Here is a 72089-nt window from a genome sequence, read left to right as displayed (position 1 = left end):
CTGAGTTAGAGATTGTTCAATTATTGAATGACACTATAATTGGCCTTTCGGATGGTTTCTAAGAATTCCTCGGCTTCTTCAATGGTGACTCTATTCCTGACTAGCTCGGTTGTGTTCTTGCCATTCTCTTTCCTTAGTTTTTCTAGTTCCTCAAGAGTATAGTATCAACCACTTCTAGTGAGTCTAGCTAGGCTTGAAGAGATATTAGAGCAAAACTCTTCATTTCCAGTTCAGGTGGAAATAAAAGTCACATCGTACTTCCATGGGTCATGATGGCTATCTTGGTAAAGGAAGGGCTTCTGCATGAGAATGACCACAGCTTCTTGAGTTTGTAAATTTGGCACCAGGGAGAACATCTTCGAACCGATGATGACTAGGCTGGACAATAGGCGCTCTTGCAAGTATTCATCCCAATCTTTCTTTGATCCTATTGACATAGCATTGTGGCTAGTCCCTGCTTGAGTACTCGGGGGGCATAGGCTGGCTGCCATGCAATCGCTTCTTCGCATGGATTCTCTTTCGATCTAGATGATAACATGGTTGGCTAGACTCTAAACTTATGCTCGGAGCTCTCTACAATTGAATAGGGCATGTCAGTCCCCATTATCATAAAGTGCAGACTCCCTAGTCAAAACCTGGAGTTGCTATGTTCTCAAGAACAATGTGACTTTCTTGAGATAAGGCTCGTAGCATGGCTTTCCAAGGGAATGAAGGGGATGAGAAGTTAGGGATCCTTTCCTACACTACAAAGATAGCATTCACGTTCCCTTCTTAATGAGGAGGCGAGGGGTTAGTAATGACATTTGGCTTGGCTACATTGTCAAACTATATTAACTTGTTGTCAATGAGATCCTTGATTCGATGTCTCAAATTTGTACATTCTTCTAAGGTATGTCCCTCGACTCCAAAATGGTGTTCATATTTCTTGGATGGATCAAAATTGGGCAAAAGAGAACTGTCTCTAGGCCTCGTGAATATTGGAGTCACTAGCTTCTTCTCCAATAGATAAGCATAAAGCTCTGCCATGGGCATGGGTAACGGAGTGAATTTCTGTGGTTCCCCCTTGGGATATCGAGGTGGATCGGGTCTTCCACTTTGATTAAATGCTCGGTAAGGTGCCTGGGCTAGTTGAACCTATTGTTGATAAGGCCAGGCATTTAGGGTTGTATAAGCAGAAGTAACACCCTTGGGCCCTTCAGGCGCTTTGTCAATCACATGAACATAGGCTTCCTTCCCTTTACGTCTGGTTGGCTTTTTCACCTGCTGTTCTATCATAGAATTCAAAGCCTTAGGATCGACTATTTTCTTGCTCCTAATACCCTCATCAATACGCTCCCCAATAGGAATCAAGCTTGCGAAGTGAGTGACTTGGGCATTGATCATCTTCTTATAGTAAGGAGGCTTGAGGTTATCAATGAACCATTTGATCATTTCATCTTCCATCATGGGAGGAAGCACTTGGGCAGCTAGCTCATGCCACCTTTGGGCATAATCACGGAAAGATTCCCTACTCTTCTTTTTTGTCCTCTGAAGAACTATGCAATCGGGAGCTATCTCAGTATTGAACCGATAATACTCCAAGAATGCATTGGCCATCTCTTTCCAGCTGGAGGTCTTTTCTAATCTCACATACCAGGTGGTTGCAAGGCCAGACAAGCTATCGGGGAAAATCTAGCAGAGCAATAGGTGATTGTCTCCATAAGGTGCCATCTTCCTACAGAACATGCGCAAATGGCCGCAAGGATCTCCAGTGCCATCATACTTGACAAACTCGAGTGCCTTGAACTTGGGAGGCATAATGACCTGAGGGAAATTGGTCAGAATGTCTAGATCAACACTTCCTCGATCGACGAAGCCCTTTAGAATACAGATTTTCTCAATCAGGGTCTCCACTTGACCTTTGACTTGACTGTAACCAGACTCTGAGGTCTTATCCTTAGGAGGATCCATTTCTTGGTTATTCCCTCATGGGATGAATGGCGGTGTGGTTTGGTCCTGATTCAGCTTCGATAGTGGCAGGTTCTCGTTTTCAAAATGGGGTGTATAGCCCTTTGGAGTGGGACCAGATGATTCTCTGTTCCCTCCTACAACCAGCTATTGCATCATGTGCATCATTTCTTCCATCTACTCCTTCAAGAGAGCAATCAAATAAGTGTTTTCGTCAATAGGGGAAGGACCACTAGTAGATGTCTATTTAGCACAAGACCTAGTGATGATAGGATCATGGTGTGATGGTAACTTGGACCGTTTCTTTTGAGTAATCTTTTCTCCTTAGGATCCTGGAAGGGAAAAGAATATGATGGGAGAGAAATGGGGTACATTTGAAAATTTGATAGTGTGGAAACACAAAACAAACCTGAAGTTAATTTAGGTTCTTACTTATTTAAAATGCTCCTATCATTTTCAAAATATTGGCTTGGACCTTTGATTAGGTATTTATATTGATGAATTTCTATAGCGATGCAGAACTAATGTAAAAGCTTGGCAAGTAACTGGAACTTTCATATCATGCTTGAAATTGTGAGATGGACCCTTCTCTTTTGTTTACATGGAAAAGTAATACTTTTACAAAGTTTTGACTTTTTACAATGCCCCAAGATCATGGGCTATAGACAATGGCTCCAATATTGGGCCTTTTACAATAAATGGAAATTCAAATTTACAATGAAAAAGCTTCATTCTTGATAGCTTGCTTTCTCGGGGAAGATCTCGAACTCTGGGCAATGCCCTCCTTGGCGCGGAGTTCTAGCTACTTGCTTTAAATTTTATCTATACACATTTACATGACATGGCCATTAGTGTATGCATGCATGCCCTTTAGGGTCGGAAACCCTTAGGGATTGAGTATGATCTAATGTGTGAGCAACAGGGTTGTTTTTACTAAGGGTTAATCACAGATGCTGTGCAAATAGGATAGATAGAACCTGGAGTAGAGCATGACTCTTTGATGCAAGAAAAAAGGGCAAACCTGTAAATAGAAACTGGACACTTTCCCCTTTACTCATTTTTAAAACAATCCTATGAAGGATATCCTACCCTATGCTAGGATGTTCACTCAAATTTGGCTCTTCCTAGTCCTCACAGGTTTGTCATAATCTAGGCCAACTGTAAGAGACACGGCTTAATTGGTAAGTTGGTCCGATTCTTAGGGGGGACCTCGATCATCTAATCCTTCTTCATAGAAGTTGTGGGATAGAGCAGATCAAGGGGGCCTTTTCAGCATAATCTTGTCTACCCATAGACACAGGAAAAGCCTACAATTCGGCATCCAGTAACTATCTAAGGAATATGCATCCACCATTAGCCTTCAACATTGAGTCCGGGTTCGACTCAATATAAAGGGTGATTTCATGCATTTTGAAATGAAAGGGGAAAGACCTTCCAAGCATAACAAATATAAACACAGATAAAGGTGTAGCAGAAATTAAATCTTACTACCCTAGGTTCTCACATGTGAAGAAAAGCTGTAAAGCATGCTTTAGGAAAGTGGTAAAGCTTCACACATATGAAAATACCTTAAAGTTGGTTTTTGGAAAACCATTTTGAAAATTATTTTTGGAAAATATTTTACTAGAATATAGTAAAAGCAATTTTCAGAAAGGAAAGCCCCAGAGACTAATGCCAATTTCAATGTTTTTTAAAGCCAATGTTCAAAGCTCTGGATCTAATCAAGAGCTCTAAAGGCTAAACTCTTTAAGAATCCCCAGTGGAGTCGCCAGTCTGTCAATGCCTTGCAATTGCTCGACCACCCATCACGACAATGCTCGATGCGCCTGTGCATACGTGCTATGGAGATGATGTGTCATACCTCGGGTGTGTGACTGGAATATGAGTCGATTTTAAGGAAATTACCAAGGGTAAGTGAAGTCAACACCAATCATTGGGTTTTTTCTAAGGTGTGATTAGTCACCTGACTTTATTTGATCTTATTACCGATCTTGGGTTAAGAAAAAGGTCGTTTTTCCTAATCTAATGTGGATGGATAAAAAATTTTGATTCTTGAGTTTAGAAGTCTAGTTACAAGTGGGGAAGGTGTTAGGCACCCCACAACGCGTGTTCATAAACTGTCCTTTATTTTGGTAAAATCATAATTTAAGGATACTGGTAGTTGAAAACAAGCTATTGGCGTTAACTTTTGGGGCTTTAAATGTGCTGCTTTGAGGTTTGGTTTAGGAATGGGTGTGGTCCCGATCAATGCTTTCCAAGTAATTTTTAAGTCGTTGCAAAATTTCCACAATGAAAATCCAGCAGCATTTCGCCTTATTTTTGTGGCAAAAATCTAGCAGTGATTTGTCTTAGATGCGTCATAGCACGCCAAATGCTATTCTCACCAAGCTTTCGACGTGAGAGTGCAGCAATGGGGATGCCTCATTTTCACGGCAAAAATCTGGCAGAGTTTCGCGTTTGGTGCGCTATGGCACACTGGCAGGGTTTCACGTTTATGTATACAGCGCATATCAATATGCTCGCACCGTGACGAGCCGAAGCTCTCCAAAATGTTAAACATGTTGATACATGTTGCATACATAGGGAAACCAATGTCACTTAGTGACATGGATTAGGACAATCACACCGCGATGATTGTGCACACAATATAGCATGAATATGCACTTATGGCAATTTCCTTGAGCGCCTACCCATACTACAAGGTTAAGAGCTCTCATAACTAGAGAGGGTCATTCACGTAGCCATTAGAGTCCATCATAAAAAGTGCACAATCACCCACACACACACAGGCGGATATATATATATATATATATATATATATACATACATACATCATGCACAATGCTATCACACGGAACGAGAAAGTAAACCAGACATTACCAACATTCCAAGGGTATGGCCCAGCAAGGTACAGAAAATGTAAAACAAACATTGTCATACCCAAGGAACGCGACCCAAGCAAGGAGCAGGAAAAGTAAAGGGGGTACATGGATGGGGACCCTAATACATGTCCTAGAGAAGAGGCTTAGAGAGAGGGAAAGAGAAAACTGCTCTGGAAGGCTGGGCCCCCTAATCTACTGAACATTGCCCTTTGTGGGCTTGCATCCTCTTGCTTGCATCCTTGCCCTTTTTGCTCGCACCTAGGAGGTCTCGTCCTTGCTCCAAGCGTCCTCACTCCATGCGTGTACATGCAAAGACAAAAGAAACAAGCGAGCAAACAAGCAAAGAAACAAATGGAAGGAAAAGCATGCTAAAGACAAGCTAGGAAAAGATGCCAAACGGGGGCAAACAAACATGTGAAGCACACGAAGAAGCAAAGAAACATGTTATCAAACAAAAGGGATGTCCTAGTAGGACAAATGTAGGTTTGGATCTACTGTCAATGGCTCCATTGGATTGGAGTATGGACGACACATAGACTTATGCATGAACATGTAGGCAAGCGTGCTAAGATGCAAAGGAACAAAGAAAGCCAAATGGGTGGCACAAAGCAAGCAAGGCAAGCATATCAACATTGCACGGAGTGGAGAAAGGTGTAAATCAAGCACACCAACACCATGGAGGTGTATCTCATAAGTGGTTACAACGAAACAAACCCTAGGAGGGACGGATGTAACCACACAAGCACAAACCCATGGAGGGCACAAAGCATGACAAAGCCTAGATCTAGAGAGGCTAACACAGAGATAAATTATAGAAGCAAGCATGCAAACATAGACACACAAAAGAAATGATCCAACCCTTTAATATAAGCCTAGGTGTGTGGATGTAGGCCTAGACCATAAGATCTAGATCTACACCCCACCAGAAGGGCCAAAAAGCAAGAAAGAGAGATATCAAGGGACAAAAAGGGCTAAAATAGCACATGGCATAGCAACCAACATAGATCTAAGCACACAAGCATGGCATGGAGCACATAAACACATAGATCTAAGCATAGGGACATAGAGCTAAGGACTAACATGTAGATCTAAGCCAAAACATGGCAAAGAACACATAAGCATGTAGATCTAAGCAAAAACATGGCAAGGAGCCTAAAATCATGTGGATCTAAGCACAAACATTAAATTTAGACATATCCTAGACCAAGAAGGCTAGGCCAACAACATCAAAGCAATAAATCATGGCATAAGCAAGGAAACATGTTATAAAAAACACAATTCGAATAAAGTAGGCAGGGGGCAAAGACCAAAGAAAGAGAAAAGGAATTTAGAATCACCTAATGACATGCAAGGAAGCAAAAACATGCTAGAAAAAGCAATAAAAACATTTTATTAAGCAAGAGAAAGCTAGGAAAAGCAATAAAGAGAACAGGGTGTGGATTGTAGCAAGCTACATCCACACTCTTAAACCTCAAATCCAAGGTTTGGTAATAGTTTTTGTTTTCTGTTTTCAAAAAACTTATTTTTAGGAAAAAAAAAAAAACAATTTTCTTGTATTTTTGAAATCAAAACATGTTTGGTCAGTTGAAATTTAAAAGAAAGTTTTTTAAGAAAAAAATAGAAAATACTAAAATATGTTGTTGTTAGGATTTGAACTATAATGCTAACTCATTAAATGAGACAGATTCATTAAGTTAAATGCATATTTTTATTGACTTTTTATAGTTAGAAACTGAAAACAACATTTTGCATGTTATCAGTTTCCTTCACAAATTGAGTTTTAAAAACAGTTTTTGTTTTCTATCCATTTTGGGTTGCCAAATAAGTTTTTTAATCTCAAAAATAAAAAATCATTTTTGGGAACAGAAAATAAGAAAAAAAAAAAACAATTACCAAACATACACTAAGGTGTTTGAAGGCATTTTGATGTGAGAGAGAGAGAGAGAGAGAGAGAGAGAGAGAGAGAGAGAGAGAGAGAATTTGCCTAAAACTGCCTAGAAATTTTTTTATTTGGTTGCAAAATGGGGGGTCTAGGGGCATTTATAGTGAAAAAATGACCCTTTAGCTACCCGCGCACCTTGTAGGGCCGCTAGCCACCTTATTGGTGTCAGCAATTCTGACCTTTTTCCAGTTTAATTTTGAATGCATATTTGAAGGCCTTTCCGTACTTGAATTGAGCTAATCTTGGTGTCCCTAGAAATATCTAGATGTCTAGTTTTTAGAACACTAGATAAATTGAAAATCCAACGGTCAGATCAAAAGTTATGGCCTCGAGAAGTGTACTGATGCACTTTTTACGATTTTCAAGATATCTCAATCGTTTTAACTCTGATTTCGACCCATGAATAGTCATTGAAAAGGAAATTTGATAATATTCGCAATGGCGCTAGTCCCAACTTGTTCTGATGGTTGGATCAAAATTAGGTTTTTTGGTGCCCTTTAGAGTTAACCTTGGGTTAAACTTGGTCAAAATTGACGAAAATCACCGAGTTGCTCGGGTTTGATGTAGAAACATGAAAAATGTTGTTTTGAGATAATTTTTACCTGCTTTGACTTTTGGTTAACCTAGGGTTGACCAGGGGCATTTTGGTCAACTTGACCGGAAATGGCACTTCGAATGCTCCAATGCTCGAAAGGGTTGCACCACGTCAATCTAGATGTTTTTGCAGCCCCATGGAGAAAATATAATATTTTTGGAATTTTCGAAGTCTGGCATGCAAATCAAGGGCGGACAAAATACGGTGTCTACAAGGAGGAATCCATTAATTTGGAGGATCCCATTTATCAAGACTTGCAAAGCAATTAGCATTAGTGTTTGTGTCATCGTTTAGATTGTGTTTTATTATTATTATTATTATTATTATTATTATTATTATTATTATTATTATTATTATTATTATTTTTGTTTTGTTTTCTAACCCCTTTTGCAAAGTTTTTTTGTTCATTTATGTTCATCTCTTCAAAGTACTTTCTGTAATCTCTACTCTTTATTGTTTTTCTTTGTTAACATTGAGGACAATGTAAGTTTTAGGCTGGGGGAGGAACTTGAGATGATTTGCATTTGGTTTTATTTTATGTTAATTTTTTTTTGGTGTTATTTTTAGTGATTTGTTTTTTGTTTTTAATCCAATTTTCAAAAAAAAAAAAAATTGTTGCTTTAGCAAGAGTTTTAAGTCGAAGTTCTTTATACTACTTCTATTTAAATAATTCCACTATTTTTCCTACTCAACTATTATGCACATGCAATTTAGCCACCTGATCATATTTCTTGGTTGAGAGATAGAGATGACTTTGAAAATATTTCGAAAATAAAGTGTAGAGACTTTAAAAGGGAGTTATTGAGCCATTCATTTTGTTTAGAGGGTTATTTTCTTTTGATCTGATTTTTCATTTGGAAGCGCATAACTTTGTTGTTGCTTAGTCTCATTATTCTTTGATTTGGTCGAATGCTAAGAATTCATCAATTTTATGCCACACTTGAATATGTTAAAGTCATGGATTTTGAAGAACTGTCCCAATCCTTAAGAGATGACTTTAGTCCATCTTTGTTTATTTTGAGCCTTTGTTATTTTCTTTCTTGATACATTACTGCTAGTCACCCATTTGAGCCTATTATTTTAGCCATTCTTTCTCAAACCCTTTCCTAAAGTGTTCCTAGAATGAATGCAATCAAATTGTTTTATTGCGGTAAATTTGTGGTGAAATAGTTGGAAGAAAAGGAGGACTCACTAAAAAAAAGAGAGTCATAAACAGAAAAAGAAAAATGTTGAAAAAAAAAAAGGAATGTGAAAGAGGAAGAAATAGAGAATGAATTTGTTGATGAAATTTTGAAGAAAAAAGAAAGAAAGTGAAAGTGCATTATTCAAGAAACTTAAGAGGATAAATCAATTGTCATATACTCAAAAGAAGTTATCTCTCTAATTATTCTTGGGAACACTTTTTATTTTTACCTATACCCTTCGTTCTAAATTCCTCCTCTTTACCCTACATTACATCCCAATGAAAGTCCTATTTGATCTTAAGGAAGGTATGGTTTGGATCTTGACATAACTAATCAATGTGTGTAGTGTAATATTCTTAGTGTTTGGCATCCTTTCATGAGACTATAAATGTCCTTTATTTTGCTTCACCATTCTTCATCTTATTTATATGTGAGATATTAGTCTTTGTTCTACATTACTCTACTCACATATGTTTAAGAGTGTTACACCTTTTTCGGAGTGATTTTATTTGTTAAGTGTTAACCACTGTGAGTTTTGAGTTGAAGCATAACTTTGGATAGAAATTCAAGACATGTTTTATCTTAAGACTAAGGTTGTGTTTGTGTTGGCTAAACTATTCACACATTGAGTATAGATGGCATGTGGAATATCTTTGGTGGTTGTTAGTGTTTTGACCTTTGATTAACTATTTCTACTAAAGTAATAATTTTTTGTTATTTTGTGTCTTTGTCTTAAGTTGCTTAAATTGTTAGGGACTAGCAATAAGTTGGTTGGGGAGTGTGATAATAGCTTAATTTTGCATATTTATATTATTATTAGAAAGCATTATCATAATTATTTTAAGTTAATCCATGCATTTTATAGTTGGTTTTGGAATAATTCTGAATAATCAATTTTGTGCTTCATTGAATTTTAATGCGTGAATTTGTCTTTTGTAGGATAATAAAATTAAATAAGTGGATTTATACAAAGAAGAAAGCTAATAATGGACTTTACTTTTACAAGAAGGCCAACCCAATTAAATTCAAGTCCAATTGGAGCAAGGAATCAAAGAAAATTTGCACCAAATCCAAGTCCAATTCGGATTAGGATTCTAGTCTGCGCACCAGTTAGTATTTGGAGCATAGCTTTTGGCTCAGACGTCCAATCGAGATGATTCAAGTTGGGTTGGAAAAATAACTTAAGGGGATACAACTTTTTAGTTTACAAAAAGTCCAAATTATGAATTTAAATGGGCCAAAAACGTCTGTTAAGTGAAGCCTAAAAACTGAGATTTTCTCCAAACGGAAATTTAACTTGTAATAGGATTCCTTGATCAATTTAAAGATTTTTTAGGGAAAAATTCAGAGAAAAAAGAGCTCTTGTAGAACATAATTTAGGTTTTCTTAAAATTTATTTACAATTTTTAGAGTTTTATTTGTGTTATGGCTTGCTAGAAGCCTTGCTAAGGCAAAGGGTGAAACCCAACCATTTATTGGTATGTTCTTAACAATTATTTTATGGTTTTAATGCTTATGTTATTATGTTTTTGATTAATTTACTCATATGGAAAAGTGTTTAGTTCTGTATAATTTTTTGATTTATCGTAGACTCTGGGCATGTTAAATGCTTAGTATTCTCTGCGAACTAATTCACTAGTTTTGTTTTGCCTGAAATCAATCAATTTCATGAAACTACCTTAGACAATTAATTATTGAGTTTTTATTGTTAAATCATCCCACTAAGATCATCCTTCGTATGAATTTTAGCTGAGTTATAAAATAAATATTGTTAAGACTACCAATAGATGTGTTATGTGTGGATCCCTAAACCTTAGTGCCTTAATATATTGTTATTTTCTCTCAATTTAAATTACCTTTACTAAACCATAAAAAATCTCTTCAATCAAACTTTATTATTTTAGTTTTATTCTCTTGTGGTTTGCTAATCAATTCTCTTTTCCCTGTGGGTTCGACCTCGGACTTATCGAGTTATTATTTCATGACAATCTTGCACTTGGGAGCATTATTTAAGTCACAGCAAACACTTTTTATTTTTACCTATACCCTTTGTTCTTAATTCCTCTTCTTTATCCTACATTATGTCCCAATGAAAGTCCTATTTGGTCTTAAGGAAGGTATGGTTTGGATCTTGACATGACTGATCAATGTGTGTGGTGTAATATTCTTATTGTTTGGCATCCTTTCATGAGATTATAAATGCCCTTTATTTTGCTTCACCATTCTTCATCTTATTTATATGTGAGATATTATTCTTTGTTCTACATTATTCCACTCACATATGTTTGGGAGTGTTACACTCTTTTTGGAGTGATTTTATTTGTTGAGTGTTAACAATTGTGAGATTTGAGTTGAAACATAACTTTGGATAGAAATTCAAGCCTTATTTTATCTTAAGACTAAGGTTGTGTTTGTGTTGGCCAAACTGTTCACACACTGGGTATTGATGGCATGTGGAATGTCTTTGGTAGTTGTTAGTGTTTTGACCTTTGATTAACTATTTCTACTAAAGTAATAATTTTTTGTTATTTTGTGTCATTGTTTCGAGTCACTTAAATTGCTAGGGACTAGGAATGAGCTGGTTGGGGAGTGCCATGTTTGGGAGTGTTACACTCTTTTTGGAGTGATTTTATTTGTTGAGTGTTAACAATTGTGAGATTTGAGTTGAAGCATAACTTTGGATAAAAATTCAAGCCTTATTTTATCTTAAGACTAAGGTTGTGTTTGTGTTGGCCAAACTATTCACACACTGGGTGTTGATGGCATGTGGAATGCCTTTGGTAGTTGTTAGTGTTTTGACCTTTGATTAACTATTTCTACTAAAGTAATAAATTTTTGTTATTTTGTGTCCTTGTTTCGAGTCACTTAAATTGTTAGGGACTAGGAATGAGCTGGTTGGGGAGTGCTACTGTCTCATCTCTTCATTCCTCACTTTTGCATTTTCAGCAAATCTCTCTCTCTCTCTCTCTCTCTCTCTCTCTCTCTCTCTCTCTCTCTCTCTCTCTCTCTCTCTCTCTCTCTCTCTCTCTCTCTCTTTGGAGACAACATCAACCTCACCCACTAGATGGGTTGAAAATGGCTCAAAGAGCCTCCTACACTCCTCTACAAGCCTCGACAACACCTATCTTGTGGCGCATTGGCCAGAATAGTGAGTTTTCTAAGTTTCCTCTTTTTCAAAGTTTCCCTTTAATCTTGCATTTTAATCTGTTTTTAGCCTTGAAAATGATTGGGCTTTACTGTGGAAAGGGTTTAGATGAAAACCTTAGGTTGGGAAAGGGGTAGAAACATGTTTAGGAGTAGTTTTGATCCAAAGGGGCTGAAGAAAAGTGATGAACACCTTCTATGTTCATCCTTGAGTACGTGGGCTTGTGCATGCACACGCGTGGTTGAGTCTCTACATACGTGTGCCTGAGCCTACGCATGCATGAATGTTTAGAACCCATTAATAGAAACCCATATATGGTAAGTCACAATCTTCCCACTAAAGTTGGTCATGCACAAGGAAAAATCCTTTGCATACCTTCTAGTTAGCAAGATGGGGATTTATAAAAACTGTTGAGTTGCTTTCTCTTTTTTTTAGTCCAATGGATTTAAAGAGAGAAGACAACAAAAGAAAAAGGGTAGAAAACAATTTTTACAAGTGTATGGAAAGTTTTAAATAATGAGTATAAACAATAAATAGAGAGATATAGAACAACATGTAAAGAACAAGAGAATAGTTGAACAATATAAAAAAGGAGAGCATTTCATATATATAATGATGTATTTACAAGGAAAGAAGGAAATAAAATGGTATAGCTTTAAACAAAGCTAACCTATTTTTATTACATAGCTAACCAAGCTTGCCTAAGAGCTTTGGAGGTATGGAAATGGTGGAAAAAGGGGCTGAAGTTTATGATTAGAGATGGGTTTCCTAAGGAAAAAGAGAAAGAAACTAAGGCTAGAGAGATTTCTTAGAGAAAGAGAGAGAGAAGAGAGAATTTTTGGGATTTTTATACCTATTTTGTTGTGTAATTTCTCAAAAGGAGGGGGGTGGGTACTTATAGATGGGTAAATGTGGGGGTAAGGTGTTGCATGCAACACCTTTACCCTGCCGTACAAAGCAATGTGTGGTTGGTGCCTCACTCAAAATTGTCTTGATGCCCACACTTTCCTTTTTCTCCTATCCAGTCTGATTTTTGTGCAACTATTTTATAGATTTATATCACTATTTTTGGTTTGTTAATCGGGGCCGAAAAAAATATGGTATTGACATTTATCATTGTATCTAACTTTCTTTTAAAGTAGATTTTGCTCTCTGATCTTTTTGTTTTAAATTGATGAGTGCGTGCTTGTAACAACACTTTTTATGCCTTTGGATCTCTTTCGGATTTATTTATTTATTTATTATTATTATTTAATTCCAATTCTTTAACTCAAACATTGGTCATCTATGTGATTTTAGTTAGGGGTGACAAAATTCGATACGACCCACAAACCCAACATAACTAACCTGTTTTTTAAATAAGTCATGGGTTGAGGTTAAACAGATTCGAGTTATATTGGGGTCAACATGGCTGACTTGTTTAATAAACGGGTAGTGTTCGTGTTCAACATGCGAACCTGTTTGACCCGTTTAGCTTATAAAGGTATTAGTTTTTTTTAATATTTTCTTAATTTATGATTGCAATAATATGTTTATTACTATGTTTATGGTTGTAATTATATTTTAATTTTAAATATATGGGAATTGATAACAAGTTATTCAAGTCAAGTATGACCTATTAATCAAACTGGTTATAAATGAGTCATTTGTATTGACCTTTACATGACTTATTAATTAGGGGATTAAATGTATTATGTTGAGTCGATTTGTTTAATGAATAGGGTTAAGGTCGAGGATTCTTGACACGTTTACTAAACAAGTTAGGTTCGGGTCAACTCATATAATCGAATACTTATGACTTGACATGACATGAACCTGACATGCGAACACGAATTGCCACCCCTAATTTAAGTGATAACACAGTGGTAGTAACATTCTTTTTAATGTTCTATCTATAGTTTGAATGTTCTATTTATAGTTTGAACCCCACCTCCTTGTCCTGCCTATCTACCATTCTAAAAAAAAAAAAAGAAAAAAAAAGAAAAAGAAAGAGAGGCCATCCATAAGTTTTTAGTGTATCAAGCTTTGGTTATTTATGTTTTTTATGAGCCTGCCTTCTTTGTTTGGACTAAAATTTTTAAAGAAATACTTTTCTTGAATTGATTTAGGCTATTATAGGTTTAGAAAAATTTCAAGTTTATGATAAAATTTTTTGTCTAAAGTTTCTATTTTGCCCTTTGGTTATAATGTTGTTTGATCTAACAATGAGTTACTATTTGTTCAATTGTCAAGTAAGTGGAGGAATAGGAAGAAAAAGAATGGAGAGGAAAGTTACTCGGAATCAAATTTGTTATTGTTTTGTGATTTTGGCTTACCTAATTTGGAAAAATTTTGAACTTTTTTTGTGTTAGGACATGTGTTTCACTTGTTAGGAATATATGTCACTATTTTATGTAATTGGCTTATCCTTTGACAAAACGTACTTTACTTGTATTTGGGTAGATTTAGGATGTGTTTAAATACTTTAAGAAACCATGTTTCAAGATCAAGTGTTGAAACCTTCAAGTCTGTCCAAGAAAACAAGCTGATAGTGCAAATTCATTAAAACTTGACAGCTGCATCTATCAAGCTTAAGAAAGCTGTTCAAGCCCCGTGTGCTCGACAGCTGCTTGACACCTCCTATCTGTTGAGGTTTAAGAATTTCAAAATTCTGATATGATTTTCTTGGGATTCGTGAATATGTTTTTGGGCTTTCTTTTCTCCTAATCCTAGACATATAAAAGGATTGTTTTAAGGGCTGTCAAACAGTTCACAAGTTGCGCAAGCATTAAGCAAACTTTGTTCTAGCAAATTGTGACCGGAGACGAAGTTCTTGCCCTAGTTCATCTATTTCTCTTGTGGAAGTTGCTGTATATATGCACTGTAGGGTTTTGTAACCAAACATCTTCTTGATCTTCATCGTGTGGATGAACTGAAAAACTTTGCAGGAACAACCTTCTTAGTTGGTGATTGAAGTCGTGTACTGGAATTCGCGCAATTGGTTAGTCACGTACTTAGGAGCCATGCATCAGAAAAGGGAACTGTCACTACAGAACAAGTCCAATTGGGTATTGGGGTAAGGGTTCAACTGTAAGTTGGTAAGGTACTTGGGATTCCTTTACTTGTAACCGCTTGTTGTAATAATAGTGGAGTTTCGGGAGTGGTAACTTGAAAATTACTTGGTGGGGTTTTTGTCATTAGGTTTTCCTCATTCGTAAATAAATCACTGTGTTATTTATTTTCTGTTGTATAATTAGTTTATTGGTGATTTGTTTGTACTACCACGCGTTTGGGTATTGGGGTAAGGGTTCAACTGTAGGTTGGTAAGGTACTTGAGATTCCTTTACTTGTAACCGTTTGTTGTGATAATAGTGGAGTTTCGGGAGTGGAAACCTGAAAATCACCTGGTGGGGTTTTTGTCGTTAAGTTTTTCCCATTCGTAAACAAATCACCATGTTATTTATTTTCCGTTGTATAATTAGTTTATTGGTGATTTGTTTGTACTACCGCGCGTTTGCATGATAAATTGATTAATTAATAACTTGGCTAATTAATTAATTAGTTTCTATCACAAGGGGTCATTCAGTTTGTGGCCTATCATTTTGGATTCTATTTTAGTTACAATGTAAATGTGTTTAGTCTTTTAAAGGTTGATTGCCAAGAACGTATAGGAAATCAAAGAAAATGAAGGGACGTAATTTTATTTGGAAAATTTGATTTTAGATTAATTATAAATTATATTTTCTAGTTTTGTTTAAAAATTTAATTAAGCATTGTAAATTTTGATTTATTCATTTAAGTTCTATAACTTCCATTGTAATGCCTTGACCTTCTATCCACTTTAGTTGGAACTTGGAAGGATTGTCATAAAATGTTCCAAGACGTCGTAATATTGATATTTTTAAATATTTAAAATGATATTGTTTTTAAGATACCTAACAACAAAATGAGAGGACAATAGTTGGAAGAATGCGATTGAAAAAAAGTAACAAAATTATAGAATTGAAAAGAATAAATTAGAAGTTAAGATGACTAAATTGAATTTTGAATGATGTAATTTGTAATTTAGTTTTGATCTTATTGTTTTGTGAATGCATTTTTAATTCATATATCTTCAGCTTGTCGATGCGGTTTTTATGTCAATTAAATATTTTTTTAAGTGTAATTAAACTATTTAATATGATTTGTAAGCATTTTATTACCAAAAAAAAAAAAAACATTTAAATGTGATTTGAAGGAAAAAAGAAAAAAGAAAAAGAAAGGGGACAAAATGGCACAGAAACAGTCATTTGTGTTCCTGAGACCTGAGCTATGAGTGTGGTCCCCATTTTTATTCAGCTTTCTATCTTCTCCATCTTCTTACTCTTCACTGTAGTAAATAGTAGCGGGAAGGGGAAAGCCTACTTTGTAGAGTTCTGATAAACCACAGCTAGAGAACCCACCCTGCCCACAAACCAGGTTGTGGATTCTGTTCACTTTACTTTCTTCTTCTTCTCTCTCTTTAAAATTTTCTTTTGGGATTAATTTTGTTTTGCTATCATTGTCGTTTGACGTGTACTATGTGTTTGAGGTAAAGCCTCAAAGAGATATTGTAACGAGCTGAACTGTAAATTATTATGGTTCTGTAGAGCAGACATGCTTTTTTAGTTGCAAGAGGAACAAAACACAAATGGGATCCTGTTGTTATAGCCCTTCCCCTTCAAGTTCCCATCTTTTAGTGACTGACTTCTTCTCTTGGGGTTTCAAGAGCTCCAAGCTTCCATTTTTGGTAAGTTCCCATGATGAAGTTGTTAATTACTAGCTTCATATAAACACATTTGGCAACAGAACAACCACTCCTCTATATCATTTGCCATTTAATTATGGCTGTTGGTGATAGAATTTGTAATTAATATTTATGGCTATATATATATATATAATATTACTTAAACCCCAACATAATGAACTATGTTGAAAGTCTCCAGTACTAAGAACATTGTACTACATTTTTATTTTATTTTTTAAATTGAATAGTTATTTGCTTCCTTCATTGACTATGGTGTTTTCTGTTCCTGTATTATCCTTCATGGCTGGTGGCGTTATAGATATAATATCTTTCTTGTAAGTTGTAACCTATGTTTCCTAATTTTCTATCTACTCCTTGTAAGCAGCAAAAAAGAAGGTTTGATAGGTCCCAAAGAGCTTCAAAAATTTGTGGTTACCATGGATTGAGGACCCCTCCTTATAAGCTTGTAAGTGATTTTATTGGTTATATGCATACCAGTAGTCCATTTGCAGGCCCATAATGATAAGTTCAGCTAAGTCACTTCTACAATTTCCATAAAATGTGTGTCGACACAATCAAGAGTCAAAATGTGTTAAGAACCTAGTTTTACCTAACACATGTACTTGTGGATGTTATGTTAAGGTTGTAACTTGTATTAGCACTTGTGTGTAAGGTATTGGCCTTGCCTTGGCAGCCTTAATAATTGGAGCATGTGACTAAAGAATTAAATTAAGCATGTTTGTATCACTACTTAGTTACAAGCTGCTAGTAGTTGCTGCCTAGCTGGCAGATTAGTTTGGCAGTTAGTTACAGTTATTAGCCAAGTTTGTTAGCTAATATTGGCCTTTTCTGGTGTAATACACAACTAAGCCTTCCTATATAACACTGATTGCTGCTTGTAATCATTCATTCAGAGTCTATTAAGCAAAGTTAGTCTCTCAAACCTCTCTTTTCTCTCTAATCTCTCTTCTTTCTCTAGGAGGCTTGGCTACCTCAAACTAGCTAGCCACCCAAATACCACATCCCCAGTTAGTTAGGCTCTTAGCAAAATGTTTTCGAACATATTGTAATAGTTTTTATGTGCTTTAGTGGAGTCTCATCAGCCGATTCACCTTGAAAATATAATCTAACCTTTTCAACTTTTAAGTTCCTCGAATGCTTGGAAATGATTCTCCAAATTTCTACTTGTAGCAGTCGTTCTTAATGTAATTTATATTGAATCACATCACAGGCTCGTTAGTAGAATAATTTCTTAGAAATTCTTTTAGTAAAGTGCAAGTGTGTAACCCCTTATTCTCTCTCTCTCTCTCAAAGGACTGGAATATGTTTAAAGATGGCATATCCTGGAAATGTTATGCTGAGTGTGTCTAGTATGTTTTATTTCATCAGAGACAAGGTTTTATGAGTATGGATATATATTGAGCGGACAATTTGAATGATACCCAAATTCTGACGTAGTTTATGATGTCCCTCACCTCTGGGGAACGTTCTTTCAAAAATTAATTTCATCAGATAAATATTAGTATATCAGTATTAACCATTAAGTGTTTTGTTTATCCTTGTCCTTGTTATAAATGATAGAGAAGTTATAGATGAAAAGTAAAACTATTTAAACATGTTGGAAATAGAATTTCATTCTGATAAGTGTGGGTGTGGGAGAATATGCCAATTTACATATCTAATAAATAAAAAAAATAATTTATCTATTCAAAAGTTGGATTTAATACCAAGTCACTGCAGTTTGTGGCTATTCCCTGGAGGTGTCTCTCCTTAATTAATGAATTTCATTTTTTTTTCCTGAACTTATCTGCACTGGTTTTCTATTCTTAGGATGCTTTAGAACCATATATGAGTCTGAAGACACTGGAGATGCATTGGGGAGGACATCATCGAAATTATGTAGAAGGATTGAACAAGCAGTTGGAGAAGAATGACATACTATATGGCTTCACCATGGATGAGCTTGTCAAAGTAACATATAATAACGGAAACCCCTTACCAGAATTCAACAATGCTGCCCAGGTACTTTCTAGATTGTAGTTAATTGGTAACTGCCTGGACTTGAACATTATAAGTTGTTAGACTGATTTTTTTTTTGGTTATAAGTAATGAGAAATTTTATTAGAATATCAAAAAAGTTTCACCCAAAGTATACAGGAGGTATACACTAGGGACAAGAACTATAAAAAAGCACAAATTACAAGCATCCATCAAAGAAAAAACTGAAAAAAAAAAAAAAAATAGAATGACTGCCTATTACAGACAACCAATCCAATAAGGTTTTGAAGAAGAACAGTTTAAGATCAGGAATTGTCCTTTCAGAATCCTCAAAACTCCGGTTATTTCTTTCCCGCCAAATGCACCACATCAAGCAATGAGGAATGACCATCCATGTAACACCGTTCTGATGTAGCCCAAACTTCCCTTGCCAACAAGCTAAAAGGTCAACCTCCGTCTTCGGCATAACCCAATGAATACCAAACAAAGAGAATACCATAGCCCACAATTCCATAGCAATAGGACAATGGATAAGGAGGTGATCTACTGATTCTCCATTGCTTTTACACATAAAACACCCATCTAAAATCTAAATTTCCTGCAGCCATAAATTATCAATTGTCAAAATCTTCCCCAAAGTTGCAAAAAAAAAAAAAAAAAAAAAACTTTAGACGGAACACGTTATTTGGCATTTAGTAATCTTGATCAGTATCTTTGAGTCAAAATTTTTAGTTTGGTTCTTAAAAATTGAAGCTCTCTTTTTTGGAAGACAAATTAATTTTGAAAATTAACTTTTCGTGTTTAATAATTTTTTGGGGACATGTTCTTAAAATGAGAATATTAAGGTGGATAAGTGGAAATACAAAGCTAGGATTTGAAACGAAGAAATCCCCTTTGATATAGGGGTGACTCAATTGAGAGATTTGCATGAGATAGTTGTGAGATAGTTTAGTCATGTGCAAAGGAGAAAAATCAATGTGCTGATGACGAGTGATTTGATTCAAATCGAGGAATTAAAAGAGGTAGAAGAAGACCTAAAATAACATTGGTAGAACTAGTAAAAACAAGACATGTTAATTAAAAAGATGATAGATTGAATGATTTTGGATGGGATAGAGAGAAGAATGCATATGCCCAACCCCGATTATTCTTTTGAGGATCTATAGTTGACCCCAAATTTGGGACTAAGACTTGTTGTTTAATATTGTTTTGGGGCAAGTAGGCTCTATCTAGCATATGTTGAATAGGGTGACTTTTGTGAGAAATTAAATCTAAGTATGATATAACTATGGGAAATCTCCAATATATTTTCTATCTATTCTAACATTCTTGGTCAAAAATTTTAACATTTATCTTATTTTTTACTTTTAATTTTGCGTATATATATCTTGGGAATCAACCACTCCAATAAATTGGGGTAAGACACTAAGGTTATCTACCATAACCTCTCCTATACCCTGCAAAAGTGTTAGGTTTGTGCATTGGCTATGACCTTGCGTGTGTGTACACACACACACACACACATACACACACACACACACATATATATATATATATATGGGTATGAAAATTTAATTATAAAGTCAACTCTTGAAACCCCCCACCCCCAAAGAAAAAAAATAAGAAAATGAATGCAAGAAAATATAAAGGGAGAAAAGGCACTAATGAATCTTGATTTGCAGGTTTGGAATCATGACTTCTTTTGGGAAAGCATGCAACCTGGAGGAGGGGACATGCCCAAACTAGGTGTTCTTCAGCAGATTGAAAAGGATTTTGGTTCATTTACAAATTTCAGGGAGAAGTTTGTAGAAGCAGCGCTCACACTATTTGGCTCTGGCTGGGTTTGGCTTGTTTGTAAGTTCATTTAATTTTGACTTTTAACACTAAGATGAGCAATACTCTTTTGGCTTCACTGGACTGTTTAGTCATTTGCTATAGGTTTGATTGGCTATATAAGTTTCACTTATTTAAAATCCTCCTGTACTACATATAAATATTTTATACTTTTATCAATTGGTAAGAAGTTACACATGCACCTAGTGGGTCTTAAACCCACAACCTTGCCATCCATCCCTTTTTATGGGAAGAGGAGTGCCAGTTGAGTATCTCATTGACAAATATTTTATACTTAATTAAATTCAAGATTTGGTATCTCATAGGAAATACTGCTTATTTTATTTATTATATATCCATTTTCTCTCTCTCTCTCTCTCTCTCTTTTTATATATATATACATATATATTTTAAACATGGTAGACTAAGCTAAGATTTTCATTTTATTATTTATTGCTTTGACCTGTCCAGGGAAATTGAGATTTTTAAGGAACCTCATCATATGTTATGTAATTTTTCCATATTTTTGAACATCTCTTTTTGACTCTATGGCCCCAATGGATTGCTTCATCTTCACTTTGCTGCTTGATTTCTTAGATTTTCTGAACTTTAGAAACTAGACTTTTTTTTTTTTTTGTTGGGCGTTTCCCTTTTATGCTATACCTGTCAGAAACCATGTACTAAAATTTGTCACTTCTTGATAAGTGTTACCTCACTGAAATATAATTTGGGATATTCAGTTGATCATCTAAACATCTCTAGTGTATGGTGGATGGATGTGGTTGATGAAATCATGCTTGACCTGCTTCAAACAAGGACATTCCTGTATTTAGGTTTCCTACGGTTCTTTATTCTTTTGTACTCTTCTGTTTAGTTCATATGTTCTGTATACAAAAATACATAACTTGCCCTTATCTTGGGGACACACATGCGGGTACTAATACTTACACCAACTTTTGGATGCTAACATTCTCTGTGAAGATATTTGATGCGGGAGACACAAGAAGATTTTTATTTAGTATTATTTATGTTTGCAAGTCAATTGTATTTTTATGTTTTAGATCCTAGTAGTTTATTAGGCTATTATTATTTTAATTTGAAAGTAAGGTTATTTTTGTAATAAGGCAATTAAGGTTTCCTAACCAATTAAAACTAGGGTTTAGCAATCCTTTATAAGCAACCTATTGTACTCCTCAAGGAGTTAGTTGATATTTTGATGAATGAAAAAAATGGTCATTTGGTCTGGTGCTGACTCTAGGTCTACCCTAGGTGTTGACTCTTAGGTCATATCCCTTTATTTTATTATTGTTTTAGTTTTGTTCTAGTTGTCCTGTGTCAATTTTGGTATCAGAGCAAACACTGATCTGTTTGAAGCATCATTGCAAGTCAATACAAAAGCCAAAAAAAGAAAAGAAAAAGACATTCACCGTATTTTTCCACCACCAGAAATCCAGCCACCATACCACCTTCAAAATCCCTTCACCACATCCCCATGGGTATCTGTTAATACCCACGGGGCCACATGTATCAAGCCACCAAAAGGTTACCCATCAACCCAAGCCCTTTGTCCCAACAACCAGCAAACCCCACAGCCAAACCTGGTCAAGTTCTTTCAAAAGGTTTCTTCACATGCCACCGCCCATTGGAAAGCCAACGCTGCCATGCCAATAAACGATTGAAGTGCCAACCTATTCCCCGGCCACTTTGAGTTCCTCCTCTGTCTCAGTGCAACACCGCTCCACCTTGCCGTCTCAGAGTACTGCGTTGCCAACCCACTCCACCAGAACATATTGCAAGAATTCGTTAATGTCGATCTCACCTTGTCGTCCCAAGGCCGCTGCCCACAGCCATCACAAGACCGTCGCTGTTGCAACAAATAGCCAGTCCATCGACCCCATATCAGAGGTAACCCGATGGTCCCATCTGAGTTCTTTCTTCCTAGCAGCACTAGCGTCCGGTTTCACTCTCAATGCACACTTGTTTCAGCCCATAAAAGACATACCAACCCAACTTGCTACTTAAAAGCAAAAAAAGTTGAAAGCCCAAGCTTCACCAGCTCAATTGCCAAAAAAAAAAAAAAACTATTAAACCCAGAAGCCAACCTGTGCTCTTCAACTTTGAGCAGAAAATTTTGTTTCAATCTCCGTGTTTCACTATTTTGTGCCTCATAGCTGAAAATGACTTCCTTTGATAGAAAGCTTGAGAAGCAGCTTAAAGATAGAGAATTTGAGAAGCGAATTAAGGAGTCTGGGAATAGACTCCTTAACCCTCCTTCATCCACTGATGATCTTCTCACTCTTCTTGATAAAGTTGAAAATTTGTTAGCATATGTGGAGCACGAACCTTCCAAATCAATGCGAGATGCACTTTTACCCTCAGTGAAGGCATTGATCACTAATAAACTTTTGAGACATGCTGAAATGGATGTGAAGGTTTCAGTTGTATCTTGCATTATTGAGATTATAAGGATAACAACACCTCCCACCCAAACCTATATCCTCTGTTTTTGGAGGCAGCAAGAGGTCTTTTCATATTGATGCTAAACTTTTTTCTTTTTCTTTTGATGGAGGGCGGTCTGATTCGTATGCTTTACATGAGACACATAGGAATGTTAAGAGCTCGATTTGGGTTGGTCATAAGGGCTTGGAGTGGATACTTGTCTTGAGGATATACGAGATTGGGTGCCTGGCCGTGTTTTACTTTGTAAGAGATTTAGGGAGAATGGGAAGTTATTAGAGTTTTGTGGGAAAGCTAACAAAGCTGGTCTGTTTGTTGTTATTGCAGTTTATTTTGGAGGGTCTAGGAGAGGTTGTATAATGATACCAGCAAACTCTAATAGAGCTGGCTGGTCTTTGTTTCCGAAAGAGCTTAGGAATTTTTGCTCTGGTGCTGAACCGTTATCTCTGGCCAAAGGTTCTTTTAATAATGGTGGTGGTGGTGGTAAACTTGCTGGTGGTGACCAGAGTGGGAAGTTTTTTATCTAATTATGGAAATCAGCAAAAGATCAGAAATTTTGAAAAAATTGAAACATTTTTGGGGCAGAACGTGATGCATGGTAAACGTATAGAAAATGTTTCAGTTATAAAAGGCAATGTTTCAGCTTTTACTGGCAGACCCATGCGGGCTTTTCAATTTAAGTTGACTCCTGCTACTTTGGCGTTGAGAGTGTGTAAGTCTGAGAATGGTAGACGTTCTGTGACTTGGCTGGGTGATAAGGTGCTCAGCTGGCCCAAGGTGTTAAGTGATGGGCCAGAAGTAACAAAATAGCCAGGTGGGCCTGTTGTAGCCCAACCTGAGGTGCATAAGGCTTCTCAACTGAAGGGTAGTTTGGTCAAGCCCAACTTTCTTCAAGTGGAGTCTGATGCCCAGGCATCGTGGGTAGTGGGCGAGAGCTCGAGCGGGAGAAGGGGTGGAGACCCAGAGCCACCGGTGTCAGCAATGGGGCCGGAACTGGATCGCGGCGCCTTTACCCTCACCGGCGACCCTGTGCATGTCGTCTCGGTGGTCTCACCGTCGGCCAAAGCGATGGGTGCGCCGGAAATTGCCGAGACTGGGGTCATCGGAGAGGAGATCCAGTCTCCGATTGCTGGGGATTTCAACGGAGGGAGGTTGACGAGGCCGAGGGGGTCTGGGAAGGAGTTTCTTTCGCCTCAATGGCATCAGGGAGCAACCCAAAATCAGTTTTCTCCTCTGTTGGGCCTGGGTAGCGAGATGAACTTGTGTTTTGGGGAGATAAAAAATTCTATGGAGGTATCAGGGGAGAAGGGAGAAAAACTAGTTCAGGATGGGACTGAGCTGGTTCAAGATGGGTCTGAGTGCTTTATGCTTCAGTGGAAGCATAGGGAAGTTAATCCTAGTGGTTCTTCTCAAGGGGAGGATGAGAGTGGCTTTTTGGAGTGTTCACCTATATCTAAATGGGATCCCATGGAACATAAGGAGTTGGAGGTGATCCAGGAAGTTGATGAGGAAGAGGCTCGGGGGTCAGAGGTAAAAAATTCGAAATGGGTATGTAGCCTGATGAAAAGTTTTTGTAGAATAGTGGGTTTTCCTATTGTTAAGCATGAAGATCAATGTCTGGCTTTGTTTCATCTCCTTGAACAAGATTGCATTGATGTTGTAAATGTTGGGACTTCCAAAGATATTGTGAGTTCAAGGCAGAAAGGGCTTAGGGAACTTAAAGGTTTGTTTTCTTCTGTCAACTATGAGGGGGCAGCATCTAAGGGGAGGAACAGAGATTCCTCAGTAGGCATGGGGTTAAGTACCTGTGTTAAATGAATTTACGGCTTTTATCTTGGAATGTTAGGGGATTAAACAATCCTCAGAAGCGGGAAGTTTGTAAAAATCTTCTCAAGGAGTGGAAGTGTGATATTGTTTGCTATCAAGAAATGAAGCTGGCTTCTATAAGCTCTTCTATTGTTCAAAGCCTTTGGGGAAGTCCGTTCCTAGACTGGGTTGCTCTAGATACAGTCAACACTGCAGGGGGGTGTTACTGGTCTAGGACGAGAGAGTTTATGAAAAGGTTGATTGTGCTATTGGTCAGTTTTCTGTAAATGTTTTACTGAAGGGGGTTGTAGATGACTTTGTATGGGCTTGTTCAGGAGTGTATGGTCCTAATGATGATAGTCAGGGGGGTGCTCTGTGGGAGGAGCTCTCTAGGATGCACTCTAGGTGGGATACGGCATGGTGTGTGATTGGGGATTTCAATATCATTCGATATCCGAGTGAGAGACTTGGCTGTGAGATCTTTAGGGTGAGTTTGGTTCAGCTTTTTGAAAAAGTGCATGATGAAAAAGTTGAGTTTTCAAAAAGTGCATAATGAAAAAGTGTTTTTTCAAAAAGCTGAGTATTTGGTAAAAGCTGTTAAAAAGTGTTTTTTGAAAAAGCTGAGTGTTTGGCTAGTACTTATAAAAGTGGCAGTTTGAAAAATAAATTACCAAAAAGGACAATGTATATATAAGAGAGTTTGTTTCATACTTAAATCAATATTGTGAATTTTTTTTTTTCTCACCAATATTAGCTAATAATAACCTACCACTTAAGATTTATTATGAAAGTATTGTGAAAATATTGTGATAAAAATTGATACTGATTTTAATTTTAACATGCTATTAAAATTATGTTTTTCTCTTTCTAAATAAATTATTTTTTTCTCAGTTTTGGTTAATGGATCTCCTACTGGTTTCTTTGGTAGCTTTAGAGGTCTAAGACAAGGAGACCCATTGTCTCCTCTCCTCTTTCTTTTGATCATGGAGGTTTTAAGTCGTATCCTGAAGAAAACTGAGGAAGGTGGTCTCATTCAGGGTTTTCATGTGGGTCCAAATAATCATACTGGTATTCGTATTTCTCACCTTCTATTTGCTGATGATACTATTCTTTTTTGCGATGCTTCAAGAGAGCAGATCTTTTCCATTAGGCTGGTTTTGACCTGTTTTCAAGCGTTTACTGGATTGAAGGTGAATGTGGGGAAAAGTGAGATTGTCCCTATTGGGGAGGTAAGCAACATCCAGTCATTGGCTAATATTCTTCAGTGCAGGGTGGGCAGTTTGCCTATGATTTACTTGGGTATGCCACTGGGTTCTTTGTATAAAACAGTTGCTATCTAGAATCCGATTCTTGAGAGGTTGGAAAAGAAGCTTTCAGGCTGGAAGAGGCTTTACCTGTCAAAGGGTGGTAGACTCACATTGTTGAAAAGTACCCTTTCAAGCCTTCCGACTTATTACCTTTCCCTTTTTACTATCCCTAAAGCTGTGGCGACTAGGTTGGAATGTATTCAGAGGAATTTTTTATGGGGTTCTTCAGTTGAGTGTTTCAAATATCCTTTGGTGGCTTGGGAAAAGGTATGCCTTCCGTGCGAGTTGGGTGGTCTGGGAATTCAGAATTTGGTGTATTTTAATCAGGCCCTTTGAGGGAAATGGCTTTGGAGGTATGGCCATGAAATCACTCATCTATGACGGAGGGTCATAGCCATGAAATATAGGGAGGGGAAAGGAGGTTGGTGCTCTAGAGTTTGCAGAAGGGCTCATGGTTGTGGTTTATGGCGGAGTATTAGTGAAGGGTGGGGAAATTTTGCTAAGCATTTGTCTTTTGTAGTGGGGGATGGTTCCCGTATTCTTTTTTGGCATGACAAATGGACTAGAGATGTCCCTCTTAAGATTCTTTATCCCCAGTTATATTTGTGTTCTGCTAATAAAGAAGCTTATGTTTCTGAAGTGTTAAGCCCTTTAGTGGGTGATAACGACAGAGTGTGGAGTTTAAGCTTTTTTAGGGATTTCAATGATTGGGAGTTAGTGGCTTCTTATTCCCTACTTCATTTCATCCAAACCCGGATCCCTAGGGGTAATGGGGGTGACAGGCTTCGTTGGGGTCTTAATGGAAATGGAAAGTTTGACACTCAGTCTTTCTATCATAAGATTCGAAATGCATCTCCTTCCACTTTCCCTTGGAAGGGCATTTGGAAAGTCAAGGTTCCTAAAAGGGTGGCATTTTTTATGTGGACAACAGCTCATGGTCAGATCCTTACCTTGGATAACCTTATGCTTTGTGGTCGCCCTTTGGTGAATCGTTGTTGTATGTGTTGTTGTAATGAGGAATCTGTGGATCACCTGTTACTTTTTTGTCCGATAGCTCATTCTTTGTGGACTCATATGCTTCGGTTGTTTGGGATCGAGTGGGTCATGCCAGGTTCAGTAGCGGACTTATTATTTTGTTGGTACCATTGGCTTGGGAAGCATAGCTCCGATATTTGGAATCTAGTTCCAGGCTGTTTAATGTGGAATATTTGGACTGAACGGAATCGGCGTTCTTTTGAGAATAAGGGGAAAACTGTGGTTCAGTTAGTAGATTTGTGCCAACGGACCCTCTTTGATTGGTCTCGGTGTTGGGGTTTTTCGGATTGTTTTACCCTTATGGAATTCCTTTCGTCTATTAGCTTTTCTTAGTTTTTCTTAGTGGCTGTTTGTGTCTTTTTGTTCACTACCGTGAACCTTTTGTATTTTAATGCTTTTCCCTTTTTAATAATATTTTCTTCGTACTTATCAAAAAAAAGGATAACAACACCAAATGCCCCATATTAGAATGAGCAAGTGAAAGAAATAATTTAGTTGACTGTGGCAACATTTGAAAATATGCCTCATGTGTCTACTTGCTCTTATAAGAAGGTGGTTTCAATTCTTGATACCATTGCAAAGGTCAAATTATGCTTGGTGATGCTAGATCTTGAGTGTGATGCATTGGTTGTTGAGATGTTTCAAAGTTTCTTAAAGATAATTAGGTCCAACTATCCACTTGCTTTACTTTCAGCCATGGAAACAGTTATGAGTCTGGTCATAGATGAAAGTGAAGACATTTCCTCAAATCTTCTCAGTTTGCTTTTTGCTAGTGTAAGATGGGAAAATCAAAATGTTTCACCTACGTCGTGGAAATTGGGGGAGCAAATAATCACTAGGATTAATGCCCATCTAGAAAAGATAATGGCACCCATTCAAAAACAATGCAGCAAGCTTGAGGGTGCACATGATGTGAAAGTTGAAGTTGTTGAATGTGCTTCTGATCAACCCTCCATGGTGCTTGAAGATCTACATCTTGATGAAGTCAAAGAGGTTAAAACCACATTGTTTCCTATGGTTCATAATGTTCATAAGGTTCAAGATGAGATTATACTGATTTCACACATTGATTTTGTTATTCCAAATGAGTTTGATATGATGGAATTCAAGGTTTTTCTTTTCCCTGTGCTCCCTAAGATGATTCCAGATTTGAAGCAAGTGATACTTGTCACTATCCTAAGCTTTCAATGCTTTAAAACTCGAGGTCGAGTTTTCTCCAACCAGAGGAGAATGATGCGAGAGACTCAAGTCAATTGTATTTTTATATTTTAGGTCTTAGTAATTTATTAGGCTATTAGTATTTTAATTCGGAAGCGAGGTTATTTTTGTAATAAGATAATTAGGGTTTTCTAGTCAAATAGAACTAGGGTTTAGTAATCCTTTATAAGCAACCTATTGTATTTCTTAAGGAGTTAGTTGATATCTTGATGAATGAAAAAAATGGCCGTTTGGTTTCTTTTGTTCTGGTGTTGACTCCAAGTCTACCCTAGGTGCTTACTCCAAGCCAGTTTTAAGTGCTGACTCCTAAGTCATATTCCTTTATTTTATTGTTGTTTCACTTTTGTTCTGGTTGTCCTGTGTCAATATCTCACTATGTTCAAACACATGATAGCTACAAGTGGCAAATGGACAAGGTATTTGGAGGGAAACATCTATTATTAGGGAAAAAAGGGGGAAAAATAGGGACTAGAAATTTAGTAACCTTTATCTTATGATAACAGACTACATTTCGATATAACATGCAATAAATATGCATTTGATTTTGGGCTAAAGAGATAGAGAGATGTGATTATACATGATAATCATTTAAGATAAATGTTAAGTTTAGCCCATGAGGGGATAAATGTCAAGGTTTCCTTATTGGTTATGGAATTTAACATTGACTTTTCCTATAAATAGAGTGGCTGTGTACTTTTGTTTGTGAGAGAGAGAGAGAGAGAGAGAGAGAGATTTAAAGACAAAGTTGTGTTTTTTTTTTTTTGAGAAAAAGATAAATGAAATTTTATTAAAAATATTAAGGCAAATCCGATTGGAATACAACATCCAACTCATAGGGTAGTTCTTTCATCCAAACATCAGTGTTTGTAGATAAAATTGCTCTTCTAGCTAAACTATGAGCTAATTTATTCCCATCCCTATGAACATGCTAAAACGAACAGTGCCTCAGATTTCGCCCAAGACTCTTAGCTTCTTCAATAATGTGACCAAACAAAGTTTTACATTGACCCGACCACTAAAGAGCCTGTATTACACGGAGGCAATCACCTTCAAAAATCACATTAAAAAGGCTCAGCTCCCCTGCCAACACCATAGCCCGTCTTGCTGCTAGCGCTTCAACTATGTCCACCGAATGGATTGAATTCACTCGTTGACTCAAAGTCGCAATCACGCAGCCCAAATGATCCCTGACCACCACCCCTATCCTAACACTGTTTGTCCCATCAAAGAGAGAAGCATCAAAATTTGCCTTGAAGCAGACTTCAGCCGGAGGTGACCAACGCACTGGAGGTCAACGAGTAGGTCCCTGTGGCTCCCTCTGATGGACATCCCAAAATTCCTGAACCAACTCCTTAGCTCTATCCCTTATATCATGTAGCGACCAAGAGGGCTGGTGCACCCTGACTCTATTCTGCCTCTGTCACAGTCCCTAAGCCACTGTAGCAAACAAAGCACACCTATAGGCCGAACCTTCACTGAACAAAGCCTCCAAAATCTCCACGAAGAACTTGTACTTCTTTTGAGCCAAGAAGTCAAAACCCAGATCAGACGACCATATTGAGCGAGATTGATCGCACAACCACAAGCAATGCATAATAGACTCCACGTGATCTCCGCAATCATCACAAGTATCATCCATAGGGATATGTCATGCCTTCAAATTCATTTTGTAGGGAGAGAGTTCTTAGCAGCTCGCCATAGAAAGTGTTGTATTTTATTTGGAACTCGAAGCTTCCAAATTTTCTTCCAAACATCCTGTGACTGAACTGAAGAGGAAGAGCTTGGCAAGGTGAGTTTTTCCACTTCAATGAGCATCCGATAAGTACTCCGAACACTATATTCGCCGTTCGAAGTTAAAGGCCAAATCAAGATGTCCTCATCCCACCCTTCACTAACAGGAATCCTTCCCACCAGTTCAGCTTCCCAAGGTAGAAAACACCCCTCCAATTTCCCCGGATCCCAAATCCTAGTGTTAGGATAAGAATAAATCACAAACCCGAGTCACCGGAGAACCCGCTCTAGGAGAAACAATCTTGCTGCAAGCCGGATCGGGCAGCCATTAGTGTTTCCAAACATCAATTAACTCCCCATTCCCCACCCTCCAAATTGCTCCTTTGTTGATAACATTTCGCGCCTGCAAAATAGTCCTCCACGCATAAGAGCACTTTGGATGTATAGGAGCCTCGAGAATACTACCATTCGGGAAATACTTAGCACTAATAACTTTGTACAGTAAAGTTTCTTTGTGATGGAGAAGATGCCAAACCTATTTTGCAAGCATAGCATTATTAAACTTAAATCCCGAAAGCCCATACTTCCAATAGATTTAGAAGAACAGAGAGAACTCCATTTAATCCAATGAATTTTCTTCGAGTCACCATTCCTCCACCAAAACTTTCGAATCATAGCTTCAATATCCTTGCACAAGCCAACCGATAACTTGAAAACACTCATCGAGTAAACTGGGATAGATTGGACCACAGCCTTAATCATGACCTCCTTTCCAACTTGGGATAGGAGCTTTTCCTTCCAACCCTGTATTCTTGCCTATATTCGCTCTTTGATTTGAGTGAAGCAAGCCATCTTATTTCTGCCAACAAAAGAAGGAAGCCCCAAATATTTCTCCTAATGTTGAATTAATGGAACATTTAAGGCTACCTTGATATCCTCCTGTGTCTGCTCATCTGTATTCTTGCTAAAGAAAAGGGTTGTTTTCTCCTTATTTATCATCTGCCCCGAAGCATCTTCATAATAAGCAAGTAACTCCTGAATTCTCTTACACTCTTCCAAGGTAGATCTACACAAGATTAAACAATCTTCTGCAAAAAATAGGTGGGTTAGTTTGGGCCCATTTCTACAAATTGAAAACCCTTGGATAGCTCCTCCTACAGCAGCATTGCGCAAAAGAGCGTTTAATCTTTCTGCACAAAAAAGGAATAAATAAGGAGACAAATGATCCCCTTGTCGAAGCCCTCTAGAGGGAGTAATCATACCCTTAGGCTTACCATTCACCAAAATAGAATACGACACCGTGGTGATGCACTCCATTATTAAAGCCACCCATGATTCTTGAAAACCCAATTTAAGGAGAATCCGTTCAAGAAAAACCCACTCCACCCTATTATAAGCTTTGCTCGTAGACAACTTCATAGCCATGAAACCCTTCTTTCTTGTGCAATTAGTCTTCATATGGTGCAAAGGCTCAAAAGCTAGTAAAATGTTATCAGTATCCAATCTATTAGCAATAAAAGCACTTTGAGTTTCCGAAATGATAGAATCAAGTAGGGGCTTGAGACGATTAGCAATCACCTTACTAATAATTTTGTAAATTACATTGCAGAGGCTAATAAGTCTAAAATCAGAAACCTTCTCCGGATTGTTAACTTTAGGGATCAAAGTAATAAAGGTATGATTGATAGATTTTAGAATGGAACCCGAATTTAAGCAAGAAAGCACAGCTTGAGTAACATCCATACCTACATTAGTCCAGTAGGTCTAAAAAAATAAAGGAGGCATTCCATCCGGTCCTGGGGCTTTGAGTGGAGCCATCTCCCTAATTGCTTCACCTACCTCCTCACTAGTATAAGGTTTGTCAAGTTTAACCCTCATCTCTACAGTAACCACGGTTTGAACACCATCCAAAATGCAATCCAAATCATGTGGGTTGGAAGAAGTGAAAAGATTGGAATAGAACTCAGTTAGTAAGGCTGAAAAAACCTCTTCATCCTCCTGCCACACCCCTTGCTCATCACGCAAACCCTTTATGAAATTCTTTCTCTTCCTCCCAGTTGTTGAACCATGGAAGAACCTGGTATTCTGATTGCCACTCTTTAACCACTGAATGCAGGAACGTTGCTCCCACATTTCTTCTTCCTTGTCTAGTAAAATATTCAATTCCTTCTTCATCTGAGTTACCTCTTCATAATTAACAGACCTGGCCGAAACCTCCTCTGCCCTCCAAAGCCGATCCTTTAATTGCTTTATAGATTTCTGCACATTACAAAAATGATCACGGCTCCAATCTTTCAAACCCTTCATGCACTTTTTTAGTTTCTGAGAAGCAACAAACATAGGTGTACCATCAAGAGCACAATCCCATGCTTTAGTAATAGTCTCTCTACATCTAGGATCCGAAATCCACATTGCCTCAAAATGAAAAGGTTTTCGACGCCATTTTTGATGCTCACCATCCACATTTAGAGCCAAAAGAATTGGCCGATGATCCAATGTAAAACAATTCAAGTGCTTCACTCTACCCGTAGGAAATTTTGCTAACCATTCATAATTAGCAACACCCCTATCCAAACGCTCCCATATCATCTCCCCCCTTCTATGGCCATGCCAAGTATAATCCGGGCCTGAATAACCTAAATCAGTAAAACCACATTGGTCCAACACATCATGAAAATTTTGCATCAAATTATGAGCCCTAGGAACCCCACCCCTCTTATCCTACACCTCAAGCAATTCATTGAAATCTCCAAAATAGCACTACGGAAGCTTTGGTTTTGAGTTTAGCATTCTTAACATATTTCATCCCTCACTTCTTCAACTAGAATTAGGCTCACCATAAAACCCAGTCAGTTGCCATGCATCTTCCAACCCACCATGGACAATAGAATCAATATGGTAATTTGAAAAGCTATCCACCTACATATTAACACTGGTTTTCCAAAGAAGTGCCAAACCCCCTCCCCTACCATCAGAAGGTACCATAAAACAACCATCAAAGAAAATCTTATCTTGAACCCACACCATATGTTCCTTATCTGACCATGTTTTTGAAAAAAACACAATCATGGGACTTTGAGCTTGTACAATATTGACAAGCTCTTGAATTGCACGGTGCCTCCCAAGCCCCCTGCAGTTTCATGCTAAGAGTTTCATGGCTGTTGGCGGGGCTAATCATCAGCCTCCACCGTTAAATCATATGAGCATGCAGCCCGTTTCTTACGACGACCATTATCCTCCTTTGTATCCTCTTCACATTCTTGTCTCATTCGTTTAGCCATAACTGGTTCCAAAGGGTCATAAGACAAGCCCGGCCTCCTAGCTATCCTTGTGAATCGTGGCATTTTGGGAGCAGTACTACCTGGCACGGACTGAGAAAACAAGTTCTTCAGAAAATACACTGGCCCCACAGCTCAAGACGCAACCCCACATTGTTGAACAACCAACTCACCCTCTGTATCTTCCGCCATGTTGTCATCATACCATGTCAACTCACCATCAATCTTGTTGAATTGATCTTGGAAGTTATGGAAAGAAGCAGACACAAGTTGGTTTACATTCAGACAAGCTGTTGTGCACAGTTCAGCCGGGCCCTTTTCCTCCTCAATTCGGGCTTCTGGGGTTAATTCCTGCACTACCTGATCACCCATAGCAGATTGGAATTGTTGCTCATCTTCTCCCTCACTACCTGTTTCAGTTTGCGGCTTAAACCATCTCCCGTCACCATTGCTTCTAGGACTTGGATTACACGCAGGTTCCTCACTGGCCTCCTCCTCATAACCCGCGACATGGATATTCGTTTTCTTTGCAAGATTTGGGGTAGCAGCATGTAACCATGATCCAAATTGTTGATCGCCTTCCCTTGGGGTTCCTTTCCTTCTCTGCCATAGTGAACATTTCCAATCCTGGTGAGTTAGACGACCACACCAATAGCATAAGTTAGGCAAACGCTTGTACTTAAAACTAACCCAACTCTCCTCTCTATTGCTCAACCCGATCTTCCTACCTCTGCTCAGTGGTTTTGTAATATCTAAACTCATCCTTACCCGCACAAAGTTACTCCCCTCGTACTCGTCGCTGCTCTCCTCACTGTGAACCACCTCACCTGCCGCTGAGACGAATTCTTTTGCGACTCTCATATTCAAACTGCCCAGGGGAAGGTCGTGAACTTGTAGCAAAAACATGCTCTGTCAAAAACCAAGCTCTTCACCTCTGTACGTCACCGGACCCGCTTCAGCGCTACCAGGTTTTTATCGAAGGACCATGGCTCACCGGCCAAAACCTTATCAACATTAGAGTCCTTTGTAAAGATGAACAAAACTCGGTGGTCACCCATATCCCGAACCTCAAAACCCTTCTTTGTGTGCCAAAGCAACTTGAAGGTTCTTGCAATTGCTTCCATACTTAACACTTGGCCCGTGAAAAACCTCGCCAGTAGCAAGTATTTTCCATCTAAACCACTGTTGGCCACCATGTGTTTACTCCCCTTTGACTTAGACAATGAGAAGGATTCCCACATGGCAAACAAGTTCTCCATACTAGCCTTACACGATAGGAATCACGCTTTCTGTACCAATGTCGTGAACTAAAAAAACTAAAGCCTCACTTAGAGAGCAGGCACTTCATCTACTGGCATCTAGGGTTTCGCATGCCCTAGGTCAGAGAAACTAGAGATAGGTCCTTTCAAACATTTGGACTTAGCTCTCACTTCCTCTGTTTTCTAAGAGTTTGTTGAACCACGTTAAATTGTGTTTTCCGGACTTTTTCTTCTACTATTTTATGGTTTTTTTTTTTTTTTTTTTGGGAGCAAATTGGTGCTAGAAGTAGAACTATTGGTTTGGGTCCTTTGGGATCTTGGAAATGTTGAGGCCAAAATTCGCGGTGGAGTCCTTTGATTGGAAAAATAATGTCTTTGGAAAACATTGTCAAAGATAATCTAGAACTGCTAGGATTGATTGAGGCATTCTGTAAAAGGTTGAAAATAATGGCTATTATATCTGATGCTGAATAAGAGATTTAGATGAAAGCAATGAGTATTGTCATTTAAGTCTTGCCGTAGAGGTTAAGGACAATATCTTGAATGAGACATCTTCCCAAGAATTATGGAAAAAGTTAAAGAAGACGTGTGTGTGTGTGTAAGTCACGCATCTGTTGTATTTAAAGAAAGAGATGTATTAGCTGCACATGGAGGAATTTATTTTAATACTTATAATAGATTGACTACTTTTTTATTGATTGTGGAGGTCAAGGTTGATGAGTTGGAAAAGAATCTGTTGCCTTTAACCTTGCTGCCTCCTTTTATGATACTTTTAGATCGTCTTCAATTGTTTTGCATATTTTTCCCAACAATCAATGTTTAATATTTTTTGCATGTTTGCCTATATTTTATCCTATTTCAAAAATCTCAGATAATTTAGCAGTAGACATCACAGATTGGCACCTGTGCTTAGTGCGGCAAGTGCACAAAAAATAGAAATATAATATTGATTCCAAGAGTTTGTTCTTACTAGCTAAGGAATTCATTTTATGATTTATTTTGTTTTGATGATCCCCTAAAATAATACTAATCTTGTTTTATGTTTATTTAGTGAAGAAAGAAGAGAAACGGCTTGCAGTAATTAAAACATCAAATGGCATTTGCCCACTAGTATGGGATGACATAGTGAGTAAATGTCTTTTTTCCAATATCAGCTTACTCGATGTTTATCTTTCCAATTGCATTGATCATCTCTTCTTTTGCAGCCAATCATCAGTTTAGATATGTGGGAGGTATGTCAATGATTTCTCTCTCTCTCTCTCTCTCTCTCTCTCTCTGAGGGGAAGATCTACATTTACCTCCCCTGCCCCAAAAATCTTAAACTTGAAGGTGCTGATACTACCTCTGCTTGCTTTTTTGCAGCATGCTTATTATCTGGATTACAAGGTAAGCTTCATTGCCTTGACTTTTCTTCACGACCATGAGATCTTTACTTAATGATCTGTGGGCTTTTTCTGAACAGAACGACAAAGGGAAGTATGTGAATGTGTTTATGAACCACCTCGTTTCTTGGAATGCAGCAATGGCGCGCATGGCCCGTGCTGAGGCTTTTGTGAATTTAGGCGAACCCAAAATTCCCATTGCTTGAGATGTTTTTAGACCAAGAATCTGCAGCTGAATGGTGTTATTATGATTCACAAGCTATTTTGAGTTAAGAGGTTAGGAGTTCCCGGTGATCAAATTAGTTAGGGATTATGTTATCTGCATGATATACTTTGTAATACCGTTAACAGTGGTTGCCCAGATGATACCCTATACGATGCCCCAAGTGACTGCAATGCAACAGATGCAGAGTTGGAAAATAATTGCATGTTGGGTAGTTGGTAACCAACTATACAATGGTAGTTGGTGTTTCGTTATGTACTGATTTTCTTTTGTGTACCCAAAAAGAGAAGGGAAAATACCGAGGTGCAATTTTTATTTTATTTTTTGGGCTTAAAAAATAGGTAAGGTTGTAAGCATGTAAGGGATGACAGCCAGTTGGGGAGACCATATCTGGACATGATCATTTTTTCCCTTTTCCAAGAACAATACTATCTCATTTATTTTGAGGTAAAATATTTTCAGGTGTTTGGTGTGATATGTAAAATTTTCAAGCGAACCACCAAAATTGGTGGCTCAGCCACTAATGTCGCTTGTGTTGACCATCAAAACAATGCCTTCAGCCACCACCAATTCGGTCATTAGCGATATTGTTTTGGAGATTTGGTTGCCGGAGCCAATGTTACGATTGCCCGTTTCAGCAATCTAGTCATTAGAGTGATGACTACTGCCGAAATGATGTCTCTAGAATAGCATTTTCGGCGGTTGGGCCTCCAACATCGATTGTCGAAATTGTGGCTCTGCCCACCGGACCAGAGACCTAGCCACTAGATGGGGGGAAGGGAAGCTACTATGTGCCTTTATAAAATGTTTTACCAAATTTGTAAAGGTAAAATGTTTACTTCTTTGCGGGCATGACTACAACCTAAGCTTGGACCACCGTCGCAATCCGCATTAGTCCACGCCAGGAGTCGATTTGTGGACCGGCTGTCTTCGTTCCACATCCGACTAGGGTGCACCGCTAACCCTTATCCACTTCCCACCTAATAATTTCAAGTACTCTTTTAACTTTCTTTTCAAAGTCCTTTAAATCTTTCTCTCGTAGTTCTTATTTGCCAAAAAAAAAAAACTATTAATTAATTAAATGTCCAATTGATCACCGCGTTTGTATTTTAAATATCCAGATACAAATAATCTAGCCAATAATCCAACCAAAATAATAGGAATTAGAACTAAGACAATTCCAAATAGAAAAACTTCAATCATTTCAATTTGTTTGAAAGAGGAAAATGAGAGGTAATTATTCTTAACTATTGATTAATATTGTCCATGAATCTCAATGACCAAAAATTGGAAATCGACACGGAACAAAACTTAAGAAACTATAGAATATATGGAATAACACAGAAAGATAGGTTGGAATTTGGTATGGGTTGAGCAATATTAATTGCAATCTATTCCATTTCGTTTCTTTATCCCATTCCAAACAAGCTAGTAATGAAAATGAAGGTGAAATATAGATTCCATCCCTATTTTGTGAAAGTAATTACAAATACAGGTTAATAAGAAGAATGTTTAAAACTAGAGTCAGCTAAACCTATAAGTCATTGAGGCAATGCCTAGGGTCCCCACTAGTACATACATTATACTATCTTGCTTCCTCATTTGGTGAAAAAAAAAAAACATTAAGGCTCCGCTCAAAAGATTTTAAGGCCCCACCCAAATTATTTAAGGCCCACAAATTGAAAACTGAGAGGAAATATAGCTCTTTCTAATCGTATAAGGCCCCATCTCCCAAAGTAAAAAAAAAGTTGAAATGATAGGTTTAATCAAACTGTTTTTCTAATCAAATCCTAGTATCCTACAAATCAAACATTTGTACATTAAAAAAACTCATGTTTATTTCTAGAAATCTATAAAGAGATAGAAAGGGAGAGAGATACTGATGATCTCAATAAACAAGAAACAAAAGGTAGAAAAAAGAAAGAAGGAAAAAACACTCTCTATCTTGATTCTAAAAAAAAAAACACTTGCTTTCTTAGATGGCTAACAGCGTTTTTTTTTTTGTCTTTAGACACTTTACTCTTTTGATTGTCTTTACTCTTTTCTAGAAGACTATGGAACCCATTTGAAGCATGTAAGTTCTAGAACCTAAACATATAGAGATCAAGTTTAGTTCTTAGTGGATGCTGGATAGTGGGCCAGTCTCTTGTTTTTGTTTTATTGCTTTTCTATCATTCAACCCACATCACATGCTAATTCAATTTTAGAAAATTTTATCTTGCTTATTTATATTAATAATAGTCAAATAAAAAATTGTATTGATAATAAAATTAAAAATAATTTACTTTGTGTTAATATTATTTTGCTGACTTATGCAATATTTTATTTTTTATTTTTTTATTTGGGCAAGTTTAGAGTGTAATTTTTTTTTAAGAAGAGTATAAAGTGATCATTTTATTTGGTAAATTTGCAATTGTGCTTTTGATAAATTAGCTATTGTTGATACTGTAATTTGTTCAGCCTTGGTAAGCATGCCAAAATGTTGGTTTAAGCTTTAAAAGTGAAAATCGAGAAAATGGGAATTGCATGAAAAAATCTTATTTACCTTGATCAAGCATCGAAACAAACCATCCAAGATTTCAAAATCCCAAAGATGCCATTTTTGGCAAAGTTTGACCAACTTTGATCAAACCTAATCGAGAGTGGTCAAAATGTTGACTTTTGATCCAAGTGTCTGATTGAGGTAAATTTTAAACTATCTTAAAGATTATGAAATTTCCTTTGAAAAGATAGTTTACGGGCCACAATTGGAGCTAAAAAGGATGAGATATTAAGAAAATATCAAAATCCTAATTAAATGTACTATTATGTTCAGACTAAAAGAGTTGTATTTGGGATGTTTTTGTACATAAAAAATGTACCGATTCAGCCACAAATGGTGCAATCCGCCTAATCAGATTGAAGTATGATGAGTCATATACTTTCCATAAAAAGGGCTTGACGATATTTGCCCTGGATTGGGCGAAATGAATTTTCCAAAAATAGTGCTATTTAGTTTCCTACACTGCATCACTTCAGACATCTTTTCCACCATTTTCCCACCTCCTAAACTCTTAGGTAAACTTGGTAAGCCTTGTAATAGAAATGGGCAGCTTTTTTCATAATTGCACCATCCTCTCTTTGCAAATACACCATTCTATATATATTGAAATGTTCTCTTTTTTATGTTGTCTATCTATTCTTTTTGCTCTTTACATATTGTTCTATATCTCTCTACTTGTGTATGTTTATTGTTTATGCTCTTTATTCCTTAAAGCTTTCTCTACACTTGTAAAAAAATTGTTTTCTACCCTTTCTATTTTTTGTCATCTCTCTTTAAATCCCTTGGATTTAAAAGAAGAGAAAACAACGCAACATCTTTGATAAATCCTCATCTTCCTAACTAGAAGGTTTGTGAAGGATTTTTTCCTTGTGTGTGACCAACCTTAGTGAGAAGATGGTGATTTGCCATAGATGGGTTACTCTTAAATGGGTTATAAACCTTGTTCCCAAGCATAATATGAGCATGTTTCCAAGAAAATTGTAGAGGCCTCCATAACTCCCATTTCCTAACATGGAAAAGAACTCATAAGGTTGGATGTGACAAGATTAGAGCTTATTCATAAGAAATTTCTTAAAAAAAGAATTTCAAATCAACCTATTTACATTATTGTCCTATTGTAGATATCATATCTTGTCTGCCCTCGATTTGCATGCCGGACCCCTCCCTAAAATTCCAAAAATATCAAATTTTCACCGAGGAATAGTGGGAATATCTAGATTGATATGGTACAACCCGTTTGGATATCAAAGCACTCAAAGTGCCATTTTAGGTCAAAATGATCAAAATACCCTTGGTCAACCCAAGGTTGATCGAGGGTCAAATTGGTCAAAACCACCTCAAGACAACATTTTTCATGTTTTTACATTAAACCTGAGGTTATCGAAGATTTTTGTCAACTTTGACCAACTTTGATCCAAGGTTGCCTCCTAAGAGCGACTTGAAAACCTAATTTTGATCTGGTCTTCGAAATGGTTTGGAAATAATGTCATTGTGAAGATTATTTAATTTCCTTTCCAACGACTATTCATGAGTCGAAATCGGAGTTAAAACATTTGAGATATCTTAAAAACTGTGTTAGGTGTGTTAGCTTACTTCCTGAGGCCATATCTTTTGATCCTACCATTAGTTTCTCAATTTCTTTAGTGTTCTGGAAACTATATATCCATACCTTTCTAGTTAGCTCAATTGGAGTCAAGGAAGGCCTACAAATATGCGATCAAAGTTAGGAAAGAAAAAGACAAAATTGTTGACGTCAGCGTACCCAACCTGGCACACCCCAAAGGGCCGCTGAGCCTCGAGAACAATGCCAAGTGGTATAAACACCCCCAAACACCCTAGATTTAAAAAATAAAATGATTTTTTGGATATTTTGGAGCATTTTCTAGGCACTCTCTCTCTCTCTCTCTCTCTCTCTCTCTCCAAAACACACAAAAACCTTGAATTTCTCATTTGTCCCATCAATCAAGAGGTAATGTTTTTACTCTCATGTTCCTCTCCATGGTCTTTGTACCTTGGATTTGAGATTTAGGGGTGTAGATGTAGCTTTTTAGCTACTATCTACACCCATTTAATTTTTATAGTTGTTTATTGCTTTCTTTTATTTTCCTAACATGTTTCTTGCTTTATCTTGTTTCCTAGCATGTTTCATTGCTTTCTAGCATGTCTACTTGATTTCTTAACATATTTTACTGCTTTGATGTTGTTGGCCTAGCCTTCTTGGGCTCAAATATGTCTAAGTTCCATGTTTATGCTTAGATCTACATGTTTGGAAGCTATGCCTAGTGCTTTTTTAGCTTTTGTTTATCTTGTTTTTGCCTATTTCTTGCATTTGGCTTTTGGGTAGGGTGTAGATCTAGATCTAGTGTTCTAGGCATCCATACACCCAAGTCTCAATAAAGGGTTTGGATTCATTCCTATTTGCATGTTTATGCTCTGTTTGGTCTTTTTACATGCTTGTGTGTGTTCCTTTTGTCAGATCTATTCTTGTGATGCCATGTTTGGGTGTTTCATGCTTAGATCCATGCTTTATCCTTTAGATCCATGCTTATATGCTTAGATCAAGGTTCTTGCATTCTTGTTTTGCATGTTTCTTCTTTGTTTGCTATTTTTAGTGCTTTTTGCTTTGGATCCATGCTTTTGCTTAGATCTAGGTCTTTTCCATGTGTTTGTTTGTTTTCCCTTTGTGTGTTCGTGCTCGTTGGTCGTTGGGGCCACCTTTTTTGTTCGGTTGCATCCTTTCCCCTTTTGCAGCTTGTTTGGATGAAACCATGTGTGGTTAGGAGTACATCTTCATGACGTTTGGCATGCGTCTTTATATGCTTATTCGTGTCATCAAGCGTAGTTCCTACTTATAATCTCATTCGGGTTCACATCCGTCTTTTGTACACGAGATCCGAAGTCCCTTTTAGGAATTTCGTTTAATGGCACATGTGTCTTTTGTACTCCAATATAAGGGAACTATGGACACCAAATCCAAACCCACATTTGTCCTTCTAGGACACCCTCTTTTACTTGATAACATGTTTGTTTGATAACATTTTTGTTTACTCCTTTTGTGTGCTTTCCTTTCCTTGTTTGCCCCTTTGTATGCTTCCTTTGATCTTTGTTATCTCTTTTGCTTGTTTGTTGGCTTTGTTTTCTTTGTTGTTGTATGTACACACTTGGTGTGAGGGCGAAGCTTCCAAAATGCGAGCTAAAAAGGGCAAAATGCAAGCAAGAAGACGCAAGCCTAAAAGGGCAATGTTCAGTAGATTAGGAGGCTTAGTCTCCCTGTGTGGTTATTTCATTCTCTCCCTTAGCCTTTTTCTTTAGAATCATGTCTAGATTAAGGTTTCCTTTCTTTTTATCTTGCTTGGACCACGTTCCTTGGGTATGGCAATGTCTGCTTTACTTTTCCTATACCTTGCTGGGCCATACCCTTGAAACTTTGGTGATGTCTAGTTTACTTTCTTGCTTTGTGTGCTTGCATTGTGCATGTTCTATATACATACATACATACGTATATATATATATATATATATATATATATGTTTTCTTATGGATGGTCATGCGCTTTTTATGATGGTCTTACATGGTTAGGAGAGCAACCCTCTCGTGATCATGGTGCTCATGACCTTGTAGTGTAGGTATGTATTCAAGGTGACTGTTGTAGGTGGATATTCATGCTACATTGTGTGCATGATCATCACAGTGTGATTGTCTCAATCTATGTCAGCTAGTGACATTGGTTTCCCCGTGTATGTGACACGCATCAACATATTTTATGCTTTGTTGAGCTTCGGCTCGCTTTAGTAATATTGACGCATGTCGTATACACAGGCATGAAACCCTACCAGTGTGCCATAGCTCACCAAACGCAAAACTCTGCCGGATTTTCACCGTGAAAATGGGGCACCTTTGTTGTCTTATTCTCACAACGAAAGCTAGGTGAGAATAGTGTTTTGTGTTATGACACACCTAAAGCGAAATGCTACCGGATTTCCTCCACGAAAATATGCTATTGGATTTTCTTCATGGAAATTTGGCAACAATTCCAAATGTGCTAGCAAAGCATTGATAAATGCCACACCCCTTCCAAAAGCAAACCTCAAAGCCCAATTCTCTTAAATCCCCAAAAGCACACCAATAGCTTATTTTCAATTGCCAATGTTCGAAAATTAAGATTTTACCAAAATAAAGGACTGTCTCCAGACATGCATTGTGGGGTACCTAACACCTTCCCCACACATAACCAGACTTCCAAACTCAAGAATCAATATTTTTTACCATCTGTATTAGATTTGGAAAAACAACCATTTTTCTTAGCTTAATACTAGTAATAACATCAAATAGATTCAGCTGGTGACGAATCATACCTTAGAAAAAAACTCAATGATTGGTGGCAACTTAACTTACCTTCGATAAATAATAGCTTAAAATCGACTCATTCTAGTCACCCGCATCGCCGGGATGGATGGTCGACCGCTGCGAGGGTATTGACAGATTGGCAATTCCATTGGGGACACTTAGAGAGTTTAGCCTTTAGAGCTTTTGATAAAATCTTAATTATTGGACATTGGCTATAAAAAATATTGAAATTGGCATTAGCTTTCGGGGCTTTCTTTTTGAAAAATGTTTTTACTATATCTTTAGTAAAATATTTTCAAAAGACAAAAAATATTTTTCAAAAATGTTTTTAAATGGCTTTCAAAGCCGGCTTTGAGGTATTTTCGAATGTGTGAAGCTTTCCTACTTTTGTAAGCATGCTTTACAGCTTTCCTTCACAAGTGCGAACCTAGGGTAGTAAGATTTAATTTTTGCTACACCTTTACTTGTGCATATATTTGTTGTGCTTGGAAAGACTTTCCCCTTTCATTTCAAAATGCATATCATCACCCCTCATTTTGAGTTGAACCTGGGCTTAGCACTTTAAGGTTACCACTTGAAGCACATACCTTAGATAGTTTTTGGGCCCTGACTTGTAGGCACTTCTGGGTCCATAGGTGGAAATGAATAGCTAAAAAGGCCCCCCTAGATCCACTCTATCCCACAACTTCTATGAAGGGAAGGATTAGATGGTCGAGGTCCCTCCTAAGATTAGGACCAACTTACCAGTTAAGCCGTGTCTCATATAGTTGGCCTAGAGTAAGTTAAATTCCCGTGAGGACTAGGAAGAGCCAAGACAAGTAAACATCCAAGCCTAGGCTAGGATATCCTTGTTAGGATTGCTTTCAAAATAAGTCTAGGGGAAAGTGTCTAGTTTCTGTTTGTAGGTTTGCACTTTTTGCTTGCGTTGAAAAAGTTGTGCTCTACTCTAGGTTCTATTTGACATGCTTGCACAACACTTGTGACCAACCCCTAGGGAAAAGCAACTACGTTGCTTGCACATTAGATCATACCCGAACCCTAAGGGTGTCCAACACTACAAGGGCATGCATGCATACATTAATGGCTTCGTCATGTAAATGTGTACAGACAAAATTGGTGGTAAGTAGCTTGAACACCGCATCAAGGAGGATGTTGCCAAAAGTCCAAGATCTTTTTCAAGAAGGTTGAGTCATCAAGAATGAAGCCTTTACATTTTGTACATTTGGATTTCTTTGTATTGTAAAAAGCTCAGTTTTGGAGCCATTGTAAAAAGCCTAGTTTTGGGGCCATTGTAAAAGGCCTAGTTTTGGGGGCATTGTAAAAAGCATTCTTTCATTGTAATGTAAATGGAGAGATTCATTCTGCATTTTCAAGCATGATGTGAAAGTTCTAGTTACTAGCTGAGCTTATGCATTATGATAAAAACCCGACCAAGGGTTCAAGCCAATTTTTGAAAATGATAGGTGCATTTTAAATAAGTGAGGACCTAAACTAACTTAGTGTTTTTTTTTTTTGTTTGTGTTTCCACTGTCAAATTTTTAAATGTACTCCCGTCTCTTTCTAGTCCCATACTTTTACTTTCCAGGATTATAAAGAGAAAGATTGCTCAAAGGAAACAGTCTAAGTTACCATCACATCATGATCCCATTATCACTAGGTCTTGTGCTTTAGAGATGTCTACTAGTGATCCTTTACTCGTAGAAACTGTCATTGAGATTTCTCTCCTAAAAGAGCAAATGGTGGAAATGATTCACATAATGTGACAACTAATCGGAGGAACTAGGAATAATACATTTGGCCCATCCGGTTCCAACCTTGAGGTGCAGGCTACCCTACCTCTTCCCAACAATGAGACAGTGTCACCTAACCTAAACACTAATCAAATTGTGCCACCAACTGGCCCATAGGGGGGTAACTTTGAATTCAATCCTTCTAAGGGAAAGACCTCAAAATTTGGTTTCAGCCAGGTTAAGAGCCAAGTGGAGACATCGGAAGAGAAGATTCGTATTATTGAGAATTCAGGCTCTAGTGGAAGTGTCAATTTTGACAGTTTGACCAGCTTCCCAAGGTTGTCATGCCTTAAAAGTTTAAGCCGCTGGAGTTTGTGAAATATGATGGTACCAGTGATCCTTGTGCCCACTTGTGCATGTTTTGTAGAAAGATGGCACCCTATGGAGACAACCAGCCTTTGCTTAGTCAAGTCTTCCAGGATAGTTTGATTGGTTTTGCAGCCACATGGTTTGAGAGTGGAAAAAGCCTTGAGTTTGAGGGAGATGTCCTACGCTTTCTTGGATTTTAATCGCTTTAACATTGAGATAGCTCTTGATCGTATTGATCTTCAAAGGATGGAAAAGAAAAGTGAGGAATCTTTTCAAGAATATACCTAGAGGTGGAGAGAGAAGGTCACTCAAGTGCAAACCCCCCCTGCATGACTATAGAGATGATCAAATGGTTCCTTGATAACCTTAAGCCACCTTACTTGAGAAGATGATCAGCGTTCAGGTACCCCACTTTGCTAAGATACTCATTGGGGATCGTGTGGATGAAGGTATCATAAGTAAGAATATCATTGACCCGACTACCCTCTATTCTCTAATGGAACAACAACTCAAGGAAAGTGAGACCAAGGTTTCGAATGAGAGATCCATATGATGGTCGGAAACAGGGAAGTACAATCAACTAAGTTGTTACCTGTCCAAAAGGCCAAAGGAATTTCATATTTAATGGGGAATCTTGGGAAGAAGCCAAAGAAGTACCACCAATTCCCCATATTGGCCACTGAGTTATACTCATCTTTGTTAAATGAGGGCTTAATCTCTCCAGGCATCCCTAAGCCAATCATCAATCTTCTAGAAGGTTACAACCCGTCAAAGACTTGTGAATTTCATTATGACGCTCCAAGGCAATCGATAGTGGAATGTCGTCTATTAAGGCATAAGATCCAAGGCCTAATTAATAGCGGAGCCTTAATATTCAAAGGTGCTACACAATTCAAAGTTGCCACTACTACGACCTTTGACAATCAAGATGAGGAAATGAATGCAATAGTGAAAAAGAAAGATGACCTTCTTGATCTAGAAGATTCGCATGGGTACCTGATGTAGATACCGTATTTTGTCTGCTCTCGATTTGCATGCCAGACCCCGAAAATCTCAAAAACATTAACTTTCTTCCATGGGGCTGCAGAAACATCTAGATTGACGTGGCACAACCCGTTCGGTCATCGGAGCACTCGAAGTGCCGTTTCAGGTCAAATTGACCAAAATGCCCCTAGTCAACCTTAGGTTGACCAAAAGTTAAAATTGGGAAAAATCATCCCAAAACCACATTTTTTATGTTTCTACATCAAACTTGAGCTACTTGGTGATTCTTGTCAACTTTGACCAATTTTGACCCGAGGTTGACTCCCGAAGGCATCAAAAATCCTAATTTTGATTCGACTGTCAAAATAGGTTGAGACCGGCGTCATTGCAAAGATTATTGAATTCCTTTCCAACGACTATTCATGGGTCAAAATTGGAGTTAAAAAGGTTGAGATATCTTGAAAGCCGTGCAAAGCGCATCAGCTCGCTTCTCGAGGCCATAACTTTTGATCCGACCTTTGAATTTCCAAGTTCTTTAGTGTTCTAGAAACTACACATCCAGACCTTTCTAGGGACATTAAGATCAACCCAATCCAAGCCCAGGAAGGCCTTCATCAAGCCATTCCATGTTGGTAGCCACTAAGTGGCCACCGGAACTGAATGGTCACTTTTTCATTATAAATACCCCTAGACCCCCCTTAGATAAAAGGAAAAAAAAAAAGGCAATTCTGGAGGATTTCCTTGGCAGATTCTCTCTCTTTTCCTCTTTAAATTCTCTCCCAAGCACATAAAAAAAAACCTTTGATTCCTCTCTTCTCTTAACAATCAAGAGGTGGTGTTCTTCCACTCTTACTCCTCTCCTTGGTCTTAGGACCTTGGATTTGAGGCTTAAAGGGTAGATGTAGATTTTTAGCTATAATCTGCCCCCTTTGCTTTATCTTACTTTATAATATGCTTTATTGCTTTTCCTAGAATGTTATATAGCTTTCCTAGCATGTCTCCTTACTTTTTGGCTTGTTTTAATGCTTTAATGATGTTGGCCTAGCCTTCTTCGGCTAATGTATACACCGTATTTTGTTTGCCCTTGATTTGCATGCCGGACCTTGAAAATTCCAAAAATATTATCTTTTCTCCAAGGGGCCGTAGAAACATCTAGGTTGACATGGCATAATCCGTTCGGGCATTGGAGTACTCAAAGTGCCATTGCAGGTCAAATTGAACAAAATGCCCCCGGTCGACTTGGGTTGACCGAGAGTCAAAGTCGGTCAAAATCATCTCAAAACAACATTTTTCATATTTCTACATAAAACCTGAGCCACTTGGAGATTTTTGTAAACTTTGACCAAGTTTGATCAAAGGTTGATTGTTGAGGGCACTAGAAACCCTAATTTTGATCTGACCATCAGAATGGATTGGGACCATCACCATTGCAAAGATTATCAAATCCCCTTTCCAACTACTATTCATGGGTTGAAATTGGAGTTAAAACGGTTGAGATATCCTGAAAAATCGTGGAAAGCACGTCAACACACTTCCCGAGGCCATTAATTTTGATCCGACCGTCAGATTTCAATTTATTTAGTGTTCTGGAAACTAGATATCTAGAGCTTTCCAGAGATACCAAGATTAGTGCAATTTGATTTTGGAAAAACCTTTAAATATGTGTCCAAATTGGGACCAGAAAAAGCCAGAACCACTGATGTCAGCAGGGGTGGCCGGCGGCCCTTGTGTGGCTAGTGTTGTGGGGTGCCTAACACATTCCTCACACATAACCAGACTTCCGAACTCAAGAATTAAGAATTTTTACCTATCCACATTAGATTAGGAAAAACGACCTTTTTCTTAGCCTAGGATTGGTAATATAATGAAATAGAGTCAAATGACTAATCACACCAAGCAAAACTCAATGAGTGGTGGTGACTTCACTTACCCTTGGTAATTTCCTTAAAATTGACTCATATTCCAGTCACACACCTGAGATATGGCACACCTCCATACCATCATATATCACTCTTGGATTGAGATAGACATATATAGATAGAGAAGGCACGCGAGCATCGCCACGATGGGTGGTCGAGTAGCCGCGAGGTGTCCACAGCTAGGATATGCCTAAATTCCATGTTTGTGCTCAGATCCATATGCCCAGGTGCTTTATTCCATGCTCTTGCTTAGATCTACTTGTTTATGTGCTCCTTGCCACGCTCTTGTTTAGATCTTCTTGTTTGTGTGCTCCTTGCCATGCTCTTGCTTAGATCTACTTCTTTGTGTGCTACATGCCATGTTCATGTGTCTAGATGTACTTGTTGGTTCCCTACTCTAGGTTCTATCCATCCTATTTACACAACATTTGTGATTAACGCCTAGGGAAAAGCAACCCCTGTAGACACCGCATTTTGTACTCCTTAGGACTTAGGCCCTCGTTCCCTAATGATGCTCAAACTGTAAGGCCCAAGGTCAATTTAGAGCCCAATCATATATCAAATTGACTTGAGGAGTGTTAAAATAGAAAATATAACCTTTTAAATGAGCAAAAATCTATTTTTGGAAATAAAAAACAAAGTGGCCCTCGGCCCACGTACGTAGGCAGAGGCTTGCGTACATGGGCCAAAGCAAGCGTATGCAAGCACACTCCCATGTACGCAACTAGGGTTTTAGAAGCATGAAAAAGACAAATTTTCTGCAATAATGGCTGAGGTTTAGAATGAATCTCACATCGTCTGGGAGCTATTCCAAATCCCATTTTTCCCACTATATAAAGTTTTACATGGTACATTCTCAAAGCACGCAGAAATCCCACGGGAAAAATACAAGATTCACTAGAAAATAGTGAATCAAAAGGAGATTTTTACAAAATGCCCTCAAGTCAATTTTATTTGATTAGGACCTTCTCTGGCCCCAATCCTTTTAGTTTAACGTTGTTAATCACTCTCTTATTGGTTTGTGAATAGACACTGAGGAGAACGATCAAAATCAAGCTTGGAAAGCTTTTGTGTGAGGTATCTAGTTTAAACTTTTCTTTTTTCCTTTCTTTTTTTTCCTACCTTTAAATCTTCTTGTTTGCTTTGTTTTTTTGTTAGAATATGTTTTAATATGCTTCTCTAGATTAGGTTTATGTATTGTATGCTTAAAATGTATGTTAGGTTGTTAGAATTCCCGTTTTGAGGTTCTACTCTATTTTTGTGTTTTTAGGCTTTTTGGGTAAGGACTTAGGTACGCATAATCTTGCTTGTGCACGCATTCTTAATTATGCGTACACAAGCCTGTTCTTGCATGTGGGAGCCGCTGCCCAGAAACCCTAATTTTTATTTGTTCGTTTTGCTTTTTCTTTCATATGTTGTCCTGTTTAGTTTCTTTTCTGTGGTTTTACACTTCCAAAGTCTCTATTTCACTTGTTTGTTTGTTTATTTGCTATCATATGTTTAGGGTTTCTTAGTATTAATGCCATGCCATTCATTCACATGTCCATGCATTAATGCCATAGGTATTGTGTTGCTAAAAGGTAAGTGAAGGTAAGTCATGCATTGGTATGAACATGCATTTGATGATGTATGTCATTTGAATTTTTGTTTCATTGTATGCTTTATATGATTTTGTAAGTTTCAAGATGCCTTGCTACCATGTTTGGTTTGCTTCCTTGTTTGAAGATGTATGATAGGGTTTCACATGCTAAGGTTTGTATATGTGTGTGGTTTGGCTTTCTTTTACTTTATAGATAGATAGGTATGTGTTTTGGAATAATGATGTCATGATTATATGCTTAGATGTATGCTAGTGTGTGTGTGAGTTTAGATACAAGTGTTGAACATTATTTTATCAATGTTAGGATGTAAGACATAATGATGGGATGCCAACTTTAGGCTTGGGCGATCTTGGGTGCCTAACACCTTCTCAAGAGTGTATCTAAACTTCAAACCAATATCTTTGGTAGTAAGATCAAAAGGTCCTTTCTCGAGAGGATGCCATATATATGCTTCCTAGACCATTGCAAAAACTAGGTGACGACTCCCCCCTTGTGCCCACAATGGTGACTCCATTAGGGATTGTGAGTTTAATTCCTATATTTCTTGCTTCTTAACCTTAGTAAAAACTATTTCAATATTTGTTTGCATACATATCACTTGGTTTCTTTTTTCCCTTAACCTTGGTTGGTGATGAGTGGGAAGATGGAAGGCTCCTGTTAAGACATATGTGATTCACTTGTTAGAAATATATGTCACTATTTTATGTAATTGGCTAATCCTTCGAAAAAACGCATTTTGCTTGTATTTGGGTGATCTAGAATGTGTTTAATACTTCAAGAAATTGTGTTTCAAGATCAAGTGTTGAAGACATACGAGTTTGTCCAAGAAACAAGCTGAAGAAGTGCTTGTCATTAAAGCTTGACAGCTAGCTCAACAGCTAGCTCGACAGCTAGCTATCCATCGAGCTTAAGAAGCTGTTCCAGCCTCGTGGCTCGACAACTACTCGACAAAATCTCAACAGATAGGTATCTGTCGAGCTTTATGAAAAACAGAATTCCAGTTCTGTTTTGACTCCAATCCGGTTTTATGTGTTTGAGCTTTCTTTTCTCACAACCCAAGACATATAAAAGGATTATTTTAAGGGCCGCTAAAGTGTTCACAAGTTGCACAAGTGTTGAGCAAGGTTTGTTCAAGCAAATTGTGACCGGAGATAGAATTTTCCCTAGTTCATCGTTCTTGAAGAAGTTGTTGTGTTTATGCACCGTAGGGTTTTGTGACCAAGTATCTTCTTGATCTTCATTGTTGGGATAAACTAAAGAACTTTGTAGCCAACAACCTTCTCTAGTTGGTGATTGAAGTCACGTATTGGGATCCGTGTAATTGGTTAGTCATGTACTTGGGAGCCATGCATCGAAAGGAGAAATTATCACTACAAAACAAGTCCAATTGGGTATTGGGGTAAGGGTTCAACTGTAGGTTGGTATAAGGTACTGGGATTCCTTTACTTGTAACCGCTTGTTGTGATAATAGTGGAATTTCAGGAGTGGTGACCTTAAAATCATCCGGTGGGGTTTTTGCCGTGTAGGTTTTCCTCATTCGTAAACAAATCACCATGTCAATTTATTTTCCGCTGCATACTTAGTTTATTGGTGATTTGTTCGTGCTACCATGCTTTTAGATGTTAATTAACTTAATTAATTCACTTGACTAAATTAATTAGTTCATTTATCACAAGGGGTCAATTCATTTTTGGCCTATCAGCTCCATTCTGACCCAAATCTTCTGGAGTTCATCCCACCAACTCATAATTGGTGCCATTGCCTATAATGGGCTTTGAGTACGTTAAAGGCTTGCTACCAATCCACTATGAGGTCCACTTAGGCCCTCGGTTGGAATCATAGCCCACCAAGTTGTGAGTGACCTAATTATCTATCCCTTTAGCCTTAAGGAGCCTACCCACACTAGATAGATCCTAGATCCTATCACAATACCCTTTATATCTCTTGTTTGTTCAACCATATATCACGTGTTCACCTAATTCTAAAGAACAAATAAAAGATGTAAAAATGGAAGGGATGGACCTAAAGTTATGGTATACCCTAAAGATATTATGGGATAAAAGAAAAGAAGTTCTCACATATAAGAGGCTTGTCCCTAAATCCAAAGGTATATTTTGACTTGAAAGGTACATAAGACCATAGCCTAAGTGCTATCATAGGCCCAAGTGGAAAAATCCCTTTTGAAAAAGAGGACTTTGGGCCTAAGATAATGAATATGCTATGGACTTAGCATCCAAAATCCTACAAAGCCAACATGAACTTCCTTAATCTTCGGCTTCCTTGTTGTATGCTTAGGCCCAAAATGAGAACTCCATGGACTTTGAGAGGAAGGCTACAATATATTCTAGGTAAAGGGCTATTTTAAAAAAAAAAAGTGAAATGATAAATAAAAAGGAAAAGCCCAAAGGTGATGAATACATTGTGAGCCCATGTTTGAGACAAAGGGTTGAAAATTTCTAAGTACATTCTAATGAAAGCCCATGAGAGTAAGATAAGCGCTTTATTGTAAATGGACCAAAGCCCAATGAAATAAGGGGAAAAATCCATGAGAGGGAAAGGAGTGATATTGTAATTAGGCCTTCATTAAAAGGAACTTAAATTTTTTTTCTAAGAACATCTAAAGAGTTAAAAAAAACCTTTGATTGGGACATGGACTTAATGAAAATGGGGCTTCTTTTTAGGCATCATTGCATCATCGAAGTCAAGAAAGCACGTCCCCACTCCCATTTGGGTTTGAGAGAAGGGAAAGCGTTTAATCAAGATTGAGGACACACACCAAGAAGAAATAATGACTACCTCCGTGGAAGACTCAATGGCACAAAATATCCTTAAGGCTTTGGATGAACATGGAGAGGCCCTTAAGAAAATGAGAGGGCGCCTCACTAGATTGGAGGAATCTAAGCTGAAGAAGTCATCACATGTGGAAATCAATGATGATGAGGATGAGGAGGAAGTGGAAGAATGTGATGAAAATGACAAAGCCAAATATGAAAGGAACAAGCAATTTAAGAAGCTCACTGTAGAAACCATGGCCATGAGGGAAAAGATGGAGAAAATGCCACTCGCCTTTTGCAAGGTACAAGGGATAGATGATTACCTCTGTAACATAGGGGGAGTGAGTTCAAAGGCTCCTATTGCATTGCCTCCTAAGTCTAAGATTTCCGATGCAGAAAAGTTTGATGGGATTGGGGGTTTGAAGCAACACGTAAGAAGATACCCAAGCATTGCTGAAATGAAGGTGCTAGATGTGAAGCAAACTTTGCATGCATTTCCCTTCTCACTCACGGGAGGTGCGTCAAGGTGGTACTATAGCCTTGATCCAAGCAAAAATAAGGTATGGAATGAACTAGTGGAGTTGTTTATGGACCAATTCATCTTCAACACCATGATTGATGTGACTCTAAGGGATTTGGAGACTACCAAACAAGGTGTAGGGGAGACATTTTCTGAATACATGGCTAGATGGAAGACCAAGGCGTCTAGAATGGTCAATAGGCCAAATGAGAAGGACCAAATCAACATGATCATCAAGAACTTGCTTCCGACTTATAATAGTAGGCTTTTGTCATCTCCTATTAGCTTATTTGGAGAACTATGTGATTGCGGGACAAGAATCGAAGATGCTATCAACAATGGACAATTGGAGAAAGGGGAAAGTAAGCCTCCAATTAAGAGAATGTATTGGGGGGGGGGGGGGGGGAGTAACTACCACTAAAGCACCCAATCTCGTAAATGTGAGCGCCATCATACCCCAACAAACACTAGCTTACCCAAAGAAAGCTCGCCGAGAATTCTCTAACCTAGGAATGATCCTCACCCAAGCATATGAAAACCTATCCTCCAAAGGATTCATCAAACCATTAGACCCTACACCCATGCCTAATCCCATACCTCCTACTTGGAACCTCAATGAATATTGTCACTACCACCAAAATTCCGGCCATAAGACTGACAATTGCTTCTGCCTTAAACACGAGATACAAGACCTTATAGACAATGGAACTCTCCCAAATCCCAACATTATCACCCAACCCAAGATTAGAAAGAACCTTTTGCCCGATTACCATAGGGCTCCTCCTCCATATCAAAATTTGGTGCAAATAGATGAGATTGAATGGGATTGCTCAAAGTTGATATAGATGAGATTGAGTGGGATTGCTCAAAGTTGATAGAAGCTACATATGTCAATGTCAATGTCAATGTCAATGTTGTGGATGTCCAAGGAATATGGGATGAAGAAGATGAAACCTTAAAGGAAGTGGTAGCAGTGTGGGGAATACTCCCCAAAGGAGTGGCAAAATTAAAGAAAAGGGTCTTGGAGGAAAATGTAGCAAATATCACTAGGAGTGGGAAGCACTATAAACCATCCTTTTTGGAAAAGGATCATCCTGGTAGAGATTTATGGGAAGGGTCCAAGCCCATGAAACCTAGAGGAAAAGAAGACAAAAAAGAAGAAGAAGATAGGGTCTTAATGCAATTGAAGAAGACCCAAGCTTATGTGTCTGTATAGGGCCTACTCATGGCCTCCTAAAAGCAACATAAGGCTCTCTTGGATGCCTTCAATGGGAAAGAAGTACCTATAGAAACTACAGCACAAGATGTTTTGTCTCTCATGGTAGTCGAGGGCTCCTCACAGCCCCGCCTTGTCTTTTCCGATGAAGATCTCCTTCCCGAAGGAGCTACTCACACTAGACCCTTGCAAATCACCATTGAATGCATGGGTGCCAAGGTTCCGATGGTACTTATTGACAATGGGTCCACCTTGAATGTTTTTCCTTTTAGGACTGCCCTCATTATTGGCCTAGATATGGAGACTGTCATCCCTTCTTCCTTGATTGTAAGGGCATATGACAACACTTCAAGGAAGGTCATGGGTACTTTCAAGGCTCCTTGCAAGATTGGGCCAACGAAAACTGTTGTGCAGTTTCATGTCATGGATATCACCCCAAATTACGACCTTCTCTTGGAAAAGCTTGGCTTTAAACTAATGGGGCAATCCCCTCCTCACTACACCAAAAGATGAAGATCCCATGGAAAGGAGGGATTGCCATAGTGCTTTGAGATGGTGAAATTCTAACAGCAGTTTGTGGACTTAAAGGAAGGAGGGAATGAGCTTCAAATGAGTGGCTTTGAGTTTGCAAATATGGCTGACTATGGGTTGAAGGATGAAAGGTATGCTACCGACATGTTCCCCTATTGTAGCCATAAGGTGATTGCAATGATGAAGAACATGGGATACATGTTGGGAATGGGCCTTTGGAAAGGAGGAAAAGGTGTAGTCAAGTTCCCCAATGTCAAGACTCAAGTGACTAGGGAAGGTTTAGGATTCTTTGAAGGTTGCGATGGAATCAGGAAAAGCCATGGCACTCTCAATGGGAGCTTCGTGAAAGAAGGAGGAAACTTTTCTTATTATGGCTTCTCCGAACCTTGGGTAGGTAAGGATGGAAATGTGTATCTGGGTTGGGAAATGTCTTTAATGAAAAGCTCACCTTTAAGGAGAGGCCTACCATGGTGATCAAAGAGATACAAGAAAGGTCGATTGGGTGAACTACATGGATGCTGAAGCAATGAAGACCATGATAAAGATGAGTGGGGATGTGTTCACCATCACCAATGAAGAGCCAAGTGATCCTTCTAAATTCATCATGTTTGGGGCCCATTAATAATTGGACTTGGGTTGGGTTTTCTAAAAACATGGGGAAAAAGTTTTGTAATGCAAGTTCCAACGTGCTTTTCAATATTTTCAATAAAATGAATTCTGATTTGGCTTACTTTGATGTGTCCTATAACATTGAAATTCTACACTTAAATGATTCAGATGAATTTGAAAACGAAATTAATAAACAATTGGAAAAGAAAATTGAACCTATGGAACCAACTCTTGAAACTATTAATTTGGGCAATGATGAGAATCCACGCTTAATCAAAATTGGTTTAACTCTAAATGAAAAAGAAAGAAAAGATCTTCAAGAACTCCTAACAAAATTTCAAGAGGTGTCTGCATGGTCTTATGAAAATATGCCTGAAATTGACCTCGAGATAACGTAATTAATTAATTAATTGCAAGGGGTCAATTCTTTTTAACCTAACAAGATTAAAACCTAGTATATCAGTGTTCTCTAGGTAACAAATAGGAGACTCTATATCATGATTTCAACTTCCCAAGCATAACTATTGCATAAAATTTAAAATACATGAGGAAGATTTTTGGAATATTAAAATTTAGTGAGGTATTTTAGATATAGCATAATGGAATATTCTAGGAATCATAAGATTTCGTTGTAGTTTAACTGAGAGAGTAATATTAGGGGGTTTGACAAGGAATATGAACAATTAATGTGACTTATTATACATGACTTATTATCAAACAATTAATGTGCGGAATATGAACATAAGCATATAACAGAATTGATAAACAATCTAAACCAAATAAAATCACATCCACGGCAGAAATTAAATGGCAAAGATTAAGGGAAGAGAGATGCAAACACAAGGAAAACACAACGATGTGTTATCGAAGAAGAAATCGAAGCCCTCGACGTAAAACCTCTCCGCCACCCTCCAAGCGGTAAATAATCCACTAAAGAATGTAGTTAGGATACATGAACAGCAAAAAACCCTCCAAGCCTAATCTACCCAATGTACCTAAGTCCTTCAAGCTCCTATTTCAACGAGATTACGCCGAACCTATTTCATCTTTAGCTTATCGGATTCTGCTATAACCCATAGCATCAACCAATATGAATTGGTTCCTTCCGAACTACTTCCTAAAGCACTAAATAGCCTTCTCACAGATATGAGTATAGTGAGAAAAGAATTTGGTTAAAGAACCTCTCAAGGATGTAACAATGAAGATGGTGAGAGTTGAGGAATTTGAAGAGTCACTATGTAAAGATTATGGATGAGTCGATCTTGTTTTTCTCTAAGGTTTCTCTCTTAAAATTCTCTCTGGAAGCTCTCAATATTTCGTGGATATAAGGGGTATTTATACTGGAGTGAGAAAGGAATGCGAAGAGTCAGTTTTTTTTTTCCATAACAGAGTGGACTAGCGACTTGGCCTCGCAACTTGATTGAGTCGCGAGTCCAAGCCGCGAGCTAACTGAATGACCAGTCTGGATTTTTTGTCCTGTAGTGCTACAGCTGGCATGATGGTTCAGCTTCTCTGCATGCTTCAATCGTGTGCATCTTCTGGTGGCTTGCAAGCCGCAAGATCCAGCCGCGAGTCCCTGCTTCACTGCACAGTCTTAAGCATTTCTTCACACTCTCTCACATACTATCCTTACATGATTCCCACCTAAACACAGGGTCACTATTTGCTAAATTACAAGAAAATTTGGCACATAATAAAGCCAACAAGATGGTTGATTAAAGTTAACCTTACAATTTTGACTTATAAGAAACTTACACCTCAATAGTTATGAAAAATATTATGACATAAACAAAATGACCCAACATTTTCACAATTCCTTTATTTTCAGTGTTTTGGTATGATATTTTATTATTTTATATCCCAATTGACTGCACCTAGAACTCCCCAACAAAATGGTGTAGCAGAAAGAAGGAATAGGACTTTTCTAAAAATGGTAAGGTTCATGTTGAGTTATTCAACTCTACCTATTTCTTTTTTAGGATATGCACTAAAAACTGCAATGCATCTTTTAAATTTAGTTCCATCAAAATTTGTTCCCAAGACACCTATGGAGTTGTGGAGTGGGCGTAAGCCTAGTATAAGATACCTCCACATTTAGGGATATCCAGTACATGTACTAAAAGGGAAGTTTGATAAGTTGGAACCAAAGACAGAAGTATGTATGTTTATAGGGTATCCAAAGGAAACTATGGGTTATTTATTTTATAATCATACTGATATCAAAGTGTTTGTTAGCACAAATGACAAATTTTTGGAGAATGATTATATGAATAATTTTACTCCTAGAAGTAGACTTGTCTTAGCTGAAATGACTGAACCTGCAATTGAATGATCAATGAATGAAACTAGGAATGATGTGGTTGTATCAGATATATAACAAGATAGTACTCATGAGATGTCTAGTTCATAGGAGCCTCATCGTAGTGGGAGGATTATTAGGCCACCTATAAGATTTACACTTATGGGAGAAACTTATGAAGGTATCTCAGAAGAGCCTAAATCTAATCCTTACAATTATGAAGAGTCAATGAATGATATAGATGCACATCATTGGGTCAAAGCAACGAAATCTGAATTGGATTCTATATATTCCAATCAAGTTTGGGATCTTGTAAAAGTGCCTAATGGCATTAAACTTGTTGGCTGCAAATGGGTTTACCAGGGGCAGAGAGGGATAGATGAAAAGGTTGAAACCTTTAAGGCAAGACTAATGGCGAAAGGGTATAAACAAAAGGAAGGTTTTATTATGAAGAAAAATTTTGCTAGTTGCCATGCTTAAATTTATCAAAATTCTCTTATCCATCGCTGCTCATTATGATTATGAGATTTGGCAAATGGATGTCAAGATTGCTCTTTTAAATGGCAATCTTGAATAAGAAATTTATATGATGCAACCAAAAGGTTTCATATCAAAGAACCTAGAACATATGGTATGCGAGTTGAAAAGATCCATTTATAGACTTAAGCAAGCATCTAGGTCATGGAACATCATATTTGATCAAGTAATCAAGTCATTTGGTTTTGAACAAAATCTCGATGAATTATGTGTGTACAAGAGACATCAAGAAAAAGTAGTAATTTTCCTAGTGCTTTATGTTGATGACATTCTACTCATTGGGAATGATGTAGGGGTAATGTCATCAATTAAAATTTGATTGTCATGCCAATTTGATATGAAGGACTTGGGTGAAGCAAGCTACATCCTAGGGATCAAGCTTTGGCGAGATCGAAAGAATAGGATGTTAGGCTTATCTAAAGTAGGATATATAGATAAGATTCTAGGAAGGTTTAGCATGCAAAACTCCAAGAAAGGATTACTTCCTTTCAAACATGGAGCTCTTCTATCTAATGACCAAAGACTAAAGACTCTTGAAGAGGAAAAGATGATGGCACAAATTCCCTATGCTTCAGTAGTGGGAAGTCTCATGTATGACATGCTATGTACTAGGTCAGATATCTGTTATTCAGTTGCCATGGTCAGCCGATATCAATCAAATCCAAGAGAAAAACATTAGGAGGTTGTAAAGCATATTCTCAAGTATCTAAGGAGAACGAGGGACTATATGCTTGTTTACCATTGTGAGGATTTGATACCTATTGGTTACACAGATTCTGATTTTCAGTCAAATCTTGATTTTAGAAAGTCCACTTCAGATTGTGTGTTCACCTTGAGAGGTAGAGCCATTAGTTGGAGGAGTGTTGAGCAATTTTGTATTGCTGACTTCACCATGGAAGCTGAATATGTTGCTACTTGTGAAGCAGCAAAGGGGGTTGTTTGGCTTAAGAAATTCCTTCCTGATCTTGGTGTTATGAGAATGAAGCAAGTTCCAGTTGCATTGTTTTGTGACAATAGTGGAGCAGTTTCACAATCCATGGATCCAAGGAATCATAAGAAAGGAAAGCACATAAAAAGAAAGTAACATATTATTCGAGACATTGTAGCTCGAGGAGATGTGTTAGTAGCAAAGATTAATAGTGCAAATAATTTGGTAGATCCCTTTACCAAAGCCTTGCCCCAGAAAACTTTTGAGTCACACCTAGATGGAATAGGAGTTAGATTAGTGTGCAATGGTCTTTAAGGACAAGTGCAAGATTGTTAGGATTAGTGCCCTAAAATCCTATTGTATAATGTTATGTACGACATTATGTTATAAGTAATAAAGTTGTTTTATTATCTAAAATAATGGTAACATGAATATTTGGACATTATCATATAGTCCTTGAGATGCATTTTATGTGATTTAGTCACAGAAGATGTAAATCACAAGTTCTTTGTAAACTCAGAATCATAGTTCGTAGTCGGTGATGAAATTGGGCATTTCATCTATGAAGATTATAACATGTCAACTAAGATGATTTGTCTTGATCATGGAAGTGGAGACTTCTAGTTGATATGTTAAAATGTTTTAAGTGTACAAGACATATTGAACTGGACCGCTGTGAGATTTATTATTCCATTAACGACTATCAAATGAATAATAAATCTCACAACTTTTATTTACATAAACTCTTAATCCTGAGAGAATAGTGAACCCGATCATGAAATGTAGGTTGCTTTGATATATTAGGAGTGAAGTCTAATTTAATGGTCAAAATCTCAGTATGTTGGGCAACCACATGTAGTGTTGAAGGAACACATATTCTTAAGAAGGAATTCATAATCTTTTTATAGAGATATAAAATATTCCCTTGAGATAAGTTTAATGGGTTTGGTTATTCAAAGTGTTAGGCCTAACCATTTTAGTAAAGAGTTACTAAAGTTTATATTTTATGAAATTGGATTTCACAAATATAAATGAATAACTTAAATGATTAAACCAGGTACTCAATGATCAAGATGTAATAATCTTCAAAGTGATAGTCATATATTTTGACTTTGTATTACTACGAATATTTTCATGAAGGGGTTAAATGTTTAATAAAATCTTGGAATATAATTTATTAATAAGGTCTAGAATGCAATTATATTTATATAGTGATATTAAATATAATTAATGGTAACATTGGGCTTGTCAAGAGTTAACAGATGAGTCCAAAACACATTGAAGCTAGAGCTTTATTTGTCCCTTTTGGTCCTACTCCAAGCTACGCACTAAATCCCCATTGGGCTGGCCCAAAAGGCTAACCCAATTAGATAATCAATTATTTATTTAATAAGAGTTATTAAATAAAGTAACCGCTAAGACAATTAATGAAATATACATATGATTAAAAGAGAAATATACATATTTCTCATTATACTCTATTATTCTCTTGTATAAGTACGTATAGAACTGATTGAGACCACACATCTTGGGCATATGTGGAATTGGAGTGAAGATTAAAAGTTTTCCCAAGTTCAATCTTTGTTTGTTTTTTAATTTTACTACATCAAGGTATGCCTTCCTATTCGTTGTTTCTAAAATATAGATGTTTCATGTTATCTCACATGAATGAAGTAGATCAGTTTATTTTTGCTGTGTGCTTTTGTATGAGATGCAAAACTGTGTTTTCCAACACACAGTATGAGGAATATGTCTGATGAGTTCCATCTGGGGTGCCCATTTATAAAGTGAGGATTTATATTTTCTGTCAGTTGGGTTGCACTTAGCTTGTTGTTGTCGCATTTTTATCAATAGGTTCAAATGTCTTGTTTTCATAAAAGGATTGAAATTTCTTTGAAGTTGATGCCATAGGAGTGACCAAGTTATTTACTCCTAATTATTGCAGCTAAATGCTTACTAGTAATTCTGAAGCTAGTTTCTTGGTTTAGGAGTGGTATGTGAGTCAACTAGTTTTGTCAATGCTGTTAGGGCCATATTTTACGTAATTGGCTAATCCTTTGACAAAATGCATTTTACTTGTAATTGGGTAGATCTAAGATGAGTTTAATACAACAAGAAATATGTTGTTCAAAGCACATCAAGTATTCGTATTTAAAGCCATGAAGATGGGTCCAAGAATCAAGTGAAGAAAAGACATTCATTAAGTCTCGACAGATTCCTACTATCGAGACTTAATGTGTAGCTTAATAGATAGCTCGACAGAAAGTCGATCTATTAAGAAATATGATTTTCAGTTTTCCAAATCTGAATTTCGGCCTAGCCATATGGATTTTTTAGGGTTTCTTTTCTCACAACCCTAGACATATATAAGGCTTATATTAAAAGCCATCTCACACGGATACAAAGACCAAGAGACTTATTTTCTCTATGTGAAGCTACTGCGTTTGTACGCCATAGAGTTTTGTAACCAAGTGCTTCTAGATCTTCATTGTTGATGAAGTGAAGAACTTTGAAGCCAACAATATCTGTTCAAGTTGCTGGAGTTAATCACGTACTAGAATTCGTGCAAAGGGTTAGCCATAGATTGGAGATTTGTGCATCAAGGGAAAGAAGGCCACTACAAGATCAAGTCCAATTAGGTATTGGAGCGAAGGTTCAACTATAGGTTGGTATTTCGGAATAGGCCAGGGTAGTTGGTAAGATTCCTTATACTTGTAACCGTTTGATTGTTGATTAGTGGATTCTTGGGAATTGTGACCTTAAAATCATCTGGTGGGGTTTTTGCCTTGCGAGAGGTTTTCCTCATTTGTCAACAAATCACTGTGTCAATTTAATTTCTATTGCATTTAATTTATTTGGTGATTTGTTGGTGCCTTCACAATTTGCATGAAATTGAATGTAATTAATCAACATGGAAAATTGAATTAATTAATCGGAGTCAAGCTATCTTAACCCAACAAGTGGTATCAAAATGAAAACATTCTAATTAGGTTTTAATCTTTGCTGTGTGATCCATTAACCCTTATTGTTATGGATCATGGGCAATCCCTAACTATTCCTCCTTTATTTGATGGCACTAACTATACATACTAGTGTACATTCAAGTTAGATTTGAGCTTATATGGGAGAGTGAATAAGCTTTCTAACAATACATCTCAATGAGTAAGCTCATGAGTGACAAAAATACAAGCTTTAACATCATAATGTCCAAAGAAGAAGAACGTGATAGCAAGAATATAAAGTGGACAAAAGATATATGTGGAAAACCCTAGAAAAGTGATGAAAAACCACAATTTAAGCAAGAAAGAGTCGTTCTTGCTCTGTTCAGCTTTGTATTTTATGGAAAAAGAGGTAACCCTTGTACAATAAGGATGTTCTTCCTTAAAAGAGAGACCTTGTTTTCTACCTCACTATCTTATCAACTTTCTACTCTCTTCTTAAAAGATCTACTTGGGTTCTTACCTTAAAAGTGCAGCTGCATGTTCCTCTTATAATCTAAGGAATGTGGCTAACTACAAAGACAGGTGTCAAGTCATCATTTTCCTATTTTGGACCTTACTACAACTGGGGTATTATTTGGTGACTAAAGGAGAGAGAGTGCACCAACACCAGCACTGTGGCATGCAGGCAGGTAACAACTCTTGGGCAATGAAAGGGACATCAGAAGCATTGTAGGTGATACACGTGTCCTTGAAGTGGTCCAACATGCACTTAGCCAATAAAGGGTGTTTCTATAGTTGCTGACCTTAGAAGGTCACTATCTCCCTTTTGTGAATGTTTGAGTACCATGTCAGATGCATACCTTACTTTCTTCCCAAGACAATCATGCCCTTGGCACAGGCTAAGGATAGAACTTTATAGCCAACGTTTCATCTTCCTTTGCTCACAGCCACTCCATGTGTAAGGTCTAGATCTAGCCACATCAGTATTCTCCCACGCTTTGGCTGGCGTGCTATACAACTGTTGACACCCTATTTTGCAACCTGCATTTAACCTCACATAGAGGGTAACAGGGTAATTTCACCTTGAAAATATGCATCTTGATTCTGGTCATTAGATCCTTAATCTCATTTCACCAAAATGATCTTGATGTTGTAACGATCAAATCGACTGGTCATGAGCCCTAATCGGACTATCAGATTGAAAGTTATCATCAAATCAAGTTTTAATGGCTGAGATGCATTATCACAAATTGAGTCCGACTATATGTGATTATAAACAATTGATTCAATTGGTTATAAGTATAATCAATTTGAGATTGATGATGTGTCATAATTTGATTGGTTAGGACTACATTTTATGGCAGGGTTGCACACACCTAATTAACTAGATAGTTAAACATTAATTATTCAATGATTAATTTGTGCAATTATCTTTTAATTAGAGTAAATTTGGAACCAGTTAAGTTTGAAATGGGAGTGATTGGAGTCATTTAATGTTAATTGGGAGCTAATTTGGGACCTATTAATGTTAATTGTGCTGAAACCATTTTCTAACAAATGACCTTAGCTCACCATTTCATCGATATCTCTCAGAATAATTTGAATCTATGAATGAGGTTAATTTTCCCAGAAACTAGACATCCGGAGTTTCAATTTGAGCATAAGAATGAGACAATTTCGATCAGAATTGAGTTAGATATGATTTTTTGAAATTGTCTCCATAGGTTGTTATAGCAGCTATGGGAAAACCGAACTTTGCTTGCTTCTCACTCTCATCAATCTCCACATTTAATGCACCAGATTTTCCCAAAGGCTAAAATGAGGTCTAGGTTCATGATTCTTTGTCAATCCTCATTAAATGACCTTCCATTCATATTTCCCCCACCACGACTATATAAACCCCCCCTCTTTTTCATTTGAAGACACACAAAAAAACCCCTCTCTCTTCTTTTCTCTTGAGTTCTAGTGAAGTTGAGTAGTCTTGTCATATCTTGGTCTTCCTGAGACTCAAGGTATTGAGTGAGACTCCCTATCCCTCTCCTAGCTCTTCTTTTCCTCAACCTTTAGGACCTCCATCAAGAGTCCTCTCATCCACCATTGGATCTTGCATGAAGGTATAATCCCATTCCCTAACTGTTTTTTATGTTGTCATGATGAAAATTTAAGATCAAAGCATGATAGTAATTATTTAAATTCTCTTGAATATATTTGAATGTTCTTATGTGCTCTTCATATGTTCTTGGTTGTTCATCACATGTTCATGCATAAACACTAGTTTTGATCCTAAATCCATATCAAAAATATGAAAATCATGTTTGTTTCATGATTCTTTCAAATATTTGAATCTAGGATATCACTATACACACACATTCACTAGAATTTATTTTTCAATCCAAATGCAATGCTTAATAAATTGAATTAGAGTTTATCACAAGCACACACTTTAAATTCAACATGGAAATTGATTGATAACATATTGGATGATGTGATATGAATATTGGCCACCATAGTTTAGAAGACCGGTTTCACCGGGCAAGGTGGGTACCTAACACCTTCCCACCTTATAACGTAGCCTCCAAACTTAGATCAAGGATTGATAGACCAATATTTATCCTTGTAATTTTCAATTTCTAGATTGTAAATAGGAAACAAAGCTATGTACTTTATCTTAGATTGTATCTAGAACCAAAGCCATGTAATTTTCCTGTGATCAATGTAAATTCAATTGAAAATTAATAAAATGAGGAATTTTTAAATTTTGGTTTTCTTATTTATCCCAATAATTAAATAAGTGACGACTCCATTGTAGAACCCTTAATCTAAAAGGGAAAATATAACTAGTCGAACCTCCATTTTGAGAGGCAATAACATGACTCCACCCATTCACGTGGGTTTGGCCCAACATTATAAAAAGGGGCCGGGGGCTCGGTCTCTCATAGTGGCGACTCCACTGGGGATATTGAGGGCTAAGCTTCAATTAGGTTATGGTGGCTAACCATGTCATTGTTTGTTTATTGTTTTTTGTATATAATATGTCTAATATGTCATTATTTTGCATATCATGCATCATTTGCTTGAATGAAATTTATTTTATTTGTATGCTAGCCTGAAAGCCCGGTAGTATTAGCCGTGGATTGTGGTCTTCCTAAGACTCACATACCCAGCGGTGAACCTACCACCCACCGCGACAAGGATCATCATGGTTATGCCATGGTGGTTCATAAGGACAAACTGTACCGTTCAAACCAACGCGGCGCTCCTGGCATCACAAGTTGGGAGGTACGACGTCCTAGCTTATGGGGACCTTTAACCTACCTTCTACCCATGTTTTAATGACCCATAGAACCTACCTTTAGGTTCGTCCATGTAAATTGCATTTCATTACACATGTGTTTGGCCGTTGTTTGAACCATGATAAGCCCAAGTCCAACGCTTGATCCCATCATAATTGTTTGAACCTTGTATGTTGTGAATGAACTCAAGCCCAAAGGCCTGTGATTGAACTCCACTTGGTATGGAAATCAAAAATTGTTTCTTGAATCATTCTAAGCCCAATACTTGAGCCCATCAAAGGTGTACTTGCATGATCAACATCAAGGGCCAAAAGTTCACAAGATACATGCCTTTCAAGTGTAAGGTCAAGCCAATTCAAGCAAATACCAAATGATCATATGGTTCAAGCCTTCCAAGTGCAAGCCCAAGCCATTTCATCATAATCAAGGTTCAAGCACACCAAGCCTCAAGCATCCTAAATGGACCAAGGAGAAGCAAGTGGCCCAACTTTGCCTCACTCCACATTTGGTTTGTAACATCATGGTTAAGCTTAAAGTTTGTTTGTTTATTCCATGTTTCTATGTTTATTTGAATTCTACAAATCCATGTAGCATTTGATGTACTTTGTTCATGTATATATATATATTTTTTTTAAATCCAAAAAAAAATTTCAAGATTTCCAAATCTTTCCCAAAAAAAGAGTCTCATTTTCAAAATGGTACATGAGGATCCCTTGGACAAAACATTTTCTAAATCTTGATGTTTAAAGGCTTGAGCAATCAACTTGTACCAAGGAAGGATTAATTTCATTTGATCCATGTAAAGACTTTTGCTACTTGACTTAGAATATAAGAAGAAATGGTCTTAAAAGGCAATAAAAAATAATCCATCCGTCAGAAAATTTAAAATGTTCATGCATTAATTCCAAATTTCTGAAAACTTTTGTGTCTCCAATAGTGCATTCATACTTTTTATTTTAAGATGAATTTATTAAAAGAGCTTAAGTCATTGTGCCTATAAACAAGCATTACTAGGGATAGGAGGCCATCTTTGGTTAAACAAGATTATTCCCTAATACCTAAAATGATCATTATCCATTGCTTGCCCATTTAAGCCTTCAAACACTTAGCCTCTTTTTCGCATGAACCCACTAAAATCTAAACCTAGGGTGGGAAAAATTCAAAGTATGCATGCTTAAATCTCATGTTGAGGAGGAGTTGACCTTGTAGCTTTGAAGCTAATTGATAAAGCTCCCTAGAAGACATGAAAGACAAGTACAAAATTCATTAAGCTAAAGATAAGAGATCATCAAAGAAAAATGAGCTTTCACTCAATCAAGGAAAGAGAAATGAAATTCCATCAATATGAGAGAAAACAAAATGTGCATCAAGTTTGAAGAACCTAAAATTCATCATTCCAAGAGGAATACAAGCTTCATCCAAAAGAGAGTTCATCAAGCATAGAAATGTGCAAGCACATCGAGGCAAGAAAGAAATCTTGAGAATGCATCAAAATGACCAAAAATCATTAATTTGAGAAAAATAAGGAGGGTAAAATGTCCCCAAAAGTTCATTCAATAAAGAGATGGAAGACCAAAAAAAAAAAAAAAAAAAAAGCCCGCTAGGCTAAAAACCCAAAAGGGCGGTCTAGGAAAAAGTTAGGGCCAAAGAAAAGAAGAAGAAGAAAAGAAAAAAAAAATTGGAAGATCCTACCAAGTTGGAAACTTGAATATGCAACCTAAAAAGAGAATAATTTTACAAGATGAAAGTCTAGAGGTATGATTCAAGAGGAATGAGCATAAAAACGATTGTTGATACAAGTGACCAATGAAGACTAGTGAGAAGATGACAAAAAAGAAATGGAAAAACTCCTCCAATACTTGATTTTTTAGTAATGCATACTTGGGGGAAACATCATAGGGAATTTTGAGCCTTTTATATCTTTCATTTCATAACCCAAACCCGACCTACATTACAACCCATGAATAAGACCTCCTTGAAGTCTTGCTAATTGTAGGTGCATCTTAAGCTCTAATAATATTTTCTCTTGAATTAAAAAGAAAAAATGCTTAAAATTGTCAAACCCCACAGGATGACATATCCGAGAAAAAATTTCTCAAATTCTCAAATCCTCAAAATGACTCAAAAGAACTTCCAAACTTGGAGCACTCTCCTTGTTTGCACCCAACAATGTGATTCATAAATATTATCATATTTCATTTCTTGATGGCCTTTGGAGACTTAATCTGACAATGTTCAAAAGAAAGAAGCAAATTTTGATTACACGAGTTTAATGATCTTGATCCTTCATAATCAAAGAGATTTGTTTCGTTCTTAAACACTATGATTTTCCAAAATGGTTGTTCAAAGGATCACCTCTTGTTCATAAAAAATAAAAAAATCATTCTTTTTTAAAATCCAGTTCTCTTGAACTACGTCTTGACCTGATCCTCTATGAAAGAGGTATGTAGGCAACCTTTCAAAGGCCCGGTCCCAATCACCCAAATAACCTTGGAGAACAAATTCAAAACAATGTGACGAAATTTTTTGGGTGCATGTTAGGCTAAGCTCATTTGTTTTGCATCAAGCATGCCCAAACTTGGGGCATTAGCCTATTTATATTGTGTGCAGATATGTCCTTCTCGCATGAAAGCATGTTTTCATTTGAGGCATCAATCCTTTTTTTTTTTTGCACGCATGTCCACACTAGGGGCATTGGCCAAAAATGTTTTCATAATAATTGGTTTCTAACAAGCTAGAGAAAGAAAGCCATTTTGCAGGAACCAATGATGGCGGACCATGATCTTCTTTCATGTTCCCTAATGGTCGCAACATCAAATGAACTCAACATCAATCTAAGCATGGAATATGCCCCAAACTAGGGGCATTGGTTAAGTACTTCCAATTCATTTCAATGAAAAAATCCATTGCTAATTGAAATTATATTTTTGCAGGAATTAAGTAAGGACTTATCCGGCAATCCATATCAACTTCCAGCCAAAGTTATTCTCATTCAAAGAAAAAAAATCATCATCATTCTTGCCTCAGGAATAAATCTTCATCATTTCTAGTCCATCCTCATCTTCTTCACTTTGTGATCATAAAAAAAATCTCCATTTTCAAAAGGAAAAATCTCCATGAACAAATCTTCATTAAAAGTTTTTCAAAAGTTCAATCTCCAGAATAAATCTTCAAGGAAAAATCTCCACGAACAAATCTTCAAAAGGAAAAATCTTCATTTTTCAAAGGAAAAATCTCTATGAACAAATCTTCATTAAATTTTTTTCAAAAGTTCAATCTCCAGAATAAATCTTCAAGGAAAAATCTCCACAAACAAATCTCCAAAAGGAAAAATCTCCATTTTTCAAAGGAAAAATCTCTAAAACCATATTCCAAAGGAAAAATCTCCATGAACAAATCTTCTTAAAAATTTTCAAAAATTCAATGGAAAAATCTCTGTTTTTCAAAGGAAAAATCTCCATAAACAAATCTTCAAAAGGAAAAATCTCCAAAACCATATTCCAAAGGAAAAATCTCCATGAACAAATCTTCTTAAAAAATTTTCAAAAATCCAATGGAAAAATCTCCAGAAAAATGGAAAAATCTCCAAATCCTCAATTAAAATTAAAAATTTTCAAATCATCAAAGGAAAAATCTCCTATGAACAAATCTTCATTAAAGTTTTTCAAAATTGCAATGGAAAAAATCTCCAGAATGAATCTTCAAGGAAAAATTTCCATATTTCAAAGGAACAATCTCCGTGAATAAATCTTTTTAAATTTTTTTTTTCAAATGTTTAAAGGATAAATCTTCAAGATAACTCTTCAAAAAAAAATCTCAAATTTTCAAGGAAAAATCTCCAATGAACAAATCTTCATTAAACATTTTGAAAACTTCAATGGAAAAATCTCCAGAGTCAAAGCTTCAAAGGATAAATCTCTTGAGGATAGCTTCAAATGAAAGATCTTTAAAACAAATGGTAGATTGCGATCTCCTTCCATATTCTCCAGTGGTCGCAACAGCAAGTTAGCTATCCACACTCAGCATTCATCAAAACATGCAAGATGTTCCAAACTAGGGGCATTGGCTTGGTATGTCCAATTTCTTTCAATGACTAACTCTATTACTAATTGAAAGTATTTATTTTGCAGGTATTAGGGTAAAAGGCCCACACACATTGGTATGAATAATACCTTCCAATTCTATTGGACCTCTGGGAAGCACGTCCAAACTTCAAACCATCAGACCTCTGGGAAGCACGTCCAAAATTCAATTTCAATGGACCTCTGGGAAGCATGTCCAAATTCAATTTCAATGGACCTCTGGGAAGCACGTCTAAATTCAATTTCAATGGACCTCTAGGAAGCACGTCTAAATTCAATTTCAATGGACCTCTAGGAAGCACGTCCAAAATCAAACCATTGGACCTCTAGAAAGCACGTCCAAATTTCAAATCCACGGCCTTCTGGGAAGCACGTCCAAAACTTCAAATCCATTAGACCACTGGTAAGCATGTTTTGTACTCATTTTTTTTTTCCAAAAAAAAAAACAAAAAAAAGAAGGCTGCATGCATGAACTACGTTTAGACCTGATCCTCCCACTAAGAGGTACGTAGGCAATCTCCCTTGAGATTCGGTCCACATTTTAATCCACTACATGACGATCTGCATTCTTATCTACATGCATCATACATTCACCACGGTTAAATACTGATTGCAAAGTTAGGTGTCTCTTTCATACATTGACATTCGCTTTTCAAGCTCTGCTAATGAGGGGCATTCTGTTGACACCCTATTTTGCAACCCACATTTAACCTCACATAGAGGGTAAAAAGGTAATTTCACCTTGAAAATATGCATCTTAATTCTGGTCATTAGATCCTTAATCTCATTTCACAAAAATGATCTTGATGTTGTAATGATCAAATCGACTGGTCATAAGCCCTAATTGGACCGTCAGATTGAAAGTTATCATCAAATCAAGTTTTAATGGCTGAGATGCATTATTACAAATTGAGTCCGACTATATGTGATTATAAACAATTGATTCAATTGGTTATAAGTATAATCAATTTGAGATCGATGATGTGTCATAATTTGATTGGTTAGGACTACATTTTATGGTAGGGTTGCACACACCTAATTAACTAGATAGTTAAACATCAATTATTCAATGAGTAATTTGTGCAATTATATTTTAATTAGAGTAAATTTGGAACTAGTTAATTTTGAAATAGGAGTGATTGGAGTCATTTAATGTTAATTGGGAGCTAATTTGGGATCTATTAATATTAATTGTGCTGAGACCATTTTCTAACAAATGACCTCTGCTCACCATTTCGTCGATATCTCTCAGAATAATTTGAATCTATGAATGAGGTTAATTTTCCCAGAAACTAGACATCTGGAACTTCAATTTGAGCACAAGAATGAGACAATTTCAATCAGAATTGAGTTAGATATGATTTTTCGAAGTTGGCTCTACAGGCTGTTATAGCAGCTACGAGAAAACCGAACTTTGCTTGCTCCTCACTCTCATCAATTTCCACATTTAATGCACCAGATTTCCCCAAAGGCTAAAATGAGGTCTAGGTTCATGATTCTTTGTCAACCCTCATTAAATGACCTTCCATTCATATTTTCTCCACCACTACTATATAAACCCCCCTCTTCTTCATTTGAAGACACAAAAAAAAAACCCCTCTCTTCTTTTCTCTTGAGTTCTAGTGAAGTTGAGTAGTCTTGTCATATCTTGGTCTTCCTGAGACTCAAAGTATTGAGTGAGACTCCCTCTCCCTCTCCTAGCTCTTCTTTTCCTCCACCCTAGCTCTTCTTTTCCTCCACCCTTAGGACCTACATCAAAAGTCCCCTTATCCACCATTGGATCTTGCATGAAAGTATAATCCCCTTCCCTAACTGTTTTTTATGTTGCCATGATGAAAATTTAGGATCAAAGCATGATAGTAATTATTTAAATTCTCTTAAATATATTTAAATGTTCTTATGTGTTCTTCATATGTTCTTGGTTGTTCATCACATATTCATGCATAAACACTAGTTTTGATCCTAAATCCATATAAAAAATATGAAAAACATGTTTGTTTCATAATTCTTTCAAATATTTGAATCTAGGATATCACTATACACACATATTCACTAGAATTTATTTTTCAATCCAAATGCAATGCTTAATAAATTGAATTAGGGTTTATCACAAGCACACACATTAAATTCAACATGCAAATTGATTGATAACATATTGGATAATGTGATATGAATGTTGACTACCATAGTCTAGAAGACCGGTTTCACCAGGCAAGGTGGGTGCCTAACACCTTCCCACCTTGTAACATAGCCTCCAAACTTAGATCAAGGATTAATAGACCAATGTTTATCGTTATAATTTTCAATTTCTAGATTGTAAATAAGAAACAAAGCTATGTACTTTATCTTAAATTGTATCTAGGACCAAAACCATGTAATTTTCCTATGATCAATGTAAATTTAATTGAAAATTAATAAAATGAGGAATTTTTAAATTTTGGTTTTCTTATTTATCCCAATAATTAAATAAGTGGCGACTCCATTGTAAAACCCTTAATCTAAAGGGGAAAATATAATTAGTCGAACCTCCATTTTGAGAGGTAATAACACGACTCCACCCATTCACGTGGGTTTGGCCCAACATTATAAAAAGAGGCCGGGGGCACGGTCTCTCACAACAACAGGAAAGTATGCTTGAGAGCCTTTTTGCAGTCTTTAGATGAAAAAGTGTGGCTTGCAATTGAAGTAGTAGAACACTAAATGCTATGTTTAATGCTGTGACCAATGAAGAATTCAAAAAGATCTCATCCACTGACAATGCAAAGGAAGCATGGACTATTCTTTAGAATACCTACAAGGGCAAAAAAGCTATTAAGAATTCCAAGCTCCAAAGGCTCACTATCAATTTTGAGGAAATAAGGATAGATGAGGACGAATCTTTCAATGAATTCTATGCCAAT

At 37.2% G+C, this 72089-nt stretch overlaps 1 protein-coding gene across 6 annotated transcripts; it reads left to right on the top strand.

Annotated features, from left to right (window-relative positions):
• The first annotated feature begins 15934 nt into the window (after nucleotides 1-15934).
• Nucleotides 15935-36441, top strand: LOC115981917 (superoxide dismutase [Fe] 3, chloroplastic). 6 transcript variants are annotated; one of them, XM_031104352.1, is made up of 10 exons: nucleotides 15935-16132; nucleotides 16308-16442; nucleotides 16825-16905; nucleotides 18270-18461; nucleotides 20120-20291; nucleotides 21011-21103; nucleotides 35413-35486; nucleotides 35567-35593; nucleotides 35724-35747; nucleotides 35824-36441. In XM_031104352.1, exons 2-10 carry the CDS (start codon nucleotides 16344-16346, stop codon nucleotides 35947-35949), a joined length of 888 nt encoding a protein of 295 aa, XP_030960212.1. In that variant the 5' UTR covers nucleotides 15935-16132; nucleotides 16308-16343; the 3' UTR covers nucleotides 35950-36441. The 6 variants fall into 6 exon arrangements, with proteins under 6 accessions (XP_030960212.1, XP_030960213.1, XP_030960215.1 ...); XM_031104353.1 differs by having other exon boundaries at nucleotides 15943-16132; nucleotides 16822-16905; nucleotides 35882-36441; XM_031104351.1 differs by having other exon boundaries at nucleotides 15946-16132; nucleotides 16303-16442; nucleotides 16822-16905.
• The last annotated feature ends 35648 nt before the right edge of the window (nucleotides 36442-72089 follow it).

The sequence above is a fragment of the Quercus lobata genome, chromosome 3, assembly GCF_001633185.2.
Source record: "Quercus lobata isolate SW786 chromosome 3, ValleyOak3.0 Primary Assembly, whole genome shotgun sequence".
Taxonomy (NCBI): domain Eukaryota; kingdom Viridiplantae; phylum Streptophyta; class Magnoliopsida; order Fagales; family Fagaceae; genus Quercus; species Quercus lobata.
The sequence above is the reverse complement of the archived record's forward strand: the minus strand, read 5'-3'. Positions and strand labels throughout refer to the sequence as shown.

What these genes read in the sequence shown, in the direction of transcription:
- LOC115981917 (XM_031104351.1), top strand. Translation starts at nt 16,344, where the DNA reads ATGGGATCCTGTTGTTATAGCCCTTCCCCTTCAAGTTCCCATCTTTTA. An exon ending in TGGCTGGGTTTGGCTTGTTT is followed by an intron (nt 20,292 to 21,010) that starts GTAAGTTCATTT and finishes TGGGATATTCAG; the next exon opens with TTGATCATCTAAACATCTCT. An exon ending in TCAGTTTAGATATGTGGGAG is followed by an intron (nt 35,594 to 35,723) that starts GTATGTCAATGA and finishes GCTTTTTTGCAG; the next exon opens with CATGCTTATTATCTGGATTA.